Genomic DNA, 72,089 nt, shown 5'->3' on the forward strand with positions numbered 1-72,089 from the left:
ACTGGGCATCTGAGGCGTTCAGTTCAGTCTAGGGTCATTGCAAACCACAACCTTAGGCTCTTAGAGTGAATGTCAATCTTGGTTCTGCAATGAAACCACCCTAGGGCCCCTAAATCCAGAGCGCTTACCACTAAATTATGTTGAATCTAATGACATCAGCAGACTACAAATTTATAGTGAAAATAATCACTGACATCCAGTGATTTATTTTATTACTTTTTATTATGTATGTTATATCATTTCATCAGTCTATGAGACAGATCCTACAGACATCATTATACCCATTATATAGATAAGGAATGTTAACAGTAGAAGTCAAAAGAAGTTAAGTGACTCTCCCATTGTCCCCCAGTAAATGTGACAATAAATAGTATCAGAGTGAAACTAGGAGTAGGTTTTCTGACACATTTAAGTCCAAAGCAAAGCAATTCTGGAGGTCACTTTATCAGTCAACAAACATTTATTAAGTGCCTGCTATGTGCTAGGCACCTTGCCAGTGATAACAAAAAAGACAAAAGATAGTGCCCACTGTCAAGGAGCTCACAGTCTAATAGGAAAAGAACATGCAAACAAGACAGAATAAATTGGGAGTATTCTCAAGAAAGGCACTAATTAAGGCATTAATTAAGATGTCACTGGGAAAGATTTCTTGCAGAAAGTGGGACTTTAGCTAAGACTTGGAGGGAGCCAGAGAAGCCAGAAGACAGAGATGAGGAATGAAAGAGTTGGGGGTAAAGGAGACAGTGAGTAATGCTCTGAGTTGGGAGATAGAATGTCCTGAGTGAGGAATGGCCAGAAGGACAGTATCACTGGATTCCAGAGTACATGGAAAGGAATAAGGTGTAAGAAGACTAGAAAGGGAGAAAGGACCCAACTTAGGAAGGGCTTTAAAAGCCCTTCATAAAAGAGGATTTATATTTTGACCCTGGGGTTATGAGGAACCACTGGTATTTATCGAATAGGGGCATGACATGGTTGGTCAGACTCTCCCTTTAGGAAGATCAGTTTGACAGCAGAGTGGACAGAGATAGAGAACTATCACTTCCTCCTAAGATTCTCCAGGCCTTGCAACCTACCCTGACTCTGTACCCTGTACCCCGTGGACCTGTCATCTGAACTACCGGTGTAACTCAAGGACATCAGGGCCTTGCTAGCTGGCCCCTCCATGGTATCTTTAGGACTCTAGACTTCTTTGTCAGCCCTATAGATGAACTTATTGCAGCTTTTTCTGCCTCAGTACCTGGTTTATAATACATACTTTTTCATTAATTTAATTCATGCTTTCAAAGAAGACAACCTATTATCACTGTCTTGTAGTTACAGGTAAGATTCCCCAAGGAAAAAATAACATTTGTCCCTACCAGTCTCTGATAAGTGTGTGTGAGTGTGTGTGTGTGTGAGTGTGTGTGTGTTATTGAACAGGATGGTCAGCCCTGTGCTTTAGGAATATTACTTTGTCACCTGTGTGAAGGATAGGTTGAGCAAGAGAGAGATTAAGGGTAAGGATACCAATGGGGCAGGGAGTCAACTATTAGAATAGTCTAAGTGGGAGATAATGAATGCAAGAACTAAGGTGGCAAGTGGTATTGTGCGTGGAAAGGAAGGGATTGATATAAAAAGTATTGTGAAGGCAGAATTGATAAGATTTGGAAACTTTATATATGTAGGGTGAGGAAAAGTAAGCAGTCAAGGATGACTCATGTTTCACACCTGAGTGACTTGAGTAATAGGAAAGTTATCAAGAGGAGTGAGTCTTGGGGAAAAGAGAACGAGTTCTGTTTTAGACATATTGAAAGTAAGATGTCTTAATTCTGGAATCAGAGGACATGTGATAGTTTCTCCTCTTTTTTTTTTTTTGGCTAGGAAATGGGGTTAAGTGACTTGCCAAGGGTCACACAGCTAGTAAGTGTCAAGTGTCTAAGGCTGGATTTGAACTTAGGTCCTTCTGACTCCAGGGCCCAATGCTCTATCCACTGTGCCACCTAGCTGCCCCTCTCCAATGGATTCTTTTACCAGCCCTCATTCTAATGCCCTTGCTTCTGTGACCTGTCCTAGCTTTATTGTTTTTACTTTGTTGAAGGAAAAAATATATTAGAACTATACTTTAGATTTTAGGCAGAAATTTACCAGAAACATGTAATTTTATATTATTCTATATATTCTGCAGCTAGGTGGCACAGTGCTGGACTTGGAGTCAAGAAGACCTGAGTTTGAATCCAACTTCAGATGCTTACTAGCTGTGTGACACTGTGCAAGTCACTTTTTAATCTCTGTTTGCCTCAGTTTCTTCACCTGTAAAATATGAATAATAATAGCATCTGCCTCACAGTGTTGTGAGGATCAAATGAGATAGTATGTAAAGTTTGCAAACCTTAAGGTGCTCCATAAATCCTAGCTGCCATTGTTATTACTATTATTATTATATCTAAGCATTTTTTAGCTTAGAGAAATGTTTAATCTAGCACTTCACTGCCCCCTGTGCCATCTGACATCTGTCTATCCCAAGTCAATTTGAAGTAACAAAGATAAGAATCTTGAACAAGGAAAAAAAAAATAATGACATATTAAAATGTAGTTTGGGGTTAAGTGGGACCAGACTAGATGACCTCTGAGATCTTCCTAGCTTTAAGAGTTTCTAATTAAATATTTCATGTTGCTTTTTAATTCATTTCTGTGATCAGACTCAGAAACAAAAAGCAACTACAAAAAAAATCAGTTGTATTACTACTTTTTTCTGGACAGTCAGTCAATAAGCATTTATTTAATAAGAACTTACTATGTTCCAGGTACTCTGCTAATTAGGCCCTAAGGGTACAAAGAAAAACAAAATCAATCCCTACCCTAAAGGAGCTCACATGCCAATGAAGGAGAAAACATGGAAATAACTCAGTATACACAGAATATGGAAAGTCATCTCAGAGAAGGCTGAAAGTTGAGAACCACGAAGGACCTTCTGCAGAAAGGTGGGATTTGAGATGAGTTTGGAAAGGGGCCAGCAAAATGATAGGGAAGAAGTGAAGATGGAGAGCATTCCAGTAATAGGGAACAACCAGTGCAAAGGCATTCAAGATGGAAGTCATGCTGTGCCATGTTTGAGGAACCACAAGGAGACCAGTGTAGTTGGATTGTAGATTGTATGGGAGGGGTCTGATGAGTTTAAGACTGGAAAGGCAGAAAGGGGCCAGGTTATAAAGAGTTTGAAATGCCAAAGAAAATACTTTAATTTTTTTTTTGCTAGGTTCAATGATTACTGGCTAGTATAATTAGTAATAATTGCAAATTCAAAAATAAATTCCATTCATGTTTTTTGAGATGCAGAAGTTAAAAGTCAAACTCAAAAGAACTAAAGATTTTCCCTCCTCCTTTCCTACCTACAGAGTCACAGCTAGACAATTTTGGACCTGGGACAAGGGGCAGTGATGGTGCCCATAGACTGGTGGGCAGAGAAAGAGGAGGATAGGACAATGCTAAGGACAATGGTGTGAAGTTTCAGAGGAAAGGGCAAGGAAGGGAACATGCATTTAGTAAGTGCCTACCAGTATGGCAGGTACCCGGATAAGTGCTAGGACTACAAAGAAAGGAAAGACAGTCCCCACCCTCAAGGAGCTCACAATTTAATGGGAGAGACAACATGCAGACAACCAGGTACAAACAAATTATTTACAGAATGGACAAGAAGTAATCAAGAAAGGGAAGGCACCAGAATTAAGAGGGATATTGTGAAATGTTGCCTGTAGAAGGTGGGATGTTAGCTGGGACTTGATGGAACCCAGGGAAGCCAGGAGTCAGAGATAAGGAGACATAGCACAGTCTAATAGGAAAAGAACATGCAAAGAATAAGGACAGTCAGTAAAAATGCCCAGTCTAGAGATGGAGTGTCTTGTCAGAGGAACAGCAAGGAGACCAGTGTCACTGGATCAAAGAGTATGTGGATGGTGGTGTAATCTGATCAGCAATTTTTTAAGAGCCTACTTTGTGTAAGGTACTGTACTAACAAAGATACAAAAACCAATAAAAAACAATTTCTGATATCAAAAAATTTACATTCTATTTGTTCAGGGATTGGGCCAGGAAGAGGGCTAGGATACAACATATAAACAGCAAAATATATTACAAGATAATTGGAGGAAGAGAGAGGCAGTACTAACAAATGGGTGAACCAGGCAAGGATTCCCATAGGAGGTGACACAAGAACTGAATCTAGAGAGAAGTGAGATTATTGTTGTTCAGTCATTTTTTAGTCATGTCCGACTCTTTGTGACCCCATTTGAAATTCTCTTTGCAAAGATACTGGAGACGTTTTACCATTTCCTTCTCTGGCTCATTTTACAAATGAGAAAACTAAAGCAAACAAGGTTAAATGATTGCCGAGGTCACACAGCTAGTAACTGAAGCCAGATTTGAACTCAGTTCTTCCTGACTCCAGGTCTGTCACACTATCCACTATGCCATATAGTTACCCCAATACTGAGATAACTTTCCAGCTTGGAGTATAGCTTGAACAAAGGCACAGATAGGTGGGAGATGGAATTCTGAGTTTGAACAGCAGAGAATAGGCCAGTTTGACTACACTATAGAAGCATTTTACATGTATCATCTCAGTTTATTTTCACAATACTGGAAGGCAGCTGCTACTATTATTCCCATTTTGCTGTTGAGGAGACTGGTGCAAGCAGAGGTTGAATAACTTGTCCAGGGTCACCTACCTAGAAAGAATCTGAGACTTTATTAGGAAGAAGTAGTACTAATAGCCATGGGTAAAGCCCTCATATGGGGAGGGGGGTGGTTGATCTTATTTTTAAAGTGAGTTATGGATTTCTTTTTTTAAATAGTATTTTATTTTTTCCAATTACATGTAAAGACAAATTTTAACATTCATTTAAAAAAAATTGAGTTCCAATTTTTCTCCTTCCCTCCCTCATCTCCTCCCTTCCTAAGACAGTAAGCAATTTGATATAGGTTATATATGTGCAATCATGAAAAACACTTTTCCATATTGAGTTATGAATTTGAAGAGATAGAGATGAGATGGAAGTGAATTCAAGACATTAGGCAGGAGGCAGCTTGTGCCAAGGCAAAGAAGCAGGAGAGATGTGTGTGACGAACAATAAGGAGACCAGTCTGACTGGAATGTAGAGTGTGTGAAATGGAATGACATGAAATCCATCTACAAAGCTAGGTCAGAGTCATATTGTGAAGAGTTTTAAATACAAACAAGGAATTTATATTTTATCCTGAATGTAACAGAGTGTCCTCAAGCTTCTTGAGCAAGGGTGTTACATGGTAATGGGTGTTCAGGGAGGACTATCACTTCTGATATAAGGGCTGAGCCCTTTTCAGGGCTGCTCATCTACCTTTGGTGTCTACTTGGCATTCAACTCTCACCTGTGGCTCCAAGAAGCTGTAGCATAAGCAGTGGCCACACCCTGGTAGAACCATCTCAGCAGATGGGCTAGACCAGGTTGAAGCTAACCAACAAGCCTCAAACCCATTGTTGAGTTAGGGGGTTGTCTACCCCAACCATATGAAGTCTTCTCCCAGTGGAATGGGAAGATGAGAACAACTTGTTCCAATGATCATGAAGGCAGCTGAAGTAGGTGATATAGAGCACATAGAACTTGGTCAGACAACAAAGAGGCCAAGATCATCCACTGCCTCCTGGGCCATCTTCAGTCATCTTGTCTTTTGATATGCCACTGGACTTTGATGACTCTGAAGGAGAGAGTGAGGCTGATGACTTTGTGGAGCTCTGCCTCACTTAAATCCAATTCACCAGCAAACGAAGACATCACATTGGTCCTTCCCAAAATGAAGGATGAACAATGAAAAGTGGGTGAAAGGGAGTAATATGGAATAATCCTGGAAAAGTAAATTGGAGTCGGAGTATGATGGGTTTTAAAAAGCCAACTTTCTAACAATTGGAGCTGTCCAAGGGCTGAATGGGCTTGAGAGGTAGTGACTCATTGTCATTGTCAGTGAAGGCTGACTTCCAGTTGGTAGAAGTTATGGAGAGAATTCATGAAGGTATTGGGCTAGATAGCCTCAGAAGTCCCTTCTAACTCTATTATTGTGATTGTATTTCACTGGAAAGGCTCTTTGTAAACCAAAGAGTCTATAAATGTGAGTCATTTTCATAGTCCATATCTCCTTCCCTGATCATTCTGCTCAAAGGCTGAAAGGGCCTCCTCCCTAAGATCAGTGTCATAATCCTTTCTGAATAACAGAATAGGGCACTCCCCTTGAGTAAGTCTCAGGGTAGTCAGTCATTTCATAGGATCTAAACCAAAGGGGAAATCCATTTAATTAATTTACCTTTTGTACTACTCATCTAAATAAAGGGAAAGCCTAGAATGGGTTTTAGCCTGGAGAATATATTATTTTTTAATATTTTCAATTGAACTAAAAATGAGATTTTTTAATATGAATCAACAACCTATATAGTTTTTCTCTCTTATTTCCTTCTCATTTACTTATTTTTCCCAGCCCAGATTAAGGTATGATTTACAATATTTCCTTCTACCTCATCCATCCTCTTAATTTGAGATATTTATCTATGATCAATAGATATGTTCTCTATATATGTAAAATATATAGATATATCATAGTATCCAGCTCCATAGATTCTCTTTCTTACTTAGGACATCAGCAGAGATGCTGGAGGGTACAGAGAAAATAGTATTAAAATGTTGGTAAACAATGTATTGCTACAATCCTCTTATAATTTTCTAGTACTTGATCCTCACAACCTTTTGTAAAGAATTTTGATAGTATACTACATGTTAATTCAGTCCTTTCAGGAAATGCTTTCTTTAACCAGGATTAACTTTTAGAGGAGAGACGTCTCAACTCTGACACTGCCACCTGGTGTAGGCTCTCATCACCTCACACCTGGATTATTGAAATAGCTTGCTAGTGGGTCTGCCTGTCTTAAGCCTCTCCCCACTCCAATCCATCCTCCCCAGCTCTTAGCACAGCACATAGTAGGCACTGAATAAATGTTTATTGACTATTTTATTGGCAATAAAAAAAACTACTATAATCATTTAGGCAAGAGGTGATGAAAACCTGAAATAAAGTGGTGGCCATGTGAGTGGAGGAAGGAATGCATATATAAGAAATGTAATAGAAGTAGAATCAACAAGAGGGATGGTGTGAGAAGGTACCAGATTTCCTAAGGAGCTTGGCCTTCTTAAGAACTTCCTAAGAATTGGCCTGGGTTGGAAACAGCTCAGGTCTGAGCTTCTGTGCTGATCAGTAGGAGAGTTGGCTGGTTAATGGCTGCTGCACTTCCATCCTAGGTAAGAAAGGGAGAGAAGGAAGTTAGGAAGGAAGGGAGGGAGAGAGGGAGGGAGAGAGGAAGGAAAGGAAAAAAAGGGAAGGGAGAGAGGAAGGATGAATGTCAGGCTTTTCCAGACTGCCAAAGGGATTCATTACATAGACACAAAAGTAAGATTCTTAAGGTCAGGAACTCTTTCATTTTTCATTGCATCCCCAGTTCCCAGCACAGTGCCTAGCATACAATAAACAATAATGAATTGTAGATATTCAACATCTTAAAAAAAAAGTTTCCATTGATGTCTTCTCTTCCTTCTAGAAGGCAAAGAATATGTATTTATGTCTAACTTATCCAGCAAAACTGAGGATAAATGCTATAGGGATAAAAATGGACCTTCTTCTGAGAAAGAGGACTTCCAAATGTTCTTGATGAAAAGATCAGAGCTATGTAGAAACTTTGAAGTTTGAAGGCAGGAGTGAAGAGCATTATTGAGTAAACAATGATAATGGACTAAAAAAGAATAAACTGTTTACATTCAAATATATCATCACAGGGTTCATACAGGGGACCCAGTTAGATAAGGCCTGGTAGTGGTTATATTATGTCTTGATGATCTTGGGGAAAGAATGGGAAGAGAAGGAAAGAGGAATACAGTGAAGTGAGGATGAGGGAAGGGAAATGTAGGTTAAGGAATATTATATCAAATGATCAAAGGAGGAAGGGTTGAGGGGAGAGGATGACACTTGAGCCTCACTTATCTAAACAGAACAAAAGAAGGAATACACACACACACACACACAAAATTGGGTAGAAAAAATACACTTTACTCAACAGGGAAATAGGAAGGAAAGGGGGCAGGGAGAATTAGAGGAAGGGCAGATTAAAGGAGGGATTAGTGTTAAACAAAACAAACTCTAAGGATATGCATAAAAATTTATAGTTCTTTTTAAGGTAGCAAAGAATGAGAATCTGAGAGGGTGTCCATAAATTGGGGAATAGATGAACTAGTTATGGCATTTAAATGTGATGGAATGCTATGATGTCACATTGTTGCCAGAGTAATGATAACCAATCAGGATTTCAGAGGACCAAAGATAAACATGCCACCCATCTCCTGATACAGGGGAACTCAGAATGTAGAATGAAATGATTTTTTGGGGGGAGGGGCTAGGAAATGGGGTTAAGTGACTTGCCCAGGGTCACACAGTTAGTAAGTGTTATGTGTCTGAGGCCGGATTGGAACAGAATAAAAGGTCTTACTGAATCCAAGGCCAGTGCTCTATCCATTGTGCCACCTAGCTGCCCCGAAACAAAAATTTTTTGACACAAAGTAGAAATTTGTTTTTGATTGACTGCATGTTTATAATGGATTTAGCTTTTCTTATGTTCTCAATTTAGGGGGAGGGTCTTGGAGTAGAAGGGTGGGGAGGCAGATCCTGAAAGATTAAAATGAAAAAAATGTTCAAGATGAACGGACAAAGAATGGTGCAATGGAAAGGAGAAGAATCTCCCTACTCTCTGAGTTTTATATAAGCATTTGCAGTGCTTACACATGGAAGTGTATAAATCCATGTTATAGCCTTATCAACACCCCTGAGTTAGCTGACATCAGTTCCACTTATAGGGTGTGCCACCTGAGGTGGCTGCAGGACATAAAGAAGTTATATTAAATTTCAGAGGAGGTGTGTCTTTGTCTGTATGAAGGGTGTGAGTGAGTGGTTGATGGGAACAGACAGAAGATAGGGTGATGGTATCCGCACAAGGTCCACCTGGTCATGCCCTCCAGTCACTTAACTGTGCTGTGTTGTTTTTGTTTGTCCTTCATCCTTGGAATTGAAACAGTGGGTACCTACTTTCCCTATTGAAGAGGCTGACAATACGAGAACAATGAACCCAGGACAAACCATGAGGGCGGATAAAGGATTGGTGAGGATTGCTAACCCTTGGACCTCAGCTGTGTGACAGCTGGCTACCCACTGTACAAGAATGGAAAACCAATAGCTAGAAATGTAAATGAAGCTGAAGGCCTCTTCAACTAAATAACTTTAACACCCAATTTTAATTAAGAAAGGGAATGCAGAATGCACAGTAACATGCTATTGTAACAACTTCCCAACCGAACCGACTTCCTTCCTGTAGGTCCTTGAGCAAATCCATTCTCTCCACAATTGCCAAAATCATTTTCCTAAAGCACAATTTGATCCTGTTCTTGAAGTTTCAGCAATTCCTTATTTCTTTCTTGGCAGTTGGGGTTAAGTGACTTGCCCAGGGTCACACAGCTAGTAAGTGTCAAGTGTTTGGTCTGAGGCCAGATTTGAACTCAGGTCCTCTGGACTTCAGGAACAGTGCTCTATCCATTGAGCCATCTAGCCTCCCCAATTCCTTGTTTTTTCCAGAGAAAATATTCAGTCCTTCTTGTAGCATTTAAAACCCTTTATAACCTGGTTTCCAGCTTACCTTTGAAGATTTATTCCACATGTTAATTTTCTTCTTATTATTTAATAGGTTCTATATTCCAATCAAACAGAACTACTTGCTCTTCTTTGCACTTTGCAATATATCTCTTAATCTTTGTACAGACTATCCCACTATTCCACAAATGCCCTTTTCTGGCTTCTGCCTCTTAGAATTCCCAGCATCCATCAAGGCTCAACTCAGCTGCAACTTACATGAGGCTTTTTGCTATCCCGCAACTGTTTTTGTTATCCTCCTTCTCAAGTTATTGTTATTCAATTATTTTTAATTGTATTGATTACCTTTTTTTTATATCAGTCATTTACTGATCGTAATAATATCAGGTCATATATCACATTCCTTAACCATTGTTCCCCAACTATCTGAGAGGAGGGAGTTCTATTTCACCGTTTATTCTCTGGGACTAGGAAGTGAATCAGAATTTGTCTATCCTTTATTATTGTTTTCCTTGAGTGTTCTTACATTATTGTAGTTGTGTATATTGTTCTCCTGATTCTAGTAACTTCACTCTGTGCCAATTCATAAAAGTTCTTTGAATCCCTCATTTTTTTTTTACACTGGCAAGAAATATAATAGTCTCTTAAATTCTCATTCCATATTGACCAGTCATTCCTCAATCAATAGACACCCACTTGGTTCCAATTTTTTTCTACCACAAATAGTGATGCTATAAATATTTTGACATATATGTGCTTTTCTTTCTATCTTTGACCTTATTAGTCTAAATGCCCAATGGTGGGATGACTACATCAAAGGATGTGAACAGTTTAGTGACATTTCTTACATAATTCCAATTGTTTTCAATAATGGTTGGGGAAAAAAAAAAGAATGGTTGAAACTATTAGTGGCTCCACCAGAAGTATATTAGGTGCCTGTCTTCTCATAGACTCTCCAATATTGGCTATTTACACTTTTTTTTATCACCTACGGTGTTTTGAAGGGAGAGACTGAGATAGATCCTCAGCTATTTAATTTACCTTTCTCTTATGTTTTTAGAGGAAATCTTTTAAACAATTTCCAGTAGAAGCAGCTAGGTGTCGCAGTGGATAGAGCTCTGGCTTTGGAGTCAGGAGGACCCAAGTTCAAATCTGGCCTCAGGCACTTGACACTTACTGGCTGTGTGACTCTGGACAAGTTACTTTAACCCCGATTGCCTCACCAAAAAAATAAAATAAATGGTTGCCAGTAGTTGTAATTATTCTAAAAACTGTTTATTCACTTTCTTTGATCACTTTATCTGCTGGGGAATGGTTCTTGCTTTTAAATATTTGTATTATCTATACATCTTGTAAATCAGATTATATATATGTATATATACATACATGTGTATACTACGTAGTAAGATTTTTCTAGCTACATTTATTTTGTTCATGCTAAAGTTTTTTCTTGTTTTAAATTTTGTTATTTAAATTATTTCATTTTTATGTTCATCTCTTCTGAAAGACACTTTATTCTGTTCTCCTGTATATGCATTTGGAATTTATTGTGATATGTGATATTGATGACCTAAATCTAATTTTTACCAAACTGCATTCTAGTTTTCCTAGAAATTATTGTTAAAAAGGGAATACTTCCTGAAGTTATTTGTGATGTTGGGTTTGTCAAACACAGGACTACTGGGCTCCATTTTTTCCGGGTCTTATTTATCTAATTGTTTTAATGCTATACTTTTCTATTTTCTTACACCTGTATTTCTTCATGGTTTTGAAGATTATAATATTTTAATCGTAATATTATGCATTATAATATGTTTATCCCCATTTCATTCCTGCTTCCACTTCCTTCCTAATTATTTTCCTTGAAAATCTAGACCCTTTTCCACTTCACATTAATTCTGCTATTATTTTGTCTATTAATATAATCTCTTGGAAGTTTTATTAATATAACATTAAATCTGTAAACTATGTTAGTTTCACCACTTTTATTGTATTGGCACAGCCCAACAATGAAAAATGAATCTTTCTCTAATCATTTATGTCTTTATTTCTGTAAAAAGTACATTGTACTTATATATTCATATTTGTATTGTAAAATCCCAACTATTTTATCCATTTTGTAGATATTTTGAATTGAATTCCTTTTTTATATAACTTTCCCAAACTTTAAATTCTGATTGTTGCTGATTTATAACGGTACTTTTCCTGACACTATTGTTTTAATTAGTTTCTTCACTAAATCTCTTCTTACCTATGTGCCAAATATGTGCTGAGTGTTGAGGATACAAAACAAACAAAAAAAGCTTCATTGTTTTCTCATTTATAAAATGAATATTAATAACTGGTTGGGGGTGAGATAATTGTGAGGAAATCAGACTTAAACCAAAATAAATATCATTATCTTTGTCCTGCTTCTAAAATAGGCTCTGAAAGGAGAGCTAGGTTCATATCCCAGGGTTAAGTCCTCGCGGAGCTTGCATTCTATCAAGGGAGACATATAAGTACATATGCTATATATTAAGTAAATGCCAATTATGTGGGAGGAAGGTATGGGAAAGGTACTAACAGCTAAGGGAATCAGGAAGACCTTGTACAGAAGGAAACGATCTGAACTTTGAAAGAAATAGGGGATTCTTTGAGGTGGAGATGAGGAGAGTGCTGGAATATGAACCCAGCTCTCCTTTCAGAGTCTATTTTAGAAGCTGGCCAAAGACAATAATACATTATTTTGATTTAAATCTGATTTTCTCATAATTTCCCCACCTCTAACCATTTTACAGATGAGGAAACAGAAGCTAACAGAAGTGCCCTTTCCAGAGTCACTCAACTAAGTGAAGGATCTACTCTGTCTTAGGTCTACATATTCAAGCCAGTTTCCATTTCACCACGGTGCCTTTAAAAAGGTAGACACTTATGTAGAGTCCCTCTGTCCACATCAGCCCAAATAGCTTCAGACAGAGTATCTGTTTTAACTCAACTTAGATTTGAGGAGAAGTTATATTGTGTGCACTATTTCTTCCTTATTCCTGAGACTAGGTTGAAGCCTTGGATGATATCAAGAAAAAAAAGTGTGTGTACATATACACAATATATATATTATACACACTGTATATATATATATATATATATATACACACATATATATACACATATATACCCATTTTATGTGTATATATACACACATAAATATGTGTGTGCATATAGCTACATACATGCAAACACATGTATATATGGGAGAGAGATAGAGACAGAGAGTTAGGGAGAATATGGTTTTAAATTTTCATGTTTTCATGCAGGGATTGGATAATTCTGGATACGTGGAAGGTACTTTGTGCTAGCAACTCACTCGTCTTTGGTATCTGGTATCTCTTAGGGAGAAATTTTGACCTAAATAATAATCACTAACTTTTGCAAAGTGCTTTATATATCTCATCTAAGCCTTACAAAAAACGTACATGGGAGGTATATTATCACTCTCTTACAGATGAACAAACTGAGGCCGAGAGAGTTTAAGTGACTTGCTCAGGGTCATATAGCTATTAAATATCGGAGACAATATTTGAACTCAGGTCTGCTTGACTCCAGGTCTAGCATTCTTTCTACTATATCACCTATTTAGCTAAAGTCCCACTCCATTTCCAGAAATTGTCTTGAACATGGGATTGTCAAAATCCCTCAGAGGGTAGTCCTTTAAATCAAATGGACTAGGATGGCAGTCTATTTAAGGAAACTGAGGAGCACTTTGGATTGAAGTATGGCTTGTCTATCATGTTGGCCTCGTTGTATTTAAACTTTCTGTTCTCTACTACAAGGAATATAATGTTAAAAAAAAACCCTCAAATACTAAGATTTTAGTATAGTAAAAGACCATGTACAAAATGCCAAGTAAGGACTGGTCAAGGCTAGGAGGACAGAAAATACAAGTGTTCTGATGTTTCTTCAGTTTTCTGGCACACTGCTAATTTTGGCCTAACAATTAACACCAAGAAAACACAGGTGCTCTGTTAGCCAGCACCACACCATTCATACGTGGAACCATTGATTACAGGAAATGGAAAAGTTTGAATGCTGTGGATAAGTTCACTTACCATAGCACGATATTTTCTAGGGATGTACACATTAATAATGAGGTGGGTACATGCATTGACAAAGTTAGCTCAGTGTTTGGGGGGTTCTGAAGGAAAATGTGGGAAAGAAGAGGTATTCTATTGACTAACAAACTGAAGGTCTCCAATCATTGTGCTGACCTCATTGTTGTATGCCTATGAAACCAGGACAATATACCAGTGACATGTCAGGAAATGGAATCGCTTCCATTTGAATTGTCTTAGGAAGATTCTGAAGATCACCTGGCAGGATAAGATACCAGACACTGAGGTTCTTTCTTGAACTAAACTTCCAAGCATTCAAACTCTGCAGCAGAGAGGGCAACTCTGATGGTCTGGTCACATTGTTCAAATGCCAAACACACATTTGCCTAAAAGAATATCTCATGGAGAACTCACACAGGGCAAGCACTCACATCGTGGCCAAAAAAGCAATACAATGACACTTTCAAGGTCTCTCTTAAGAACTGTGCAAAGGATTGCATGACATGGGAGACATTAACACTCCCCAGCATTATGTGCCCTCATCAGAGAAGGTGCTGTTCTCTATGAGTAAAGCAGAATTAAAGTAGCTCAAAAGAAATGCAAGGTGCAAATTTAGAGAATTCATCCCAAATATTCACATGGACTATTTGTGCCTGACCTGTGGTAGAATCTTCTGAGCTCATATTGGTCTGATAAGCCACAGTCGGATACGCTGTAACTTGACTCTAACATAGTGATGTCATTTTGGTCCTCTTTGAAAACAAAGGAAAACAACCAACCAGTTTTCTGGCACATTGAAACAACTTCAGGGATTTGTTAAAGTCACTTCCTGGCAGCAAACCTATACAATTATCATTTGCTTTTATAAAGGGAATAAAAAGTGGTGGGAAACTTTATTTATTGATAATAGGGTTGCTCAAATAATTAAAAACAATTCAGTACTAGGATTTATTTAGAAGATTGGGAAGAGGGGTTGGTTTGAGGAGGAAAGAGAATAAGTTCTGTTTTGTATGTGTCAAGTTTGAAATTCTTATGAAATAACTAGTTCAAAATATCAAACTTAGGAGCTAGACAAGGGCTGGATATGTAAATCTGGGAGTAATCTATATAAAGATTGATTACATTAGCTCGAATAGGAGTTAATGAGGCCCTCTGGATTGTGTGTGTGTGTTGGGGAGCATGTAGAAATAGTGGTGGGCCCAAGAGAAAGTCTTGCGGCATGCCAACAGTTGAGGGGTGAGATATGGATAATGAATGATATAGCAAAGAAGACTAAGAAGGAATAGTTAGATAGGTAGGAGAACCATGAGAGAGAGCAATATCATGAAAATCCATTGGCTACCTCTTTAACAGGGACTAGAGTAAAAGAAGAGAAAATGGGAGATGATATCAAGGGATTTACAAATAATAACAATCCCCTGCTTTTATATAGCACTTTAATTTTTATAACTTTATATATGCATATATGTGTCAATATGTTATATGTGTATGTATATACACAAAACATCTTACATATATAAGCTTATTTAAGAGTCAAGGTGAGAAGGGAATTCACAATGACCTCTATTTTATCCATCAACAATGAGGTGAGATATCCTGCTGAGAAGGTGATGGAAGGGGTGATCTAAGAATCTTAAGAAAAGAAGATAAAAGTTTGAAATGTCACTGACTGTGGGGAGGGCAACAGAAAATCAATTAGGAAAAGTAAAAGGATTATCTTACTTCCAAGAGGGCCCAGTTGAGATTAAAAGACATAAATTTGCAGTAGACACGGTCAGCACAATTTAACAGTATGTGAGTAGGAAGATGGTGAAAGAAATCCAGGTTTGGGTTCGGCAAGGCATTAGCAATGACAGAAAAAGATGAAGAGAGATTTGAGAGTACAGAACAGACTCTGGAATGCATTGTCTGAAGAATGTGGTAGTAAAAAGAATTTCTTCGTTGCTAGTTCCCTTTATTAACAGAATCATAGGTCTAGACATCCCCTCAAAAAAAATCTGTTTGCCTTATATGAAAAATACCTTGTAATCCCTAAATACACACAAACTGACAATGGGGGAAAGTGGTTGGAAGCAGCAGGAGGAAACTGATTGTCTTGGACCTAAATTTTTCTGTGAAGAATTTTGCTTAGTTGTACTTCTTAATTTTGTTGGCAGAAAAAATATTTTTTGAAAAAGATGTCTTGTACATATATTAAAAGAAAAAAATCCAGTATACCAAAGTTTATATGAAATATATTTATTTCCTCATGAACAATATCATTAAAACAAATAAAAAATTAACTTTTGTAAAGTTCAATAACAGATTCAATACTTAACATGGTTATCTTTTAAAGGTACTCCTAGCGCAATCATAGAAAAATAACAGATAAGCAGACAGTGTTATTGCAGACTGTCTACCAATCTTAAAAATTCTCTGTTCATTTCAAAGTGGTCTTTATGGTGTTCTTCATGTACTCTGATATTTTAGAAAAATAATTTTAGAGCCATTTCCCATCATAAAGAAAGCCCTTCACATAGATGTACTTTAATCTGAAAAAATACCCACTGAAGAATCCTTATTTAAGCATACCACCAAAGAACTGAATTAAAAATTTTCAGTCATACAGAAACAAATATTGTTCATTAATTCTAAACATCCCATCAAATGACTGTAAGAAAACACCTTATATGCTCCTTGTATGAAAGAAAGAAAATTTTGTGATGTGATTCCCTTCCTAGGAAAGTAAGCAAAAGAAATGAGAGGGCAACTTCCTAATGCTAAATCAAGATTCAATGCATTTTTAAAAAAGGGATTTATTATATTCCTACCAAACAACAGGCCTTCTTGAATCACTACCTGGTGGAGGGACTTAGTTAGCTCGATGAAACTACACGCTATTCCAGGGTTACCTACGACAGACAAGTCACAGTGGAGAGTTTAGACAAAAGGTGATTGACTAGAGAAGGGAATGGCAAACTACTCCGGTACCTTTGCCAAGAAAACCTCATGGACAGTATTAAAAAGATAAAAGATATGACATCAGAAGATGAGACCCTCAGGTCAGAAACGTTCAACATGTTACTGAGGAAGAGCGAAGACAACTACAAGTAGTCTGGAAAGAAGGAAGCAGCTGGGACAAAGCCAAAAGGAAGCTCAGCTGTGGTTGCGTCTGGTGACGAAAGGAAAGTCCAGTGCTACAAAGGTTAACATTGTGTAGGAACTTGGAATGTAAGGTCTATGAACCAAGGTATGTTGGATGTGGTCAAACAGGAGATGGAAAGATTAAACATCAACATCTTGGGTGTCAGTGAACTTAAATGGATGGGAATGGGTGGATTTAATTCAAGTGATCATTTCATATACTTCATATACTAATGTGGGCAAGAATCCCTTAGAAGAAATGGAGTAGCCCTCATAGTCAATAAAAGGGTTAAAAAAAGCAGTAAAAAATGATAGAATGATACCTGTTCAAATCCAAGGCAAACCATTCAACATCACAATAATACACGCCTATGTTTCAACCACTGATACCAAATAGACCAAAGTTGCTCAGTTCTATGAAGACCTATAACATCTTCTAGAAATAATAAAAATAATAATAAAAGATGTCACATTCATCCTAGGGGAATATAATTCTAAAGTAGCAAATCAAAAGATAATTGAAATAACAGGTAAGTTTGCTCTTGGAGTACAAAATGAAACAGGGCAGAGACTAATAGAGTTTTGTCAAGATAACTCACTGGTGATAGCAAACACTCTTTTTCAACAAACTAAAAGGTGACTTTGCATATGGACATCATCAGATGGTCAATAATGAATCAGATTGACTATACTTTACAACAAAAGGTGGAGAAGGTACATAAAGTCAGTTAAAACAAGACTTGGTGCTGACTGTGGCTCAGAACATAAGCTTCTTATTGTAAAATTTGGACTTAAATGGAAGAAAATAGGGAAAATCATCAAACTATGTAGGTATGACCTAAATAACATCTCTTATAACTATGAAGTCGAGGTGATGACTAGATTAAAGGGATTAGATCTGTTAGATAAAGTGCCTGAAGGACTATGGAAAGAGGTTCACAATACTGTATGAGGTAGCAACAAAAAGCATCCCGAAGAAAAAGAAAAGTAAAATGACTGGCTGATGAAGCTTTATAAATAGCTGAGCAAAGAAGGAAAACAAAAGGGAAAGGAAAAAGGGAAAGATATACCCAATTGAATGTAGAATTTCAGAGAATAGCAAGGAAAGATAAGAAGGTTTTCTTAAAGGAGCAAAGAAGAGAATTAAAGGAAACAACACAATGGGAAAAACAAGAGATCTTTTCAACAAACTTAGAGATAGCAAGGAACATTTCATAGAAAAATGGGCATGATAAAAGACAAAAATGGTAGGGACTTAACAGAAGTAGAAGAAACTATGAGAAGGTGGCAATAATAAACAAAAGAACTATATAAGAAAGATCTTAACATCATTGATAAACATGATGATGTGGTTACTGATCTAGAGTCATTCCTGGACAATGAAGTCAAGAGGGCCTTAGGAAGCATTGCTAACAATAAGGCTAGTGGAGGTGCTGGATTTCCAGCTGAACTATTTAAAATCCTAAAAGATGATGCTGTTAAAGTGCTGCACTCAATATGCCAGAAAATTTGGAAAACTCAAAAGTTTGGAAAAGATCAGTTTGCATCCCAAATCCTAAAGAAGAGCATTGCCAAAGAAAATTCAGATTACTGAACAACTGCTCTCATTTCACATGACAGCAGTATTATGTTTATGATTCTGTAAGCTAGGCTTCAGCAAATTGTTAACCAAGAATTACCAGAAGAGCAGGATGGTTTTCAAAGAAGCAGAAAAATTAAGAGACCAAATTGCCAACATTCACTGGATGATGGAGAAAGCAAGGGAATTCCAGGAAAATATCTACTTCTGCTTCACTGACTACACTAAAGTCTTTGACTTGTGGATCACAACAAAATGTGGCAAGTCCTCAAAGAGATCATCTTACTTGTCTCCTGAGGAACCAGTATGTGGGTAGAAGCAACCATTAGAATTGAACATGGAACAACTGACTGGTTTAAGATTGGCAACAGCAAAGTTGTATATTGTCACCTTATTTATTTAACTTATAAGCAGAGTACATCATGCAAAATGTCACACTGGATGAATCAAAAACCAGAATTAAGGTTTCCAGGAGAAATACCAACAATCTCAGAAATGCAGACAATACTACTCTTATGACAGAAAGTGAAGAAGAGGGGCAGCTAGGTGATGCAGTGGATAGAGTACCAGCCCTGAAGTCAGGAGGACCTGAGTTCAAATCTGGCCTCAGACCAAACACTTGACGTGTACTAGTTGTGTGACCTTGGGCAAGTCACTTAACCCCAATTGCCTCACCAAAAAAAAAAAAGAAAGAAAGAAAGTGAAGAAGAATTAAGAGGCCTCTTGACAAGGGTGAAAGAGGTGAGTGTCAAAGCTGGCTTGAAGCTTAACATAAAAACAAAACAACAACAACAATAAAACAACCTAAGATCCTGGCAACTGGCCCCATCACTTTTTGACAAATAGGGAAGAAATGGAAATAGTGTCAAATTTTATATTCTTGGATTCAAAGACCACTGCAAACAGTGTAAACAGTCATGAAATTAAAAGATGCTTGCTCTTTGAAAGAACAGCTATGGCAAATCTGGTCAGTATACTAAAAAGTAGAGATATCACCTTGCTAACAAAGGTCTGTATGGTCAACACTACAGTTTTTCCAGTAGCAATGTAGAGCTGTGAGAGTTGGACCATAAGGAAAGCTGAGGGCTGCAGAATTGAAGCTTTTCAATTGTGGTGCTGGAGAAAACTTTTGAGAGTCCCTTGGACAGTAAGGAGATCAAAGTGGTCAATACTTAAAGAAATTAATTCAGGCTATTCATTAAAAGGACAAATACTGAAGCTGAAACTTAAATACTCTGGTTACATGATGAGATGGATAGACTCACTGGAATAGACTCTGATGTTGGGAAAGACTAGAGGCAAAAGGAGAAGGGGACAGCAGAGAATGAGATGGATAGAGTCATGGAAGCATGAACATGAGCATGAGCTTGGACCAACTTCAGGAAATAGTGGAGGTTAGAAGGGCCTGTTGTGCTATGGTCCATGGGGTCACAAAGAGTCAGACATGACTGAATGAATGAACACCAGCAAAACAGTTGTTCCCAATCTGTGAGGCCATGAACCATTGATTTTGCAAAGGGTCTGTAAATTCATATATGAATCTAAAATTCAATATGCCTCATATAGATTAAATCAATCTTTGCACATAATTTTGAAAAATATATATGTACTGTTGTGATTAATGAATACAAATTGTGAAATATACTGATAGAGGGAGTTCTCATACGGGCGAGTTTCCCATACTGATTGATGATATCCCATAGACTGAATTCACAGCAGCTTTCTTAATCAATAAATACCATGATACTTTTTTTAATCTTAAAAAGAGATCTGTATACTTGAAAAAGATAAGAACAATGTATATAGATCACAGAAATAATTAATTACATGGTATCAATTATATCAGTATCACTTAATTAGATGATTTTTCTTATACTGGGGTACCATTCAACAAGGATGACATTGCATTATAAGTACCATTATTATGTGAAAAGACAGTTAGCTCCAAAATCCTTTTCTTCTTACAAATTAAAGGTGCAATAAAAAGTGGCAAAATAGCAAATGTAGAAACTTATATTAAAATTGAAATCTATATTAAATAAGAGGGCTGAGTTGTTCTCTTCTTTTGATGTGCTATTGCACACTAGGAATAGTGGAAATAGCACATTTTAATTACCTGGCAATATTTTTCAGAAGCCTAATTAACATTTCTAAGACTTCCTAATCTAATTGCACAACTGCTACTATTAAAAAAAAACAATGAAAATTCTAGTTAAATGACATTTCTAAGATCATAGTATTTACAGTAAAGCTAAAAAAAGGCTTCAGAATTGTGGTCTAAACTGCTAATTTTACAAATGAGGAAATTGCCCAGAGTCACACAGCTAGTAAGAGTTCAGATTTGAACTTAGATCCTTTTGATTCCAAATGCAATGTTTTTTTTTTCCCTACAATGTCAAACTGCTCCCCACTTATATTAAAATAATGTGAACATTTCCTCTATTCTTTAATTTGAGGTTTCTTATTATTCAATTAATATTGTGCTTCTTTTAAAACTAGGTTATATAAGACATATGGATACAATTTCCAAATTCTTGTGCCTATTGTGGTAACTAAAAAAATTAGCTCATCTAGAAGTCAAAATTAAAAGCCTGATTATTATGTAGCTAGGGAAACACACACACACACACACACACACACAAACACACACACACACACAAACACACACACACACACACACACACACACCCATCAGGATTGGAAAACTATTAGCTATACATGAAGCATTTTCCACAATTTTTTTCATTTGTCAATAGTGATGTGAGTAGTTTCACACAGGTTGATATATGATGCACAAGAGTACATGATATTTTGTCATGCTTCAGCTAAAGTGTTTCATTGTGCAAAGCAGCTGAAATACTATTTCCCTGAGATGAATTCCTTTTTTTTTCTTTCCCTGTCTTTCTGGCCTGAGGAAGTAACTTCATATATGACAAGTGAGATTTCAAACTCAGTTGTTTCCATAACCAAACTATTTGGACTGCATTTGTCATAGATGAGTTTGTGTTACTTTTTCTTTTGATGACCTACTCTATACATTCCATTGAATTGAACTGACTTCATGTTTCAGTAACTACAGGAATATTTCTTTGGAATATATTCCAAAGACATGCAATTTACCTGCAGTGGAGGTCAGCCTTGTCATATCTAACTCTGACATAACTTATTCAAGATTAAGATGCAAATCTCCCTTAATACTTTTTGAGGTCTAACATCTATGTAATTTTCTAAAAATTAGTGGAAAATTCAATTTAAAAAATTTAAAAATGGACAATATCCATAGTTGTCCTCACTAAAGTAACTTTCACATTCTGAAGTTCACATTTTCGAAGACTGCATTTGGTAGAGGTTATTATTCCATGTAGTTACCATGGAGAAATATTTCCCCACGATTTGAATTAATAAAGCCTATCTGATGGTTTATCTTATGATAAAATGTTACTGGACATCCTGAGAAATGCTACGAAGATAATCTTCAGAGTTCATTATAAAATCTCTCCACTCTTGGCAAAGGTCCTCCATGGAACATGTCTCACCACCATACTCTATGGGTAGAATGTCTGGAAAATGCTGGGATAAGCTTTGTTTATAATTGCTTCCATGCATATGAATCTGAAAGAAACAGTAGTTTTAGAAAGTGTTTTTTACCCCTTTTTTTCAACATACAAAAAATATGTGAAAAACTATTTCCAACTGAAAGTCTACAGCATAGAACAGGGATGCTCTAATGACTTGAAAGACATGAGATTGAGTTTAGATGCCACATTATATTAAAGAATGCATTTTTACTGTTTTTTTTTATATCAGTACCAGTACAGAGGGCTACAACACTCTCAATTTTGAACCTAATTTGACTCTGACATCAATCCCTACTGAAGCTAAGCTTGAAACACATAAAGAGTCATTATTTATACTGATTCCCTGGAATCCCTACAACCATTTTCATGGTTATAGTTATAGGGAAAGGAGGATAGGTAGGTTGAAAAGGAATATTTTCCCTTCTGAAAGAAAAAAAAAGATACTCAAATTCAACATTTTCTGAATTTCACTTTCTGATATACAACTGATTCTCAGCAAAGTAACTACTCTATTGAAGGATGCTCAATAAATACTTGTAATCATGAAAGTTCTTGCAAATATTATATACGCATCTTAGGTATATGGTGTTAAGAATAATGTCTTTGTACCTTTATTCCTTAGGGTCAATTAGAAATGAAAAGAAAATTATCACTAGTTAAAAATCTGAAATCCCTCAGTTTTATAAATCTTCCAAATTCATCATGTTGAGTGTTAAAAATACTATTATGAAAGAATTGAAAATCCAGTGCCATGTTCATTCTGTTGTTAGAATAATCTTCTCCTCAAATCTCAAACATATTGACCGGTGCTCTGTATTCTAATGTGTTCTCAAATATTAAAAATAAAATTGATTGGTTGATGTTGGCTCAGGAAAGTCTAAATAAGAAAACTAAAGGGGGTACTGTTGAATGGCTTAGAGGAAGACTGGTTGAATTTTTTTTCTCCTTCCTGAGTCTCTCATAGCATTTTTATCTACTGGGATAGTTTCCTTGATTAACCAACTTCTTTATTTCCTGGTCTTTGGGCTTTCATTCTGCTCACTTCTTAGATTGATCAGACTACTTAATGATCTTCAGGTATACAGAAAATTACAAATATCATGGTAAATAACTATTTCCCAGTTCCATAAAACATAAAAAATAGGTCATCTTCAGAGAGAAGGACTTTAGGATAAGTTACATTGAATATTCTTAAACACTAAGCACCCTACAGACATTATCCTGCAGTACTGTGGCAGCTTGATTCCAACCTAACGTGTGAACACAGGACATTCTATTATTAAGTTATATTACTATACATTCCTCTGGCACAATGGAAAGAATAGATCTGAAGTCAGAGGACGTGGGTCGGAATCCAGTTTTGTTTTTACTTGGCCACTGACTAGTAGCAAATTACTTAATTATCCTGGGCTCATTTTCCTCATCAATGAAAGAAAGGGGTGGTACTAGATGAGCACTAGCTTTTAGCTCTAAAAATCAATGATTCTATGATTGCAAAGGAAGATTGTAAAAACTCCATCTTTAGAGGTCTTTAAAAAGCAGTCACCATTAGGAATTTTTTGGATGTTGAACTGTCAAATCAGGCAGGAATGCAGGTTTTTCCTATCACTGATCATTTTGACTATACTTTGGTTTTCCTCCTTGTCCTCCTTACCCTTGAACTCTACCTCTGGGACCATGGGCTCTGATAAGGTGAACTTTCACCTTATCTTTCCTGGAACAAGGCCTCTGCATCACTTCCTAGGCATTTTTAAACCAGATCACTTTTTTTTTTTTTAAAAAGCTTATGACAAAGATTTTTCTCAATTTTTTCTTTTAACTTTTGATAATCAATCTATTTTATTCTATTTTGTCATCTGTGACTTCTATTTGTTGAACTGCTAAGATTTTTTTCCTTTTCTGCAACCGAGATAGATATAATTCACTATTGCCTTCTAATTTTTAAGAAAAATCAACATTAGCTGATTTCAGTATATTAATGATAAAAATAATAGCTAGCCTTTACATAGAACTTCAATGTTTACAAAGTACTGCCTATATATTATCTCATTTGATTCTTACAACAAACCTGTGAGGCAGGTGCTATTATTATCCTCATTTTACAGATGAGGACACCGAACCTGAGAGAGGTTAAATGACTTTAGTCACACAGGTAGTCTAAGACAGGATTCAAACTCAGGTCTTCCTGACTTCAATTCCAACACTGTATAACCTAGGCGTCTAGGATTCAAATAGAGGTTATGAAAAACCATAACTTGCATATCACCATAGAACAAATGATTTAAAAATATTACTTACCCGTTGCTTAATTTTTTCAGTCAGAAAAGGTTTAATCAGAGAAAAGACCGTATGGAAGATTATAGGCTCATTTATCAAATGGATACCACGAACTTTTAAGGGAAAAGAGTCCTTTAAAAAAAATTAATGTGTCAGCAAAAAAGTATAAATAAATATTAACATAATTTCATTATAAACAAGGTGCAAGTGAAGTATTTCTTTAGTATATTCATTATACCCAAAGCCAAATCAGAATTATAACTTTTTTAAAAACATTCATACATTATAAAAGTTTGTCTGATTCACAGATAAAAGTAAACAAGCCAATAGAATTTATATTTTAGATTTATTTTAGGAATTTAGATCATACAGATCTACCTGAGGGGAAAAAAAATCACAAAATCCACATAGATAAATAATAGAAAACCCTCTCCCCATCTCCCCCAATTATATACACATCTTATAATTAGTCTGAACAAAGTTTTTCATTATTCATTTTGGACATTGGCATAAGCTATAAAAGGGGCAGTTAGGTGGTACGATGGATAGAGCCTGGGGCCTGGAGTCAGGAAGCCCTGAGTTCAAATCTGACCTCAGACATTTACTAGTTGTGTGACCCTGAGCAAATCACTTAACCTCTGCTTGCCTTAATCCACTGGAGAAGGAAATGGTAAACCACTCCAGTATCTTTTGCCAAGAAAACCCCATGGACAAAAGTCCATGGAGTCATGCAGAGTTGAACACGACTGAGTGACTTAACAACAATAATAAAATAAGCTATTAACACTAGATTTTCAAATCTGATGTACATATGCACATACTTCTCTACATATTTCCCTCAAATCAGCTTCTGACCTACTAATTTAACAAACATCAAATTCCTACTGTGTAAAAAACATTGTTCTAGGTTACAAAAATGAAATGGTTCTATCCATAGCCAATACTACACAGTTTTTCTAAGTTATGACATTTGAGTTATTATGTGTATCTTTGCATATGTTGGTTTCTTTTGATTTTACAGAGAGGTCTATTATTTTCTTGGGACTCATTTATATGGTACAAAATTTATAAGGCTTAATAAGGTGAATGGAAAAATATTTTAAAGATCCAGTAGGGCAAAAGCTCATAGTCTGGGCTTTTGTGCTACACGTAAGCATGTAAGCTTCAGTTAAGGTCAAGACCAAGTGATTTGATTAATCACACTGCACCAATGGTTAAAGCTTCCCAATTCACTTTATTTCACTTCATGATATATGAAGTGTTCAGTGGAAGGAGTAAGCAGGTTGGAAAAAAAAGCCATTCCTTATTTAAGTTTGATCCAACATAGCATAGTGACTAGAGTGACCTTAACCTCTTTAAGTCTCAGTTTTCGTATCTGTAAAATGGAGATAACAGTAACTAGAGTATCCATTTGTTTTTCTTAGAAAGAGGCCATTTTTCTACTTGCCTTCTACTAAATTCAGCCTAGTGTTAGTCACAAATGTCACCAAATATAAGCACTGCTTGTAAATATTAAATCTGATACTTAGAATTAAAATTTTTGTTTTAAACTTACTGTTAGCACAGCAGCAATCTTCTTGGAAACAGACGGACTGATTTGAAAGGCATGAGAAAAATGCCATCCTTCCAGATCAAAGATAGCTTTGATTCCATTCCGTTGAGTGTCTACCTCCTTAACAATGAGCTCTGATGTGATAAGACTTACACGAAATACATCGTAAGCTGTGAAAACCTTTGGGTCCCAATATGCTGAAAATAAAGCATTATATTATAGAACAATGGAGATCTTAAATCACATGCCAAAAGGATTAAACAAGTTTTGCAAAGACAACTATCAAGAAAAGACACAGGTATAAAGGATAAATTAAAATAAGCCCAATGAAGATAAGCCTACATGCACAGTATCTTATATCAGTGACACTGGCCTCCTTTTCATTCCTCAAACAAAATACCCCATCTCTGAACTCCAGGCATTTGCCCCAGTTATTCTGCATGCCTGGAGTGTTCTCCCCTCATTTTCTGCCTCCTGGCTTCCTCCATGTCCTAGCTAAAATCCCATCTTCTAAGATAAGTATTTCCTGATCCTCCTTATTGCTAGTGCCCTCTCTATGATGACTCTCTCCAATTTATCCTGTACATATCTTGTTTGTACATAGCTATATTATGTTGTCTTTCCCCATTAGACTGTGAGCTCCTTGAGAGTAGAGACTGTCTTTTCTCTTTCTTTGTATCCCCAGGACTTAGCACAGTGCCTGGTCCACAGCAGGCACTTAATAAATACTAACTTTATGTCAACCCCGAGGACATTTCATAAATGTTAGCTCAGGCCTGTGGGGGCTCAGGCCCTTGTATTTAAAAAAAAGCTAAGCTGTTGGTAATTAAGAATTTTAATAATTAACTGAAAATCCAATCTACCTTCTAATACTAACACTATGCTTCAGACTGCCATGTATATGTTTGCTGCAACAATGGCAAATGTGAAGAGGACTAGCCTAATAGAAGTTAGAATATTGTGTCCAGGTGATGTTTTAGATGTGATCCATGATTTGAACTTCACTGCCTACCAGATTCCCTGGCGACCTCGGGAAAAAAATGCAAAGTCATTTCAATGCTCCTGGTACACACAACACACACACACACACACACACACACACACACACACACATGCATCACTAGGAGTGAAGATAAATACAACATAAAGTAAGACCAAAAGACTTAAACCCTATGGACTCCAGGTATAGGTTCAATAAATAGTCTGTAGGAGAATTTGGCACATCATTTTTTAAAATTATCCCTTCACATTTGGCCCATTAAAATGTTCTGAAACATAGTTCATAGTCATGCTTTCACCTAGGGGATTATTTCTCATCTACTCTGTATATATCTCATATGTACATACACACGTACATACATATTCCTCTCCCAACAGAATGTGAGAGCTCCCTGAAGGCAGTGGCCATTTTCCCCTTTCTTTGTACTCCCAGCACTTAGCACAATGCTTGGCTCATAGTAAACACTTAATTAGTGTATTTTGATTGATTTTTCGTCTGGTTCTTCCTACAATCAAGTATGTTTTTTTGTGAAAGATACTGTTCTCCAATTGTTTTCTAAGTCTCTGATGGCATAAGACAAAGAAATTTTTTTACTAGGTCTTCTGATAAATCTGCTTCAACATTTCAAGTATCAGTAATTTTGTGAGAAAACCCTATAAAATATGGTAGATGGTCTTCAAGGGTTGGAGTGTCCAAACATTTAATCACTTTGTGGCTAAAAGAGCATCATAATGTAGCCAACGACTATCACCATGTCTGTCCCTGAAACATTTTCAACTGGGTAGGACCTGTCCAATTGTCTTCCATGGACAGATCCTTCAAGAACACAGGTTTACTTCTACACTATGATGAAGCATAACTTTCTAGGTATATATTCTATCTACAGATTTTTAGATTTGGAAGGGTCCTCAGAAACCAAATATGCTTACTCTTCCATGAATAAAAGCAGGAAGAGTGTACACATGGCAACATACATGGTCAGGGTGCATTTGTGGAGGAGAAACTCATGCCTCATAATCCAGGTCATACTAAAAAAAAAAATTCCCACTATAATATACCCACCTGTGCTTGAAGACCTTCAATGAGGGGGAACTCATTCTTTCCTGAGGCAGCACCTGCCACTTCTGGATAGTTCTAATTTTAGGAATTTTTCTTTTTTATAATCAAACTTTAGTGTGTCTCTTTACAACTTCCACTCATTGATCCTATTTCTGCCCTGTAGTGCCAAACAAAACAAATATAATGCTTCTACATGATAGCCTTTCAAATACTCATAAACAGCTATCGTGCTCCCCAGCCCTCAACCCCAAGCCTTTTCTTCTTCAAGCTAATACCTCCAGCATCTCTCACCAATCTTCAGATGACATGGACTTAGAACCCTTCAATATTCTAGCTGCCCTTCTCTGAATTTTCTCTAGCTTGTCAATGCCCTTCCTAAAATTTGATATTCAGAATTAAACCCCAAATTCTAGATGTGCTTCTGATTGGGGCAGAGTATAATGGGACCATCTGCTCCTTATTCCTGGAAGCTATACCTCTTTAGATGGGGCAGTAGATACAGTGCCGGGCCTGAAGTCGGGAAGACTCACCTTCCACAATTTAAATCTGGCCTCAGACACTTATTTGCTGTGTGACCCTGGGCAAGTCACTTAACCCTGTTTGCCTCAGTTTCCTCCTCTGGAAAATGAGTCGGAGAAGGAAATGGTAAATCGCTCCAGTGTCTTTGCCAAGAAAACCCCAAATGAGGTCACAAAGGGTCAACTGAAACAACTGAACAACAACAACAACAACAACAACAACAACAATATACTTCTCAATGGATCCCAAGATCACACATATCACACTGTTAATTCCTGTAGAGCACACAGTTTCCTAAGATCTCCAGGTAAACTGTGCCTAGCCGCATCTTCTCCATATCAAAAATCTAAAGCTAATTTGTCAAACCCAAGCATAAAAATTTACATTTATGCCAATTGATTTTCATTTTAGAGTAGAGTAACATAGATTTGAGATCTGGAAGGGTTCTGAGAATCCATCTAGTCAAACTTCCTCATTTTATAGATGAGAAAACTAGGGTCCAGGGAGGTTAAGTGATTTGCTTATGTTCAGTCACAGTAATGACTGAACTTAGGATCTGATTCCAGTCAGTACCTTTTCCATTGTTCCATGTTGCCTCAGATTCAGTCCAAAAGTTCTAGCTTGTTAAAATCTTTTCAGACTTTAATTCTGTCATCTGAAGTTAGCTACCCCTTTAGGATTTCTGTCACCTTCATAAATTAATAAACGTAATATCTATACTTTTATTTAGGACACTGAAAAAAATGTTTAAAAGCATAGTTCCCTTGAACATTCCATTGGAGAGCTCTTGCTAAGTCAACATAAAAGTACTGATGACTATTCTTTGAGATCAGGTAATCTGCTGACTGTGAGGCAGCTAGATGACTCAGTGGATAATGAGATGGGCATGGAGTCAGGAAGACAAGTTCAAATCTTACTACTAGCTGTGTGACCCTGAGCAAGTCATTAAACCTGTTTGTCTTAATTCACTGGAGAAGAAAATGGCAAACCACTCTAGTATCTTTGCCAAGAAAACTCCATGTACAGTATCACTGTGCTAGTCCATGGGGTCACGAAGAGCCAGACATGACTGAACAACAAATCTACCGATTGTATTATCATTTAATTCACATCCCTAAATCTTTCCATAAGAATAGCATGAGGAGACTTCATAAAATAGTTTGTTAAAATCTATATATGGTATTCCTTTAATGTCAGTTCTATCAAAAAAAGGAAATAAGGTGAACTTGGTATGATCTGTTCTTGATGAGGCCATGCTGCCTCTTTATTGTTACTATTTAACTTTCTAGACATTAATTAACCATCTCTAAATAAACACATTCCAGAATTTTTTCCAAGAATCAAAGTCAAACATCCTGGCTTATAATTTTCAGTTTCCATTATTTTGCCTTAAAAAAAAAAGAGCCATTGAGACAATATTTGAATTTTTCCAGTCCTTCAAGTGCCTTTCTATTTTCCATTATCTTTCCTGAGGATAGCTCATCAATCACAGCCACCATTTCTTTCAGTACCTGATGATATAGTTCATCTGGGCCAGGTGATCTGAACTCATCAAGGTTAATTAGGTGTTCTCATATGATCTCCTTATTCATCTTGGTCACCAACTCCCTATTAGCTCCCAAATTGCTTTTTTCTGTCCTTTCTAGTCCAAAGGTCCTTCTCCTTGGCAGAGAAAACAGAAGCAATATAAGAACTGGGCAGTTTTGCCTCTTCCCAGTTGTCAATGATCACATCTCATCAACTCCAGAAAGTAGTCCAATCCTTTCTTTAAAATTTCTTTTCTCCCATGGGGAGAAACACCCATGGGGAATCTCCCTCACCCAAACTCATGGGGTGGGTCCACTAGGCAATGGCTATCTTAGTTTCAAGGTACTCCATGCATCTGCATCCCATAAAATTAGGAGTCCACATTGATGTGTTTGCCTATAACAGCCATAAGATATACTTTAGTTCACAGAAAAGATATTTAATAAAGTATCCTGGTGAGAAAAGTAGCAACAAATCATTCCTTCCATAAAGCTGTGGCTAACTCTCCCATGAACAAAAACAATTTCTGTGGGAAGAGTGTACCCACAGCAACATGCATTGGCAGGGTGCACACGTGGAGGAGCAAGCCATGCCTCAAATGATAGGCTACTGATATTTTCTAGCGATTTCATCATGCTTCTAGATGCTGGGAAGGACTTGCCCACTTGGATCCTGCTGTGCTGGATGTTAGTCCAATAATCCCCTCTCTTTCCACCCCCACCCTCCTTTTTCCATTTCTTTCAGCTTCTGGTTCCACTGAAAACCTTGGCTCTCTCCATTTTGGGGAAGAACATGTCCTGACGTGATGTCTCAGCTTAAAGTATATAGGTTTTTTCCCCTCTGTTCTTTTAGATATAGCAGAAATACTTTCCTGGAAACTAACAAAAACTTCTTTAATCTTGTTCCCTCAGAGCTTTGGTTACTGAAACATCTCATCTACTCAGTAAAACATTGTCAGTCCCAAGCTCCAAGTTCTTTAGAACTAAGAGCAGGGTTCTCCAAGGTAGCTAATGTTATTCTTTTCTTTGGACTCCACTTCTTGGTGAAGGCTTTGAGGCCCTTTTGTCAGACATCACCCTGGTTTATGGTAAGCACACACCTCCCAATTTTCATTTCCTAAAAGCTGAACTATAAAACACAGGCAGCTGGGTGGTGCAATGGATAGAGTGCCAGGCTTGAAGTCAGGAAGATTCATCTTCCTGAGTTCAAATTTGGCCTCAGATATTTACTAGCTGTGTGGCCCTGGGCAAGTCACTTAGCCCTGTTTGTCTCGGTTTCCTCATCTCTCAAATGAGCTGGAGAAGAAAATGGCAAACCACTCCAGTATCTTTGCCAAGAAAACTCCAAATGGGCTCACAAAGAGAAGGATATAACTGAAATGACTGGACAACAACAACAACAACAACAAACAAAACTATAAAACAGGACATGTGAGCTGGAGAAGGAAAAAAAAATCAAAACAGGTAATGTTTATTTTTCTCAATAACTACCAGACATTTGTGGGATTAAGGGTTCCCTAAATTTTAATACTCTAAGTGTCTTTCTCCCTTCCATGTAGCTGAGTGGGCAGAAAAAAGGATCAAATAGAAACTAAGCCCAAGTGGCAAAATCTGTTGCTTCTATCAAACTAACTGCATGCCTGGTCTTTTGATATGCAGTTGCAGCCAGATAGATATGCACTTAAATTGCTTAATTTTTTAAAAATCTCTTTTATTGTCCTTAGTTTTATCTTCCATGCTTCAGCTCATTGTAAATTTTAGCACTCCTGACATTATTCTTGCAACGCTATGCCTCACTTATGTATTCATCTTATCCTTGCTCCCATCTTCTATACATGTCTTTTGAAAATCTAAGTAGGTTAATAAAATTGCTATATATACATCCAAGGCTCTTTAGATAACAGAATTGTTTCTCTTTCTGTCTTTGAAATTGCATTAGAATTTTTTCTAACTGCTAACCCTCTAGAATTTAGAATTTTTGTCCATTACATTCTACTCATCCTTTCTTTGACTCCTTCAAAATCTATCCTCCCAAAATCTCAGGTGCATGTCAGATTATGCCCAGTTCTCCTCCCCTTTATCATACATTCTTAGATGTAGCAGTCCCTTTTCTTCCCACTCTTGTTCCGCCCCTTATTACTTTCACCCCGGCAACTTATTCCCTTTTGGTCCAGAATAGATCCAGAATAGAATTTCACTTTGTTGGTTTCTACATCTTGTGAAAGGGAAGCTAGGTGGTACAGTGGATAGAACACCAGACTTGGAGTCATAAAGATTTGAGTTCAAGTCTGACCTCAGAAACTTACTAGTTGTGTGACCCTGAGCAAATCACTTAACCCCTATTTGCCTCAGTTCCTCATCTGTAAAATGGGGACATACCGGGGAAGGAAATGGCAAAGTATATCTTTGCCAAGAAAACCCCATCGACAAAAGTCCACAGGATTATATAGAGTTGGATATGACTGAACAACATCTTGAGAAATATGAAATGATCATTAAGGCAAGTCAAGAAGCTGCTCTGCTTTTGGTAGAGAGAAACAGTGCTCCAGTATATATATGCTGGGTAAATTAAATCCTCCATCACTATTGTGTCATACCTCAAAAACAAGTTTATTTATGGTCAGTTTCATAAATTCCTAGCCTATTTCCTCTGTCTTTCCATATGTTCTACAGTATACTCCTAAGATAAAATTGAAATGTTTCCACAGCTCTTCACCATCCTTATGATTCCTGATTTCTGAATTTCCTCACATGAATATTTCTTATTAATATACAGTGCTATCTCATCCTGTCCCCCTCCCTTTTTAAACCTAATCTTGTTTACTTTAAATAAGATATATCCATCCAGAGCCAGATTGTAGTCATAGGTCTCATCCCACCAAGTCTCACTGATATTTATGAAGTCAAATAAAATTGCTTGTGTTCAGACCTCAAGGTCACCTTGTTTGCTACCTATATTTTGTTCATTTGTGTACAGACATTTAAGGTCATGAATTTTAATAGTCACTTTTTCTTGGACTTTTTCTTCCTCCTTCTAGGTGAACTTCTAGGTGCTTCAATATCTTTTCTTCCTTCCTTGTATCTGCTCTTTGGTATCTACTCTTTTATCTAGCTTGGTAGAGATACAGAGGCAGTTTAATCCCTCCCCTCATCCCTCACAGCTTAAAGCCTTTTTGATTAGATTTACAAGATACCAGGCAAATACATTCTTACTAGCCTTTGTCAAGTGTTCTCCATCCCTAGTGAGGAGTCTGTTATTCCAAATTTTAAGCCTTCCTCATGAAATCCAAATCCATTCCCAAGACACCATCTTCTTAGCCAGCTGTTCACTTCCAAAATTTGCTTTTCCTTTCTACATCATTTGTCTTTAATAGGTAATAGTGAGGAAAACATTATGTCCTTATCATCTTCAGTTTCTTGCTTAAGAATTCATAATCTTTAGGAAGTCATTCTAGGTTCCTTCTGATAGGCTCAATTATGTCCGTATGAATATTCAGAAGTGGTTAGTAGTAGACTGTTTTTTACCAATCCTGGGAGGGTCTCTGTCACGTCTTGGATACATACCCTAGGAAGACAACAGGGTTCTTAAAAGTCATAACTTGTTTTCTTAACAGTCAAATGGGGATGATAATAGCCACCCAGTTGTTATGAGAATCAAATGAGATAATATTTCTTTTAAAAAATTTGTAAAGTATTTGTAAAAACAAGAAAAATATTTGTAAAAAAGACACTGTAAAAGGGGCAGCTAGGTGGCACAGTGGATAGAGCACAGGCCCTGAAGTCAGGAGGAACTGAGTTCAAATCCGACCTCAGACCAAATATTTGACACTTACTAGCTGTGTGACCCTGGGCAAGTCACTTAACCCCAATTGCCAAAAAAACCAAAAAACAAACCACAAACATAAAAGCACTGCAAGGCACAGTGCTTGGCAAACTGTAGATGCTATATGAATGCTAGCTAAAATAATAAGAATTATTATTATAGATATGATTATACTTTTATTATCACTTTAACATATGGCTTTCTTGATAGATATAAGCAAGATTCGTCCACCACCTCTTCTCTTCTTCCCCCTTACTGGAGAATATCTCTCCTACCAATACGTGTGTTTACCTTACCAGTTTTCTCCTCTTCAAGAAGAGACTCAAATTGTGTGGTTTTCTTTTTCTTCTTCAAATTTATTCTTCCCTTCTTCCTCTTCCATTCTGTGGCAAATTAGAATTCTCTGCCTCTTTTAATACCTTTACTTATTTCTTTTCACAACAAAGCCCCACTTTCAGGTTTTATTTTTTGCTTTTTGTTTTTTCAAAGAAACTCTTCACTGTTACTGATTATTTGGAAGGTGTAAAGGCAATCCTTGATCCAACAAAGTTCCTTGAGTCACCTCTTGGAAGAAAGTGGATGGGGTACAGGTATAGAAGGGGAGGTGAAGTGGCTAGATATCATTGCACGTGGGGATGGTATTGAATTATCAGCTCATATGAGTTAACCATATGATGTGATTGCCTAAAAAGCTGATGGAATCTTGGGCTACATTAACAGTCCCACTGTACCCCATGAGGATCAGATACCTGGAATATTGTGCTCAGTTTTAGACACCAAGAAATGAATCAATAAACTGCAATGCTTTAGAAGATGGTGGCCATGATGGTGAGGCAAGTTGAAGCCTTGTCATATGGTGAAGCAAGTTGAAGCCTTGTCATTTAAGAATGGGTTAAACAAATTAAGGGCATTTAACCCAGAGAAGAAGAAAATACTCGGAGGCACATGATAGCTCCTTTCAAGTATTTGAAGTGCTTTTACCAGAGGAGAAAAAAAAAAGAAAGGAAATGGGTTGTTTCTGTGTGATTTCATACGGAAAACTAGGAGCAATGAGTAGAAGTTGCAACAATGAACATTTTTGTTCAATATAAGAAAGAATTTCTTAATAATTAGCATTGAAAATGGGATGTGTTATTTCACAAAACAGTAAGTTCCTTGTCACTGGTGGTGTTGAAGTAGAAGTTGGATGATTACTTTTCAGGGCTGTCGTAGAAGGTCTTTTACACACTAGAGTAAAATGTGGACTATAAAGGTGATTGGTAAACTCCCTTCCAATTTCAGGATTCTCTGAGTTAGGTCCTCAGCCAGAGCCTCAAGCAAAGTGAAGGTAAGTTCTATGTCTTCCCAGTTTGGTTTCAGCTATGCACAACTATTAGGAAAGGGGAAGGCAGTTATAGGGTATCAACCTGCACAGGAAACATCACAGGAGCAAAAAGGGTTTTTCACATAAATTTATTTTGATCTTTGAACTGTCAGTAGGGCAGAGAGAGAAAGGGGGAGAAGGGGAGAAAGAAAGATAGAGGGGATGAGGGAGCAGGAAGAGAAAGGGAAAAGGAAGGGGAGAGAGAGGGAGAGAGAGAAAGAAACATAGAGACAAAGACAGAGATGGCAAAGACAAGCAGTAAGAAAAAAATGAAATAGAGAAAAGGAAAAAGCAGAAGTAAATATAAAAAGAGTATAAGATCATAGATTTAGAACTGGTAGGAACTGTGGAATCCATCTATTCTAACACTTCATTTTGCAGATGAGGAAACTGAGGCCCAGAGAAGTGAAATATGTTGCCTAAGGTCAAGAATGTGGTAAATGGTACTGCAAGGATTTGAGCTTAGGTCCTCTGACTCCAAATGTAGTACTATTCCCACTACAAATGAGGGAAATGAAGTCCAAACAATTTGAGGGATTTAACCGAGGTGTATATTGTGAGGACTATAAAAGTGCCACTCATAATTGCTGTGTGTTTAACTCACATGGGTTACATCCTATACCAATGAACTATGCACTTCCCAAAGCTGTCCTCTACTTTGTGCTGTGCCTCTAGAAATCATGTTCTAAGTACTCTATTATTGTTGTTTGACTCATTATTGACTACTTGCAAACTTCCAGATGTCTGCTCCCACTTATTCCTTCCTCTTCTCCCTTTAGATCTTTTAAATCTCCTTCTTCTTCTCTTTTCACTTTTTCCTTCTTTTCTCTTACTACCTATATTTCTTAAGGTTGATACTACTGATGGTAGGTTATATTGAAAGTTGAAATCACAAGTCCTTGACCTACTGGCATAATGATGAAAGCAGCTTCATATATCTAGGTGTTGCATTCCCAATTTCCAGAATCACGCTGAATGTCTGGACCCTTGTCTTCATCTTAAGACTAAAGGCTAGTAGCTTTCAGTAAAAAGTTAGTGTAGATGAACCACAAGGCAAAAAAAGTACTATTTTATTACTTACCAATTCTATAAATAAGAACCCTACTTCCAGTTGGGTCCCTGGATCTCAGGACCCCGTGGTAACCAGAATTCAAAAGGCCAAGGATAGTTCTAGGGCGGAGATCTGCAGTTATTTCTGGACATTCCTCTCTCCATTTGTGATAATTTTTCATTAACTGAAAAGAAAGTGCACCTTCAGATAACTCTTAGTAAATAGGAAATACTTAGGAAATTTAGAAAAAGGTAAGAATTATGCAATGATAAGGTATCTGTTTCTGTTGTGCAATAGTTAGCAAATAGAACTTTGAATCAAGTATCTCCTGTGTCTTTATTTTTTGAAAATTATGCCAGAAGAGGGCAAGCTTCAACAGGTTCTGCTGAGTTGGAAAAGTGTCTCGTACAAACCCTGAGACAGAACTTTTATTGCTTGTTGCTTGAATAGAAATGGCACCTGAAAGTGAAAAGAATCAATCTGCTAAGTCATGAAGGGATTGGGAAAGGCAAAAGGAGAGGGCATATACACACCCATGAAATCATAGACCTTTTAAAATAGTAATAAGATATTATTCCAAGACTATTTCCTCCTTGGCAGTCTACGAGAAACAAAAACAAAATAAAATTTAAAAAGCCTTCAAAAGGTCCATAAGGATTGTCAAAAGGATACTGTGATAAACACATCTATTAAAAATTTATCTTACTAATAACATACTTTGTTGAAAAAATTAAAATGTGTATAGAGCAAGATTTTGTTGCTGAGGAACAAAGATCCTATACTTTAAACTGCTATGGGTTAGGTATTTGATTTGTTTGATCCCCTAGTAACTTAGCCCAAACTTGTCTGAGGGCCAAAAAAGAGCTTTAGATTTTATTTTTATTCTTAAAGAAAAAAAAATGATCCTTCCAGGTAGTAACAAGAACACTAAAGACAACCCCATTCTCTGTCTTTGCTATCTCCCCCAAACATATGTACAACTTTCTCAATTCTGGTCTCAGAAATACAAAACAAAACCAAACCACCCAAACCCAAACCAAGAAAACCCAAATCTAATATGCCTTTTTCCTTCTCTTCCCCAACCTAGTCAAATTAAATCCCAAAAAAACACCTTAAGTACAGTCTCCTTCCATGGTGACATGCAAATTAGAGTCCAGAAAAATATTTCTCCTCATTACCCCCCCCCAACAAATTCAACAGGGTGGTAAATAATCTCTAGCTAATCCAATGGGTAAATAGCAATATAATTTTCTTTGTAAAGGGCTAAACCTCTTACCTGAGCTTGCAATAGCTAGTCTTAACAAACCTCAAGGGATTCAAAACTGCTGCTGATAATGAAAGCCTACCAAAAGTGTAATTATGTGGAGAAAACAAATCTTTTACTTCCTCCTCAAAATGTGATAGGGAATAATACATGAGTACACATGGCACTATGATGTTTGGCAGCAGGAAAAAAAAGTTCAGACAACCGGACAAGAGACCTAGTCAAGCTAAAAAAGTCATCCTGAGGCTGTGATACTTTAAAATATACAATGAAGAAGAAAGATGGAAAAGATCTACAGTATGAGAATTTTTACCATGAACTCTTTCACTGTCAAGGTCAGTGGAACCAGGTAAGTGGACTTTAACATCACAGTTATAGGTTTGTTTCTTGAAGAAGTAGAAATGGAATCAGAGAAAACAAAGGTGGAAAAAACAGCTGGACTAAACCAAGTAAAAATGACCTTATTATTTCCCCCAAAAGGCAACCAAGAAAACAAGAATGACAGCTGGTTCATATGTCTACCGTCTCTCCGACAAGAGAATTTCTAGCTTAATTTTCTTCACGTCACATAACATGCTAAAGCCTGCAAAACAGAGCTTGAGATGTCACCTACCGTTCCAGTGTTAACCAGATTCTTTCCTGTTTTACATGATATTGATCTTCTACTTCAACTATCTGTTCTCTGATGTGCAAATCATTATCTTCCCCTATCGCTCTGTGAAATTCCATTGTACCCTTCCTGTTTATGTAACACAAAATGTAGCTTAAAACTGATGCTTGGAGCTCACTGACTGATGGGTAAGTACTTGTTCAGTGTACTCTGAGTGTAATAGCCTGCAGTTTTCTCTTATTTTTCATTAGATTGTGAGCTCCTTGAGGGTAGGGATTGTCTCGTCTCTTTTTGTATCCCCAGCATTTAGCACAGTGACTGGCAGATAGTAGACATTTAATAAATTTTTACTGACTGACTAACACTGATTGCTCATTGGCAGCAGCACTTAGTCAACAGATTCCTGAACAATTCTGTCACATTATCTATATAAATGTTTATCAAAATAATCTACATGAACCATGAGAATATCACAGTGGAATTAGTAGATTTAAACCATATTCCATGTAAAGTCATATCTTTAGCATTATACAATGGACTGAAAGATGAAGAGAATATAAGATCTCAATTGTGTTTACTGTTTGTTTACTATGAAAAAAGGTTTGATTCAATACAGCAAAGTAATGGCTAAGGTAGCTCACTTCCAACAAGGTGTTTCCCCTGTGGAAGCACATTAAAAACCTTCTTTTTAGTTCAACTGAAAATATTAAGATGTAATATTTTCTCCATCCTAAAGCCCTTTCCAGACTTTGCCCTTTAGGAAAGTAGGTAGAACAAAAGCTAAGACTTTAAGGCTTTAAAAATGTAACTATAATTTTAAACAGGGCTACAAATGACATTACTGCATTTATTAATCCAAGTCACTTTTCTCTAAACACAGGCTTTGAAAGAAGCAGCAGAAAGCATGAAAACAAAAACAGAAAATAAATAACTCAAAGTTAATCCACAATTTGAGAGTACCTCATGTGAAGAGACAAATCTATGAAGTAACTTTAAATTTGATTTTTTAGTGTTTTGTTCTCTTTTTAATTAATTATGAACTTACATACAAAAAGATAAAAAAGAACATTTCCATGTACCCAGCACAACATAAAAAGAGGACTCAATATAAAACCATGAATTTCCATTTCTGTTTGCTTTAAAAAAAAAACAACTATATAATAAGTACTATGCATCATTTTCAAAGCTACCTGCTTTTCTGTGCTTCCAAATTTTCTTTTGTTTTCTGCTGTGAACTTTTTTTTTCTCCCTCCCTCACCATTCCACCCTAAAGAAGATTACCTAATTTTGATTTTAATAGATTAAGGGTGATAACCAAACTTAACTCCAGTCTGGTTAAGATCAAAGCCCCCACTTACTGAAGTGACTAGGCTATTGTCCCATCTAAAGGATATCTACTCTTTCACCATCTCTGGAAGCCAAGATGCTATGACTCACCCTTTTGCATTCAGAAAAGTTTACCATGTTGATAATGATCAATATTAATTGCTGGGAGGAAACACTTGAAATCCCAGGGAGTAATAGTTTGGGAAGGAAATGAGTGGTGACTACGGTTCTGAAATCATAACCCCAAATTGTACCTTTTCCTTGTTCAAGATTCTTAGAGACATTACTTCCATTTTGTCTTGGAGCTTAGAAGTTCATATAAAAGGGCACGGTGGGGACAGCGGTGGGCAGGGAGGAGAAGGGAGAAGGAACACAATTGGTCATTCCTCTGTAAGACAGAAAATTCTTAGATATAGAAAAATGTTAAATTAAATAAGACAGTTTCTGGTAGATTCGTACCTAAAGCACAAAGTACATTATTAATAGTTTTTTTTTGAAGTGAACCTATGTTAAAATTAGATGTAACCCATGGTTCATGGGTGATGGACTCATATTTTCTTTGCACAGGTTGTAGTCCATATTTGGAATGTACAAACTCCTCACCTCTGCCTCTCAGAAACCCCAGTATTCTTCAAAGCTCAGTTCAAATATCACCTCCACCATGAGGTTTTTCTTGATCCTTCTAGCTGCTAATAACCCACAAATGACTTTGTATTAATTTTATATGTACATAGCTTATATATTGTTATATGTATACATTTTCTCTCGTACATAGAAAGTAGCTCCTTGAGGGCAAGAAAGATTTCGTTTTTGTCTTTGTGTCCCATATAATAAAGATTTTTTTAAAGAAAAAAGAAAAGAAAAAAAGTCAGGAAAACATAAAAAAAAAATCTGATGATATGCAATGTTCCACATCTGTGGACTTCCCACTTCTGCAAAGGGTGGGGAAAAGGGTGTTCTCATTTCTTCTTTGGGGCCTAGCTCATTCTTTGTCATTTTATAGCATTTAATTTTTATTGTTTTGTGGTGGTGGTTCTTTCCATTTACATTGTTGTAGTCATTGTCTATTCATGTGATTTCTAACTTTTGTGCTAACCTAATAAGCATAGCTATTTACCTGAGCATCTCCCCTCCCATCCAACTCATATATTTCTTTGTCCTTTGGAGAACAAAGACAACTGAGAAAGCTAACCTTATAACATGAGAGACAACAGAAATAAACAAACTAATGAATTAAGAAACAAACAGTAAGAAAGTTAAATAAATAAAGAAATACTTGTTTAGGGGCTAGTAGGGGCACGGGATACAACAGAGAAAAAGCAGTTAAATTATGAGGATAATTATTATATTTCCCTCAAAGTCTGCTACCCCTTTCTGATTTCCCTTTTTCTGTCTGTAGTAACTTTCATTTTGCTTCCCAGGTTTATAACCTTGGGGCTATCTTGGACTCTTCCCTCTGCTTTCCTCTTACATCAGTTAATAAGTTATGGATTCATGTTCCATTTCACCTATTGGCCACCTCCACCTCCTCTTTTCTATTCCTATTATTTCTACTCTAGTACCCTCATTACCACAGGCTTATACTGTTGCAATAGCCCCACAAATTATTTTCTGACCTCAGTATTATTCCATAGTTGCCAAATATATATTCCTCATGGGAAGATTTGATTCTACTACTTGAGATTTTTCTTTCTTGAATTAAAAGTCATACTACTTAATTTAGCATTCAAGGCTCTCCATAAATCTGACACTACATTATCTTTCCAGCTTTATCTCACTTTATTCCCTTGCACAAACTGCACACTATAGCTAAAATGCACTACTGCATACACATACTTCCTATGTTCGCTATGATCCATAAAAGTGGAATGCAAATTGCAAAATTGCAAATCTTTGCCTTTTGAAAATTTATTTTCTACCAGGCTGTACTCCTCTAGATTCTACTTTGTTTCTGGCAGATGTGTGCCTTAAACAGAATGTATATTATTAGTAGTTTTTCTTTGACATGAGCCCATGTTAAAATTAGATGAAATCCATGGTTCATCACACTCTGGAACATCATATCAACCCGGGAACTCAGACCTTGTCGGTATGCTCTGCCACTGTTGTCCCTCTCTGATTGGAAAGGGGAAGATTATTTCAAGAACCTCCATTGAAGGAGGGTGCTCAGGCCTGTCATCTCTTCATTTCCTACCAGGCTTCAATCCTCTGGACTTCTCTATCATGTCCTTATGACATCTGGTACATAGTAAGCATTTAATAAATGCTTGTTGATTGATATCTTACCCATCCATTAAGAAACAGTTCAAATGTCATCTTTTCTATTAAAAACCTCTTTGATCCTGAGTCTAATGATTCTTTCCCTCTCTTTTCCTTGCATATCACTTGTGTCCTTAACAAGTACCATTACTATTATAGTTATTTGTGTAGAACATATCACCCCACCCCATTCTCAAAGACACCCCAGTAGAATTCTAGGAGGGCAGGGACTATGTTTTATTTAATCTGAATATCTTTCAGAGCTCTCAAACACCATCAACAAAAGTACCTGAAATAAAACTAGAATTCTCTCAAGGCAAAATAAAAATGAATAGACTTATTTATTTATTTTTCTTACTTTTTTTAGGCAATTGAGGTTAAGTGACTTGCCCAGGGTCACACAGCTAGTAAATGTCAAGTGTTTGGTCTGAGGTTGGATTTGAACTCAGGTCCTCCTAATTTTAAGGCTGGTGTGCTATCCACTGCACCACCTAGCTGCCCCAGTGAATAGACAGACTTATTAAAGAAAGAAGTGAAATTAGCAAAATATTATCAGAGGGGGTAAAGGAGCTGAATGTATCTTTTAAAATGGGTAGGAACTCACAGGGGAAAATTCTATTCTTAATTTGATTCTTACCAACAAAGAGAAACTAGCAGAAATAATGGGAATCTTGGAGGAAAGCAACCATTTTATTTTAGACTTTGTGATAGAGGAAAGCTGAGAACAGTCTGACATATAATCTAGGTTTTTGAAAAGCAGATTTCAGAGTGCTCAGAAGTATAGACAGTGGGGCAGCTAGGTGGTGCAGTAGATAGAGCACTGGCCCTGAAGTCAGGAGGACCTGCGTTCAAATTTGGCCTCAGACCAAACACTTAACACTTACTAGCTGTGTGACCCTGGGCAAGTCACTTAACCCCAATTGCCTAAAAAAAAAAAGTATAGACAGGATCCCACTGACTAAAATTCTAAAGAGAAAGTCAGTTAAGAAAAGGGTTAGTGTAGACAACAGGCATGGAATAAAGAATACATTTTCAGACATGGCCAATATGCTGATTTGTTTTGCTCAACTGTATTTATTTGTTACAGAAGTGGGGGGGGAGGTAGTAACAATGAACTTTGAAAAAGAAACCAACATTGATAAAATTTTTTAAAAAGCCCATCAATCATACAAAGTGAAGTGAACAGAACCAGAACACTGTACAGCAATACTGTATAATGAAGAATTGTGAATGATTTAGCTAGTCTCAGCAATACAATGATCTAAGACAATCCCAAAAGACTCATAAAGAAAAATGCTCTCTGTCTCCAGGGAAAGAACTGATATTGCCTGAATATGACTGATGCATACCATCCTTCTTTGTTTGTTCATTTCTTTGCTTCCTTCCTTCCTTTCTTGAGTTTTCTTGCACAAAATGACTAATATGGAAATGTTTTACATGATTGCACATGTATAAACTATATCAGATTGCTTACCATCTCAAGGACTGGGGAAGGAAGGGAAGGAGGGATAGAATTTGGAACTCAAAACTTAAAAAAAATGAATGTTAAAAATTGTTTTTACATGTAATTGAGGAAAAATAAATTTTTATTTAAAAAAAATAAAACATAAACAACTTGGAAACAAATTCTATTAAAAAATCAATAAGCATTTATTTGTTTGTTTTAGGCAATTAGGGTTAAGTGACTTGCCCAGAGTCACACAGCTAGTAAGTGTCAAGTGTTTGGTCTGAGGACGGACTTGAACTCAGGTCCTCCTGACTTCAGGGCTGGTGCTCTATCTACTGTGCCACCTAGCTGCCCTCAATAAGCATTTATTAAGTGCTTACTATGCACCAGACACTATGCTAAGCATTAGAAATACAAAGAAAATAAAAAAAGGTAGCTCCTGTCCTTGAGGGAGACAACAAACAAATATGTATAAATAAAATATAGGAAATAATTAACAGAAGAAAAACACTAGAATTAAGAAAGGTTGGGGAAAGTTTCCTGTAGAAGGTGGGATTTTAGTCAGAACTTGGAAGGAGTCAAGGAAGCCAAAAGGCAGAGATAAGGAGGGAGAACATGGCAGCCATGGGGGAGAACCAGAGAAAATGCCCAGAGCCGGGTATCTTGTTTGTGGAATCTCCTGGAGGCCAGTGTCACTGAATGGAAGAGTATGTGTTGGGAAGTAAGGTGTAAGAACTCTGGAAAGGTAGGAGGAGTTAGGTTATGAAGGGCTTTGGATGCCAAAAAAGAGGATTTTACATTTGATCCTGGAGGTAATAGAGATGCACTAAGTTTATTGGGAGACGGAGGAGAATGGTTACATGATCAGACCTGTGCTTTAGGAAAATTACTTCGGTGGCTAAATGGAGGATGGGTTGGAATGGGGAGAGACTTGAGGCAGAAGACCCATCAGTGGACTATTTTAATGGTCCATGTGTGAGGTGATGAGGTCCTGAACCAGGATGGTGACTGTGACAGAGGAGAGAAGGTGGCATATTTGAGAGATGTTGCAAAGATAAAATCAATAGGCCTTGGCAACAGATTAAATATTGGGGAAGGCAGTGTTGGTGAGAGGTAGCGAAGTCTCAAGGATGATATCTAAATTGTGAACCTAGGGGACTGGCAGGATGGTAGTGCCCTCAACAGCAACAGGGAAATTTGGAAGGAAGGAGGGTTTAGGGGGAAGGACAACTAGTTCTGTCATGGATACTTTTAGTTTAAGATGTCTTCTGGACATTCAGTTTGAGATGTCTGAAAGGCTGTTGGAGATCTAGACAAAGTCAGAAATCAAGGATGAAATAGGAAGGTCCTATAGTATGACAGATTGAGAATTGGAAGGGATCCTTGAGGAAATCAAATTCAATCCTCTCATTTTACAGATGAAGAAACTAAGGCTGTATGAGATTAAGTGGCTAGCCCAAGATTACACAGGTAGCTGAATGTTAAAACAAGAATTTGAAGCCAGGTTCTCTGATGTCAAATCCAGCTTTCCAGTGGACAGAGTGCCAGGCCTGGAGTCAGGAAGCTTCATCTTTCTGAGATCAAATCTGGCCTTAGACACTTACTTTGTGTGAGCCTGGGCAAGTCACTTAACTCCATTTGCCTCAGTTTATTCATTTGTAAAAATGAGCTGAAGAAAAAAAAATGGCAAATCAATTCAGTATCTTTGCCAAGAAAACCCAAAATGGAATCACAAAGAGTCAGACACAACTGAAACAAATGAACAACAACAAAAACAACTCTTCCCAACAATGAAATTTTGAAAACATAAAGAGAAACAATTCATATGAGGAAGAAAAGGAAAATTGCCTAAAAAAGCCTATTTGGATTAGTGGATAGGAAATCAATCAATCAACTCAAATATTTAAAAGATATGTAGAAGATGGAGCCAAGGAAAGCAAACAAGATAATACATATGTAGCATCGTACTCTACTGATGCAAAGCTTGAAATGAGTTGAGAATCTAGAGAAAAGCTAAAGACAATCACCTATAGAGCAAATAAATTTTTAAAATAACTTGCCCAAGGTCCTATAGATAATTACAGGCAGAGCCAGGATATCTGGTCCAATTATTCCAAATCGGTTTTGTTTTGTTTTGTTCTTTTCTACCCTTAAAAATATTATATGAAATTAAATTCTAAGTAATTAATAAGAAAAATGCAAATTAAAAGAACCCTAAAGTTTCACCTCATCTCCAGAAAATTAGCAAAGATGTAAAAAACTGCAATCAGTTTCTCTTCTTTGTAGAAATGCAAAGGGCTAAGGGAACAGAATGTTGCATACATTGGCAAATATGGTCATTGTAATTAGTTGTCTTGGCTTAACTATTTTTCTTTGTTATGAGAGGGTTTGATGGGAAAGAGGGTTTAAGGGTGGAAGGAACAGAGTAGGAAATATCCAGAAATGACTAAACATATAACATGTAAATACATATAAACATAAAAGGCATCAATAATATTTATTTAAAAAAAAACAGAAGAAATACAAAGTAAAAAATTGGCACCTAGAACTGAACACAATACCCCAAGTACAGTTTTCAAGACCAGGACAGAGAATAATGATAATATCACCTTTTTGTTTCCAGATGCTATGCTTCTCTTCACATGATCTAAGATTTCTTTCTTGGGTACCATGATATACTGCTGACTCATATTGATCTTAAAGTCTACTGAAATTCTCAGTTACTTTACAGATGAAATTCTGTCTCAACATGCCTACCCCATCTTGATTTTTTTACCTCAATAAATTTTAGCTAATTAGATTCAGTTTTGATGTTCTGGCTTGTCAATATAATTCTGAATGTTCAGTGTGTTAGTCATCCATTATCGCTTTGTATAATGTGTAAATTTGATAAGCATGATATCTGTACATTTATCTATGACACTGATAAACATGTAAAATAAAATAGGGTTTATTTTCAAAAAAGGAGAGAATAGAGCTTAAAAACTATATAGATCAGTGAACCTGACTGATTCATGGCAAAATTCTAGAAAATATTATTAAACATATATTCAGTGAATATCTAGAAAAGGAAGGAGTGATCACAAAGTCAGTATAGCTTCATCAAGAAAAGGTACTATCTGACTAGACTTAATTTTTTTTTGCAAGGTTACTAAACTAGCTTGTTATTGTTAAGTTTGACCTCAGACCAAACACTTGACACTTACTAGCTATGTGACTCTGGGCAAGTCACTTAACCCTAATTGCCTAAGTTATTTTTGTTCAGTCGTTTCAATCATGTCTGACTTTTTGTGGTTTGCCTAGAGTGGTTTGCCACTTCCTTCCCCAGCTCATTTTACAGATGAAGAAACTGAGGCAAACAGGGTTAAGTGACTTGCCCAGGGTCACACAGCTAGTAGGTGTCTGAGGCTGCATTTGAATTCAGGTCTTCCTGCTTCCAGACCCAGAGCTCTAGTCACTGTAGGTGTTTAATAAAAGCTTATTCCATCCACCCATCCCCCTTTGCTACTGACTATTCTTTCATCAATGTAAAGAGTACTGTACCTGGACTCACAGAACTAAATCCTGGCTCTACCACTCATGGCCTGTGAGACCTCAGATAAGTTATTTCACTTCTCAAAGCTTTAGTTTCTCCATCTGTCAAATAATGGAATAAAGCCTCTAAGGATTCTTCCAGTTCTAAGTCTATTTTGCACTTCTTCCTGTTTCTTATTGAATCATCTCACCAAGGTCATTACTTTTATAAAATATGTACTCAAAGTAGCAAAAGAAACTTAATTATGGTCAAATAAAAGCATCCACTAAGAATCTCAGGCCACGACCCTCATCTAGTCCTCTTCTAATCACCCAAGCAGGAGGGCGGGGCAACAACCTAGAACCACAGTTCTTGGATCCTTTTAGCCAGGAGCTGAACAAAAGGAACTTCATTCATGAAAGAGGCAACTGCTTACAGTGGGCTGATGAATGTCATGACCACAGGCCAATTGAGTGTCTCCCGAACACTACCTGACTTCCTGTGAGCAGGAGGCAGCTGGAAGTGATTTTGTCAGCAGCCTCACCTCCTTCTCATCTTCAGTGATCATCTTCCTCAACTGAGATTGCAGGCACATACCAACCTATGTCTCTTTTCTTCCCTTCCTTTGTATTTAGTACTGAAACAAAGTCTGTTGGGTTTCTCACAATGGAGGTAGCATTGCTAGGCTATTACAGCCCTCCCCAGGCAAAAGGCACATGTGTGAGCAAGTTGGCTTGACCTCCACTGTCATTACTCTTCCCTAAATCTCAGCATTTGTTCCCATTCCCCCCCCATCTTTGACTTCTACCTTTAAAAAAACAAACAAACAAAAACAAAAACTCTCTTCCTATAACTGTTGACAGTACCAGCACTCTCTCATGCACCAAGGCTCAAAACCTAGATGGCATATTTTACTACTCACTCTCTCTTACCCCCATATCTAACCTGTTGCCAAGGTCTGTCAATTTCATCTTCATAACACCTCTTGTATATGCCCCCTTCTCTCCTTTGACATTGCCACTACCTTTATTCAGGCTCTCATTCTGCTACATCTGGCCTACTGTAATAACCTGGGGCTTGGTGCACCCAGGCTCAGCCCCAAAGTGGAAGTGCCAAAGATAAGTGGATTAATTTCACCAGGTTCAAATCTATCCCTGTCCTCCACTCAGCTGAAGTACAGGTCTGACTGTGTTACCTTCCTATGCAATAGACTCCAATGGCTCCTTATGACCTCTAGGATCAAATATAAAATCCTCCACTTATCACTCAAAGGCATTCATTAACTAGCCCCTTCCTAACTCCCTCCTCATATCCACCTCTCGATTTCCCTCATTTCCTTCCATCCCCATCCACAATCCCATCTTTTACAGGGAGTCTTTTCCAACCCCCCCTTAATTCTATGTCTCCTTTTTATTATTTCCAGTTTATCCTGTATATAGCTTGTTCATACATAGTTGTTTGCATGTTGTCTCTCCCATTAGACATAGCTCCTTGAAAAAAGACACTGTTTTTTGCCCCCCCTTTTTTTGTATCCTTAATACTTTTCACAATGCCTGGCATTGATTAAGTGCTTAATTAATATTTGACTGAGAATGATGGCTAAGGAAAAAAAAAGTTTAAATCTAGGGAGTCAAAGGGATGGGAAACAGTGCCATAGGGAAGTCAACTGGCACAATTTTTCCAGAAGCAATGATAATAATGATTTGAAGTATAAAGGATAAGAGTATGTACATAGTTTTAGGGAAGATGGTCTTTGTGGATAGTTGGACTTCCAGGGAGTGAGGCTATAGATTCTAGAAATTTGGTTCCTGGTATTAGTTCAGGGTGGAAGCAGCAAGACAGGTGGGAAAAAGGCCTGGAGAAATGGCTACAAGGCCTGCTTTGGGGCAGGAGGATATAACAGATTAGATAAATTCAATGATCTGTAAAGTTGATTTTAGTTCTAAATCTGTGATCCTATAGCATGATGCATCAAAATAACTCCAGCTGTTATCAGAGGAAAATGAAATGAATACTAATCAATTAACAAGCATTTATTAAGTATCTACTATGTGCCAGGCACAATATTTGGGATAAAGAAGACAAAAGTAGGGGTAGCCAAGTGGCACAGTGGATAGAGCATCGGCCCTGAAGTCAGGAGGACCTGAGTTCAAATTCGGCCTCAGACCAAACACTTGACATTTACTAGCTGTGTGACCCTGGGCAAGTCACTTAACCCCAATTGCCTAAAAATTAAAATAAAATTAAAAAAAAGAAGACAAAAATAAAACAGATGCTACCTTCAGGCTAAGAAAGAGTTTTTTCAATCACAGTATTACATTTAATGAGAATTAACCTCACTCCCAAATTATGCAAGTTAAATAAACTAATATATACTATAATGATGTTGTGAAACTCTGAGCAATGAAGGGGAATACAGAAATCTTTCAGGGCATTATATGTCTGTCAGCTTCTGCTAGACCACCATACCATATATGTATAAAGAAATCTTCCCTTAGCACAAATATAATATATATATGTACATATATATATATAAACATAGTAAGTCATACAGTTTCTTATAGTGTTGTGTCCAACTCTTTGTGACCCTATTTGGGGCTTTCTTGGCAAAGATACTGGAGTGGTTTGCCATTTCCTTCTCTTGCTCATTTTATAGATGAGGAAACAGGGGTTAAGTAATTTGCCCAGAGCCACATAAGAAGATGAGTCTTCTTGACTCCAGCCCCCAAGTGCTATCTACTGTGCCACCTAGTTGTCCTTCTTATGGTACAGAAATAAAATTTGGAGATGTAAGGTATAGCCAGGATGTATGGGGTGTTCAGGGAAGACTAGCATCTCTGGTTCGAGGGCTTGTCAAGTCTTTTTCAGGGCTGTTTATCCATCTTTGGTGTCTACTTGGCACTCAACTCTCATCTACAGCTCCAAGAAGCCGTAGCATGCTCAGTGGCCACATCCTGATCAACTTTCTTGGCAAACAGGCTAAACCAAGTTGAGGGAAACAGATGGGCCTCAAACTCATTAGTGAGCTAGAGGGATATCTACCCCAAGCATATGAAGGCTCCTCTCAGCAGAATGGGCAGATGAAAACAATTTGTTTCAAGGGCCATGAAGGCAGTTGAAGCGGGTACTATGGAGTGCTTAGAACTTAGTCAGGCATTGAAGATGCCAAGGTCATTCACTGCATCCTGGGCCATAGCCAGCTGTCTTGACTTTGTATTGCCACTGGACTTTGATGACTCTGGAAGAGAGAGTAAGGCTGATGACTTTGTGCAACTCTGCCTCACTTAATTCACACCCAAATCAAGACATCATTGATCCTCTTCAAAAATGAAGGATAAACAACAACAAGGTCTATACAAGCTGGATCAACATCATCTGTTTTCCCCTTCATTGTCTCAAGAGAGGGAGGTGTCAAGTTGAAAAGAATAGAGGAGGGAACTTTGGTATATGAATGTAATGGAATACTATTGTGCTATAAAAAATGATGAGCAGGCAGATTTCAAAAAAAACTTGGAAAGACTTACATGAACTGATGCAGAGTGAAATGAGCAGAACCAGGAAAGAACATTGTACACAGTAACAGCCATATTATGGGATGACTGACTTTGACAGACCTGACTCTCCGTAGTGATGCAAGAATCTAAGACAACTCCAAAATTTTCATGATAGAAATTGCTATCCACACCCAAAGAAAGAAATATGGAGTCTGAATGCAGATGGAAGCACACTATTTGCTCTCCTTGCCCTTTGTTGCTTTGTTTTATTGCTTCATTCTTGTGGTTCCTTCCATTAGTTCTAATTGTTCTTTGCATCATGACTAATGGGAAAATATGCTTAACACATGAATGTATATGGAGAGCCTATATCAGATTGTTTGCTGTGGGGGGGGGGATGTAGGAGGGAGAGAAAATTTAAAACTCAAAATCTTATGGAAGTGAATGTTCAAAACTAAAAATAAATCAAATTATTTTTTAAAAAAAAGGAATAGAGGAGGGAAGGTAAAGGAGCTCATGTCGAATGGCCTTAATCTTCTCAAATGACTCTACAATTTACTTGAAATAGAATCCTTTATCAAGGATGTGATCTCCAATTATAACATTTGTTTCTAGGGAAAAATTCAGTTGGCTTTGTTACAAGGTAACCTTATTTTTCAAAGTGAAAAGTGGAGACAGGCCAAAATAGTGACCAACAGCATAAGATCTAGCACAGAATTAGAAACAAAGTAATGGGGTACCTCCACCAGCCATGCTGCCTTTTTTCAAACTACTGAGTACACAGTACACACCATTGCTGATACTTTGCTTCTACAAATGGAGAAGTCTAGTCTGCAATATGTTTTCTTTTCCAATAATTGCTAGATATAAAGCTCTAGTTTAAGCAAATAAATTATTGACCACTATTCAGCAACTTTCAAATAATTCAGTGAACAGGCACAAAGGGAGAAAAATATTGGCATTGCATGAATATCCTTTATTGTGAAGCCTCTTTGCTATGATGAAAAATAAGTAAACAATCACTTAAAATGTCATTTTGTTTTAGTTATTTATACTTTGTACATGAAGATATTACCATACTACTCTGTGAAATCACTCAAATATAACAGAAAGTCTAATCTATTTAAATAGAAGATTTCTAGTTAAGGAGGAATATACGAAAGAGGGCAGTTTAGGTAAGCAAAATATGAACTGTTTGGAAAGGCTGTATGGAAAACAGAGGATTGGAAATTTAGTTCTGTGGGAAAATGTTGAAGACACTAGAGCTGAAAATGCTAGAAAAAAGTAGGGCAGGAGAATTACTTAATTATCAAGCTTGGGAGGGGCTATGTAAATAATGGTCAACAGAGCTTCCCATATATCCTGAGGACTATAAAATTGTTTCAAATTGTAGTGAAGAACACTTAATTATAGTAACACTTTATCAATCAAATAGTATTCATGATTAAATGTGATTCCTTGATATTTTAATTTAACTGCAATATTTAAAAAAAATCTTCAAGCAATCAATATGTTCTAATTACTTACTAAGAGGTATAGGGAGACAGGGAAAGAAAAGAAAAACAAAGCTGTTGTCAAACTTTCACCCTTTCCCTTTTCCTCTCCTTCACAGAAAAGCAAAGAGAACCATTCAAAGGCCTTGATTCATTTCCAGTTGATTTGCAACACAGTACTTGCTTAAAATTAACCAGTTGCTTCCTGGAAGATATAGTACAATAGCAAATGTACTCTCATGTCACATTTTTTTAGCCCTCTTTTTGGATTAATTAAATAAATCATGCAGAAAATATAACAGAGTTGGTTTTTTTTTGTCATTTTAGTTGCGTTAGATTTTTGTGACTCCATGTGGAGTTTTCTTGGCAAGGATACTGAAATAGTTTGCCATTTCTTTCTCTAGCTCATTTTACAGATGAGGAAACTGAGGCAAACAGGGTTTAGTGATTTGCCCAGGGTCACACAGCTAGCAAGTGTCTGAGGCCAGATTTGAACTCACAAAGATGAGTCTTCCTGACTCCAGGCCCAGGGCTCTATCTACTGTACCACCGAGCTGCTCCTAAACACTATAATAAATGCTAGTTATTTGGAGTCAGAGGACCTGGATTAAAAATTCCAGGTTCCTATTTGCTACCAAATATAACCTTGGGCAACTCATTTAACCACTCTGGGCCTTGCTTTTCTTCCTTTGTAAAATGAAGAGGAGCTGAAGGGGAAGGCATTAACTAGGCGTCCTTTAAATCTATTCCCTACCATGAAGGTGCATGAAAACCATTTACACAATATTTATTTGTTGCTAAAGTTGCATGCAAGAAAAGTCTTCCTTCAGTTACCATTTCCTTTCCTATCATTTTTCTTTATTACCACCTCAAAATGTAGATCAATGCAATGGTAATTTATCTTTAAATGTATGCTGCAAGGGCATGGCAGGGTCCCGCAAATTTAAATCTTAGTACTATTGCCACTTACTACCTATGTGACCTTGAACAAGTTATTTAACCTATCTGGGTTCCAGTTTCTTCATTTCTAAAATAAAGCATTTGTTTAGAAGACCTTTGAGGCCCCTCCCCGTTCAAAGTCTAAGATCAGATGATCTGTCCATATTTTGATCCCATCTTCTTTGATGTGGTTTCTCTTTCATACATCTTTAATCAATTTCTCTCCATTGGCTCCTTTCTCTCTCTTATCCCCAATCCTAAGTATTTTTAAGCCTTTTATTGACTCTTCTACCTCATCTAACTACTATTCTCTCTTCCCCTTCACAAACAAATTTCTTCATAAAGTTGCCTGTATTACGGTACATCCTTCAACTTCCCCACGATCTATACTCAACCTGACTTTAGCCCCTACTATTCTACTAAATTTGCCTTCTCAAAAGTCATTAGTGAGCAGCTACTCACCAAATACAACACACCTATCACCACTCCCCTTCCCCTCATTCTCTTTGGCCTCTCTACAACACCTAATATTGTTGACAAAATTGGCAGGGGCTAGTGGTGCAGTAGTGGATAGAGTGCCGTCTCTGGAGTCAAAAAAAATCTGAGTTCAGATCTCTACTCAGACATTTATTAACTGTGTATAACCCTGGGAAAGTCACAACCTCTGTCTGCCTCAATTTCCTAAACTGTACAGTGGGGATGATAATAACACCTACCTTGCAAGGTTGATGTGAGGATAATAAGAGATATTTGAAAAAAGTGCTAAGGATAGTGCCATAATAGGTGCTATATAAATACTTATTCCTTTCCCTTGACAACTATTTCCTCATGCATACTCTTTTTCTCCCATGGCTTTAGAGACTCTGTATTCTCCTGGTTCTTCTTCCTTCTTAAATTACCTTTTCTCTGTCTTCTATGTTGGCCCCTGTTCTTTTCACTACACTGTACACTACCTGTTTGCCAAGTTTACCAGCCCTGTGCTCTCTTTTCTCTTCAAATTCTCTTCTATGACATCTAAGTCCTTTGGCCCAGATCCAATCAGCAAATTGGGAGTTCCCTCGATCACCCCTGTTATATATGCATACAAACATACACATATATACACATACATACATACACACATATACACACATACACACATAAATGTGTGACCCTTTCTAGATCTACAGATCACAGTTGCAACTACTTTCAGCACAACTCAACCTGGATGTCTGACAGGTATGTCAAATTCAACATCTTCAAATGCCAAACTTATGAGTATTTTCCAAAAATCTGCTCTTTCTTCTGACTTCTCTATTTCTTTCAGTTGCACCAGCATCCACTTAATTCAATTAAAACATCATTTATTAAATGCCTACACTACATACTAGGCCCGGCACCAGGAGCAAGATGTTACAAATGCAAAGATTAAGTAGTCCCTGGTCTCAAAAAGTTTATATTCTTCCCTGAGGGTTGATGTGAGGCAGGGTACAATATTACATAAAAAAGTAAATACAAGATATTTTGAGAAGGGAGAGAGTTCTAACAACTATGAATAGCCCATGAACATTAAAAAAAGTAATAACTGTATTTCAATAAATTGGTTTCCTTTGTAGTCCTATGTATTTTATTTTATTCACTTAAAAAACATTATTCTGAGAAGGGGTCTGTCAGTTTCACCAGATGGTTAAAGGAGTCCATGACACACACAAAAAGGTTAAGAACCCCTGGCCTAGGGGGGTAAGGACAATAACTATTACAGTGCTCTTGAAGAGGGTCACCATGGACAAAAAGACTGGTCCAAGCCTAGTCATTTTACGAGCAGACTGTACTGGAAATGATTTGGAAAGAGTATCAAGCTGAGGTGAAATGTAAAGTACTTATTAAGTAGTTTTTTAGATTGCTCTGTTTATTCTGATGGTTCAATAGTCAGACTCCCATAAAAATCTAACTAACTATGCAGCTACCAAACCAATTTTAAATCATTTTGTTAAGGCATGCTCTGACTCATTTATGTTCAACATTGTGTGTAAATAAATTACCTGCCACATACCTGCCTTGTATTTCACACTGACTACCTTTTCTTCCTTTCCCTTTTGTGAGGAAGTCCTAGGCATGAGCTGTAACCTAAGCTATGTTTGTCTCCAGGGTACCAGTGAGAGACATGGGGTGTCTAACAAACCAAAGAGTGTGGGAAATGGAAGTGTAAACTCATCTCTTTTTTTTTCCAGGCTGATCAGCAAGCAATTGACTTAAATAATTCCTTAGTTACTATCAACCCTAGGAGATAGGATGCCCAACTATCCATAACAGATTTAGAGTCATAAGATCTGGGACCTTGAAGAGATCTTCAACACCATCTTAACTATCCTCAGTTTTCTAGATAAGAGGATTAGAGAGATCAAGGGACTTGCTTGGTGTTACAAAGCTAAGAATGGAGCCAGAACCAGAATCTAGGTCTTTTGACTCTCAATCTAGTGCTTTTTATGCCATCTCAAAGGTTTTCGCCCTTTGAAGCTTTGAAATTAATCACTTCCCAATGGGATATTTCTTTCAGTCAATCTGAAAATCCTCCCTTCTCCTTTTCTTTATATTCCTTTTACCATCCCCTTGCTACCATGCCTTGGAAGACACAGAGGGAATGTGACTCATTAGAAAACATATTTTAATATTCTGTAATCCAGCTGCCCTACCAGTGGTATTAAACTCAAAATAATAAAAATGGCTCCCAGGGAACGACATGTTGGCTTAGAAAGCCACAAACTAGCATTACCTATGTTGTACTATATTTTTTATTTATTTTGTTCAACATTTACCAATTACATTTTAATCTGGTTCCTACAGCTCTGGGGAATTTTGCTGCTACATATGAGTTGACTCCTCTCTTCCAATAGTCAACATTCCTTCAGCACTACATATTCCTGTGATGGTCACTAATGGATCTGGACCAAAAATTAACTGGCAGAGCGAAAATGAAATAAGAAGAAACAAAAGAGACAAATCAAGTTGTTAAGCCATAAGAAAAAACATAATCAAAGTTTAACACAAATAATGGCAGAGGATATATGACATTACATGGAAATAAAAGTATGTCTATGTTCTGTGCAAATATTATTCTACCCTCTTACAAAACACATTCGCACAGCTATTTTTTTCTTTTACCATAGCTAAATATAAACTTCCAAAAATATTTGTTGAGAATATACTAGAGAAAAAATAGGAAATTACTCATTCCCATTAAGAATTCCCATTAAGGATTCCTATTAAGAAAACTCAGGTCCATTATTTCCAGTGACGTAATATTCCTTTCACCCATCTATAATGCTTGCAACCCTCCAGCTCTTGACCCCACTTTTCATATTGTTAGCCATTCACAAAAAAAAAAATTCACAGAAAATGAGAGTATGGTGCAAAGTAATCAGCATTTTTGGAACTCTGCTCTCTCTTAATTTTAATATCATTGACTCCCACCAACTTTTTGATTGGAATTCAATGCTTTGCTATAACCACCCAGGATAAAATTCAAGTATTCACTTGCTCTTCTGGCACGTGGGAAAACTTTCCCCCAAACTTCCTCATAGACGTGCCTCTTTCTAAGAATCCTGAGCCTAGATAAATTACGGGGTTTCAAGAGCCAATATCATTGCTGTTGGGGGAAAAAAAAAGATTAAACTAAACTAAATTAAATTAAATTCTCATTTCAGCATTATTCTGAAACCACCTGTAAATGTAAGAATCATATCTCAAGCAGGGGTTCTTAACTTGGGGTTCATGGAAGGATTCGTTGGTGAACTGGGAGGGGGTATTTGAGCAAGAAAAAAATAAGTCTCTATGTTAAATAATCTCTAACTGAAATTTAGCATTTCCTTCAATTAATTAAAAACTTTATTCTGAGAAGGGGTCCATTGACTTCACCAGAATGCCAAAAGGTCCGCGACACACAAAAAAGGGTAAGACCCATTTAAAAATCCCACCTGGGACAGCAAGAGAGATAAGTGATCAGATTTCTCCTGTATACGTGAAAAGTACCCATTTCCCACAAATGCCCTCCGAGAATTTTCGCTTCTCCCAAGATTTATCTCCTGTCCCACTCCAAATTCTTCTTTCTCCCCAGGCTAAGGCATTCAAAGGATGCAGACCCCGCCTGCAGGGCAGCGAGCATCTGGGAGGGAGCCTCTGTTCCCAGGAACTGGACAACTTCCTCTAGTCCCCGCCCGGCAGTCTCGAGTCTTACCTTCCAGGCCAGGTCCAAGTCAAAATCCCTGGCGCGCAGAAACCTCAGCAGAAAAGCGTCCGTGAGGGGCATGGGCCAGTTCTGGCCGCGGTCCGCTTCTGCTCGCCGACGCAGCTCGCTGATGCCGGGCTGCAGCAGCGGAGAGGTGTCCGGTAGGTCGTTAAGGAGCTTCCCGCTGAGCCCCTGCTCGGACCGCTCCAGAGCCATGATGCTGGCGCCCGCGACGGCTGCTCCTGCTCCAGGCTCAGAGCTGCAGGACGCAGAGCAGAGACTGCCCAGCCACAGGCAGCTGTGGCTGCAAATTTAGGGACGAAAAGGGCGGCCGGTGCCGCTGCCTTTGCGGCCAACCCATCACCTGCTCCTCCTTCAGCAGCCGCTGCCAATCGGGACAACCCACCCTCAGAGGCTCTGACGGGGCCCGCGCTGCCCTTACATAACTGGGTCTCTTGGATGGCGCTTGGACTCTCTTTACCCTCGCGGTGCCAGACGGGGAGTGCCCCAGCTCAAGGGTCTTTGCCCAGCCTCCCACTGGAAATCGTTGGCAGCTTGCTGAGTCGGTTTCCACACACTTGCATTCACAGGGAAATGACTTCAATGGGACCTTTCTCTTCAATGCCTTGTTTTTTGCTAAAGAAATTGCAAGGATTCCGAGTATAAGTGCATTGATGGGGGTGTTCCTTCACTAATCCGAAAGAAAATGGTTAAAAAAGTTTTAATAGCCTTACTGGTTTTGGCTCCCTTAGGGGAAAATAAGTAATTTTAAAATATCAATAGTAAATCTACGGGATTATAGGATTTAGAATTGGGAGAAACCCTGGAGATAATCTGTCCAAACTTTTCCTTATACAAATTAGGGAATTGAGACCCAGAGAGAAGAAAGAGACTTGCCCAAGGTCACACAGTCAAAAAGGGGGCAAAGCCAGGGCTAGAAACTACCGTCCTCAGATTACTCTAAAATGGAATTCTGACTCCCTTCATCTTTTCGCCTTTTGAAAATTAAAACAAAAATGTAGGCTGTTTCCTTGAGATTATTTTAAGGATCTGTTTTTTAAATGTCAATCAATTTAGTTTGGGTTTGTAAGCTTATTTACTGAAAAATATGTGCCAAAACAAAGTTTAAATTCCAGGGTCTCTTATGCAATGCCTGTTCATGTATTTTTTTCTCCAATTTGCTAGCTTTGTTTTTACCCTGGTGACCCCATTTGACGCTTCCTTAGCAAAGAAAGATACTGGAACATTTCCTTCTCCAGTTCATTTTACAGATGAAGAAGCTGAGGTAAACAGGGCTAAGTGACTTGCCCAGGGTCAAACAGCTAGTGCCTGAGGCCAAATTTGAACTCAGAAAGATGAGTCTTCTTGCCTCCAGGCCCAGAACTTTATCCAGGGTGCCACCAGATAAATATATAGTAGATAGGAAGTAACCTTAAAGGAGATGGAACTTGGTGGGGAATGGAGGTGGAAGCAGGGGGTGATAATTGACCTCAGAACTCATAATAAAGATGTTGGAATTAGGAAATGAGATCACAAAAAGAAGAAAAAGTAAATAGTCAAAAGATAGACCCATGATTTGCTTTTAGAGCTATTTTGTATCTTAAACTTCAACAGTAATTTAACTTTGGTTATTAGATTAACATGGAGCAGTGATCATCAGTTTACCATATCTAAGGTTTTTAAAATTCAGCTTAACCAGAAAAATACTCACATGCCATTTCTCTCTTTGACAGCTTAGTAAAAGAAGTTTCTTTTGCTGTAAATTTGAGTCTTCATCTATAGCTCATTGCCCAAATTCAAAAGCTAATTATTAAATAGACCAGTACAGTCTCCTTAAGAAAAAGCATTAAGGGGGCAGCTAGGTGGGCTGTTCTTGGAGTCAGGAGCACCTAAGTTCAAATCCACCTTCAGATACTTGACACTAGCTGTATGACCCTGGGCAAGTCACTTAATCCCAATTGCCTCACCCAAAGGAAAAAAAAAAGAAAAAGCATTAACATTTTATTTATGTATAAGGATGTCTATTGTCCATATTATGCAATTACATGGACAACCTAAAGAGCTCATCCATAGTGTATGTATCTTGGACAGCCAGCATAAAATGAACAAGGTGAGCTCAGGATTGAACATGAGGAAAGTAGATTGGAAATCACTTTTTAAAAAAAATGGTATGACAACAAAATGCTCCTTTAATGCTCTCAAACTTTCTCCAGAAACAAAAGCCCATCTTTACGGTATCAATGTTTTACCAGTGTTATTATGAGGCTGCAAGTCTTAGAATATACACTCTCTGAAGTTCCCTCCAACATATGGAGCACACTTCTTGTGGCGAATTAATGGGAGTACAGAGGCAAGAGTTGCCCAAGATGAGAAGTCATGGATGGCTTATAATCTGCACCATTAAAGAGAAATTCCACACTGATGAGATCCATTTGAACATAAATTTTGTCTTAAAGTATAGGTTGATGTGATGCAGACTATTACATAGAAAAATAATCTTAAAATCTCATAGTTAGAAGATCACCTATTCTATCTGTGGCTGCCGAGAAAGCTCTTTAGAACATGCCCACACTAGGGGTCACCCAGCCGAGACTTGAAAACTTCCAGTAATGGGAACATACTAATCAAGGCAACAATCCATTCATACTATTTTAGACTCCTCTAACAGTTAGGAACTTTTTCCTTATGCTTCTATAAAATGAAATTCTACTGCTTTACATATTCTGCTTCATTATTTCTAGCTCTGTTGTTCAGGACCACAAAAAACAAACAAACAAAACAAAAAACAAAACAAAAAAAAAAAACCTAATCCCTCTTCCAATGTCAACCTTCAAATATTTGAAGACAGTTATGGTGTCCTTAAGTCTTTTCTTTGCCATACTAAACATTCTCATTTGGTTCAACTAATAAAAAACTTTACATTTGGCTCTATTAAATTTAATTTGATTAAATTATATGTTCATCTCTGTCAAGAGCTTTTTGAATCATGATTGTTATTCAACATGTTAACTATTTCTCTTAGATTTGTGTTACCTGCAAATTTGATGAGGATAAATCTGAAATCTATGCTTTTATCCATACTCTGGGGTACTGCAGAGGAGACTTCCTTCCAAGGTGAAATTAAACCATCAGTAGCTGTTCTTTAGATCCATCTAATTTCAAATACACCCAATTATACTATTGTCAAGCTCACATTTCTCCTTTTTTTTCCCTTTCACAACCTCTGTCAACTATCTGCTTAATATCTAGGTGGGCTTTATTTATTGAATTACCTTGAGCTACGAGTTTAAGACATAAAGATAAGAATCTGTGCCATCTTTAAAACTGGAAACTGTCAGTGTGCTAACTCCTTCCACCAATGAAGATAATAAGCGATCTATAACTTGACAGATTAAGTCTAGGAAGTTGGCTAAAGTACATAGAGGTTAAGTGACTTGCCCTGGATAATGTAGCTAATAAGTGTCAAGGATATATTTGAACCTACATTTTCCAGACTCCAAGCTCAGCATTTTATCAATAGGCTATGATATTTCAACATGAATTTATTAACTCCATCAAAAAGAGAAATATGGTTGGTTAGTCTGGTACAACCTTTTCTTGAGGAAATCATTCTGATCAATTATTTCCTGTCAAGGTGTTAATGATAGTAGAAAAACTCAGAAAAAAAAAAAAAACCTTGGATTTTCAGGCTAGTCTCTCCTGTTACCAATTATTTCTGTTGTAAATAATTTCCTTCTACTACCTGATAGCTGAAGTCTGTAAGAAAACTTTCATGCTGCAGACTTCCATCTCCTGTTTATTCCTGCCAACTAGACCATCTCTACCTTTGACAGGAAGGCTGGGAGACAAATCAGTTCTACTAGTTCATTTCCTACTGCCTACTACACATTGTCTTCATCCTTAAAAAAACCTTAACTAGACCCTGTCTTCTCCTTAAGTATCATCCATATAATATAGTTTGTACTTTCTCAGCCAAACTCCTAGAAAAAGCTATCAACCACTCATTGCCTCCACTTCATTTCTCACTCCTCAACCCTTTGCAATCTGTCTTCTGACCTCATCACTCAGCTGAAACTGTTCTCTCCAAAGTTATCAATGATCTCTTAATTGCCAAATCTGATGGTCTGTTTTAGACCTCATTCTTCTCAATCTCTTTGTTACACTTTGTACTGCTGACCATCTTCTCCTAGGATCAGGGGTCCATGAACTTTTTTTTTAATATTGGTGACTATATTTCCATACACTTGTTTTCCTTTGTAATCCTATGTATTTTCTTTTGTTAATTTAAAAATATTCTGAGAAGAGTTCTGTAGACTTCTTCAGACTTCATAAAAAGGTTAAGAACTCTGTTCTATCTATGTATTCTACTCTCTGGATTGTCATATTACTGCTGTCTCTTAGTTCTCCAGTCACTCTCCTTGTCACCTTTTCTCAGTTTTTTTCACTGGCTTCTCATCCATATTATGCCTCCTAATTGTGAGTATATCCTAAGTCTCAGTCCTGGGCCCTCCTCTCTCTGATCTTACATTTGTTAATCTCATCAGCTACGATAAGTTTAATTGTCACCTAAATGCAGATGACTTACAGATCTACATATACAGCCAAATTCTCTCTTCTGTATTCATCAAATGCTTAGACATTTTACCCTAGAAAGTGATTTAGTTAGTTGAGTAGACAAGTAACATGGTCAGAATTGTGTATAAGGGAAGTCACTTTGACAGCCATGTGGAATGTTGTTTGGAATGGGGAGAGACTTGAATCAGGGAGACCAATTATGAGGCAATCTAGGAAAGATTATGAACTAAGATGTTGACTGGGTGAGTAGAAGGAAGGTTCAGACATGAGATGATGTGTAGGCAGAATCAACAGGACTTGGCAACTGTGGACATTGAGGAAGAGTGAAGATAGGGTAAAAAATAAACTCCTTGTTTAGCTTTTTAAGCCCTTCAAAACTTGACCCTAACTTATCTTTCCAAATTCATTATATTTATTCTTCTTAAATTCTACAGCCTGGCCAAAATGGACTTCTCACCCTTCCTCACATTCGATACTCCATCCCCTCTTTTCCTACTTTGCACTGGCCACACAGTCCCTTGCATGCCCCATTTCTCTGTCTCACTGAATCCCTAACTTCCTTTAACACACAGTCTTCGTATTACCTTCTGACACCTTGGCTAACTCCCTCAAATGCTAATGACTTCCCTTGCTGCCTTATTTTTAGCTACTTTATATCTATTTTCCATTTATTCCTATTTATTCTATTTATTCTCTGTTATTTCCTATTTATCTCTATTCCTATTTATTCTCTATTATTACAGAGAATAGGCTTCTAAGCCAGGAAGACTTTAAGTCCCACCTTTGACATACATTGGCTGTGAGCGGTCTTCACTAAATTCTCAGTGTTCTAGGAAGCTCTCCAAGAGAAGTTGCAGAGAATCTTGCATTGGCATAGGCAGTTTCCTTACCCAGGAGTTCCCTGTACCAATGAGATCATAGGTTCAACTTATATATACATACATACATACATACATATATACACATACATATTTGAGCATGTATATGTATGTCACACATATACATGCACACATACATACATACACACATGTGGGGGGGGGGGACTGTGTACATACTAACTCCCCTGATAGAATGGAAAGGCTTCCAAGATGACAAGGATTAAACTTGTACCAAAAGGTAGAACTAGAAGCAACGACAGAAAGGTAGATTTAGGCTTGATTAAAAAAACCCTCTAAATTAAAATTTAAAAAATATATAACTACTTAACAATGAGTTCAATCCTACATAGAATGGGCTAACTCAGCTGGCAGCAGCCTCTCCCTCACTAAAAGCTTTTAGGAGATATGGAGACGACACAGTTCAGGAAGTTGGGGGGGGGCAGAAACTGTTTAACCTTTTTTGCCATGGACCCTTTGGCAGTCCAGTGAAGATGGATCCTTTCTTCGTATAATTTTTTAAAAGGTATACAGCAATATACATAGGACTAAAAAAGGAAACCAATTACACTGAAATATAGTTATTGAGCCATTTTTTCTAAGAGTTCACAGACACAGGTTAATAATCTCTGGTGTAGAAGGAATATATGGTCCACCTCTGAGTCCTCTTACTAATCTGTGATTCTGTGCTTCTGCCCACTATTACTGCCATAATTCTTAGATATTTTCTCCTGTGAATGATTGGCCTTTCTATTCTTCTTCCTGGGTCATACTTGCTACTGTTCCACAAAACCAATAACAACAATGACCATTTACTAAGTACCTATTATAGGCCAGGCACTGTACTAAGTGCTAGGGCGACAAAGCCCAAAACAAAGCAGTACTTGCCCGCTGGAGCTTTCATTCTAGTGAAACAACATATGCCTATATGTAGAAAAAAAAATCTGTTGTTGTTCAAGTGTATCTAACTCTTCATGATATCATTTGGGGTTTTCATGGCAAAGATACTGGAGTGGTTTGCCATTTCCTTCTCCAGATCATTTTACAAATGAGGAAACCTTGGCAAACAGAGTTAAGTGACCTGCCCGGGATCACATAGCTACTGTCTGAGACCACATTTAAACTCACAAAGATGAGTTCTCCTGACTCCCAGCCTGGCACTCTATCCACTGCACCACCAAGCTGCCCTACACAGAAAAAATAAATACCTACTGTTATGTAGTATCTGGTTTACCACATGTATGTATGTATATGTGTATATGTATATATGTAGGCAGTTTTCTCCATTCCTCTCCATTTTCACTTTAAAGTTCTTTTGATAAGACATGCCTATTCCAGGGCCCAGTGCAGTATATTACAACTGCGTCCCAAGACCTTGTCATACTTGTATCTGAAACTCTTTCATTGATATTCAAATCTCATCTTCTGACACATTCTTCTTAAACAGCTTTTCATTCTTCACAATAAATAATTGATATTATTTTCTACAATATAATTTGAGCGTCTTCTTTTTATTGACTACAAAGCCTTATTTTACTAATACAAATAGGAGTAAAAAATATGATGCCTCCTCTAATACTTTTGTACTTACGAGGAATACAATGTATTTGATCAACTAGCATAGTGGCAGACTATACAAAAACATATTTGGAACTGAGATATTTTTGAACTACATATTTACATTATTATTGCCATGTTAATTTACGTAGCTTACATTTCTTTTGCTATGTTAATATTAAATTGTTGGTATTCCTAAGCACATCTAAGAGAAGATGGCCTAGAAGTATGGATTAATAGAGAAGTCATTCCTGGAACAAAGCTATCACATAATACAAAAAAAATGAGCAATCCATATGCAAATAGAATTGGAAACTGCACAGATGATACTATACTTTCCAACACTGTACAAAATGGGAATAAATATTTATATTTAGCAAATGTACTCCCTGCTAAGTGCAAATGAGAATAAAGTAAGCTGTGTCATGTCTTTAGCAACTTAGCATCCACACCCTAAAAAATGGCTCAGTCAAAGGCTACCTACTGAAAGGGACATGATTTGATAATTATTCACAGGATCATAGAGTTACATTTTAAAATAATTTTTATTTATTTCCTCTGTTTTTTACTGTCAAAGTTATTTGTGGATATACCCTCCCTCCCCCACCTACTTCCACTGAGCCCTTTCTTACAACAGAAAAATAGTTAGGCAAAACCAGCCAACATAGAAACCTTGTCTGACAAAGTATGAATCATTCCACACCTGTAGTCCTTCAATCTGTTTACCAAAAGGACTATGAGAACATTTCATCCATTCTCTAGGACCAATATTTGTCATCACAGATCACAGAATTAGAGTCAGAGATGACCTTAGGGGTCATCTAGTCTACTCTCCTATTTTAAAGACGAGGAAACTGAGGGCCAAAAAGTTAGTGACATACCCCAAATTACAGGTTATAAGTAGAAAAACTGGGAATTGGTCTCTATTTTAGGAATATTAATTTGACAGCTTCATAGAATGGATTCAAGATGGGAGAGATTGGAAACAGGAAAGCAATTAAGATGCTAGTGAAATAGGTTAAGTAAGAGATGAAAAGGATTTGAATCAGGATAGTGGCTCTGTGCATAGATATAATTGTGGATAGAGAATCAGCAAGACTTCATAGGTGGAAGATTGAAATGATCCAACAAAGAAGATTGGGAAGCAATGGTCAGATGGATAAGAGGAGAACCAAGACAAATTAGTGCCACAGAGGTCAAGAGAGGAAAAGTATCTGGGAAAGGTGTTTGGTCAATGGTGTCAAAGACTGCAGAGAGATCAAAGGGGCCATTGGATTTAGCAATTAAAAGATCATTGGAAATACAGGAAAGAGTAAGTCAAGTCATGCACCAGGCAGAAGTCAGATTGCAAAGAGTTAAAAAGTAAGTGAGAGGTAAAATAATGAAGAAAAAAGTGCAAAATATGCTTTCTGGGAGTTTGGTTGTGAAAGATATGAGATATTGGATGATAGCACGATAGACAGGATGAAGTCAAGGTTTTTTAGGTAAGGATAGGAAGAACTGGGCATTTTTGAAGGCTACTGGAAAGAATTAGGGCTATCTAATCATTACAAATTATAAGACGTCCTTGAAATTTTATGCAAGCCAAGAGAACATCAGGTTTTGTTCATGAACCAGTTTTCTGACACTGATAAATAAAAGCCTTGTGTAACAAGTTGATTATCTGAAGAGTAACTCTAGTTTTTCTGCCAGGAAAAATTATGGTAAATTAAATATACAGCTATGTGTCCATATACTATACATATAATATATACATATATTACCATTGAAGTCAATGTTATATATGCATATGAATAAATTAAACCTCAAAAATACCATATTATAGTATCTTTTATGCAAGGCCAGTATTCAACAGTCCATTTCATGATCTACTAGCAATTAAATTTATCTAATGGACATCAGACTGTTCATCAAGGCAACACCAGAAATGGATACATGGTAAAGATTTGGTGAATAAACAACATTGTAAGAAAGTGACTTGGTATCATTTTTAGAAGATAGTCTTATCAACAGATATCCTATCTGTTGAGTTCTTTTTATTTTCTGATTTAGATTTAATCATTATTTCAAATCCCCTTTCCTCTCCCAACCCTCCCTCATTTTAAGTGCTTTCAATAGACCAAGAATGAAATGATTATGCTTCTTCAAAAATATCTTCTATGCGAAATAAAATTGAAGAGGCAAAAAGATACTATAAATAATTGGTAATCAAGTCATGTTTGTGTATATATTATATATGAACTCAAAACTAATGAGATACCAAGTTTACAAAATAGAATAAGCAGGATAATATCTTATAAAGTTCCCTATAAATGAGACAATATAGAAATTTCTGAATATAACCAAATCTAGAAAAAGTGACAGTTAAAGAATTTATTCCTGGGGACCTTCTTATGACTTAAACTTTTAAGACCTGAAGTCTGTTTTTAAAACCAATCAAATAATGTGAATGTCAATGAATCAGGTGATTGACTACTGAAGCTCAAGTGTGCAGACTTGCAAGCAAGCAGGTTACTTGCTCGTGCCCAAATTAACATCTTACATTAGTTTGGATACTTTGACGTAACTGTCATTTCACTAGAGTTATTACTCTGCACCTAACTCATCCTGCTCATTTCTTGTCCATGGTTTTCTCATAAATGTGAAATCTATTGTATGTCATTGCTGCTAAATTCTTGTCTCATCTCCTTTTAGAATCACACTACTTAAATACTTCTGGAGTGGTGACTTCATTTGTGACAGCACAATCACTAATGAAGTAGATTTATGTCTCAGGAGATAATCTTTGAGAGTTGCCGTGGCAAAACAAAACCAAACCAAAACTGATCCCCTAGTGATGAGCTTCTCTGGGTAGGTGCACAAAAAACAAACATACATTTTGTTATCAAGTGTGTATTGGAAGCCTTTCCACCTTGATAAGATCTTCCAGAATTTGTAGTCTACTGGCATATCCTTCAAGAAACTGAGGTCACTTTTACATCATGATGAAGCATCTGAACAGCACTTGAGTAGAAATTCCATTTATACAAATCTTAATGTCTTTTATATCACTTTTAATGAACAAACTGTCACTGGTAACATGCCCATATGAATGAAACCATCATTGGATTACTCTTTGGGCTATTCACAATTTTAATTCTTCCAAGGTTGAAATATTCAATTATTGACATATTCAATTATTTACAGGCATATGGCATGACTGGGAGATTATCAATATTAAAGAAAAATTTATGGCAGAAAACAGTGTGGGGTCACTGAAAGAACTGCTCAGTTTCCTAAATGTGATCAAGAACAATCTCTTTTTCATTTCTGTTCTGGGTGATTGTAGAAGGTATACAAATTGATTGGTTTGACCTTCGTATCAAAATCTAGGCAACGTGTACTTTCATTTACTTTGTTTTTCCCAGTATGGATGTTTTGACCAATCTCTTTCTTATTGTTACTGATTTCATTAAGAGGGCTTTTGTGATCAGCCTTGCTGCAATCAGAATAATGTCATTTGCTAAGTAAGAGTATTTAAAGACTTGTGCCATGAAAAAAAAATCCTATTTTTGCTCAGATTTCATGTAGGGTATCTTTTATAACATTGGGCAACATCTTGGATAAACATACATCTCTCACTTTAACTCCTTATTTGATGTCCATACTCAGTGACTGGTGCCGTAAGGTATATCTATCATAAAATCCTGTCTAATTTAATGCACTCATGAGACATATCATATTTGGGGAGAGATTGCAATGCAGAATTTGGCTCTTTCTTAAGTCACAATTGCTTCCTCAAAATCAATATTCAAGTAACTTGGTGTGATCTTACAATCCTATTCATCTCTCTAAGTTGTCTGAGTATAAATAGGGGGTCTGTGATAGAAAAGTGACTGGTAATCAGTAATTTCATAGTGGAAAATGTCAATTTTAGGCAACAGAAGCTATCTAAGTTAAAAATAAAAATTCTACTGGTGGCAAGTCTTTAGAAACATAGCCTTCAGGAATCATGAAAACAAATAGTCACAGGCCTTAATTTCCTAAACTATAAAGTTCTTCTATTAGACTCAAACATGGAATAACTGATTGGTTTGAGATTAGGATAGGAAGATGACAAGGCTGTATATTGTCACCTTATTTATTTAACTTATATGCAGACAACACAACATCATCTGAAATGCCAGACCAGAATCAAAAAGCCAGAATTAAGGTTGCCAGGACAAATATCAACAATCTCAGATATGCAGATGATACTACTCTGAAGGCAGAAAGTGAAGAAGAATTAAGAAGCCTTTGGATGATGGTGAAAGAGGAGAGTAGAAAAGCAGGCTTGAAGCTTAACATTAAAAAACAAACAAACAAGCAAACAAAAAAACCAAACTAAGATCATGGCATCTGATCTCATTACTTCCTGGAAAATAGAGGGAGAAGAAATGGAAACAGGTATATTCTTGGACTCAAAGATCACAGCATTCAGTGACTACAGCCATGAAATTAAAAGATGCTTGCTCCTTGGAAGGAGAATTATGGCAAATCTAGACAGCAAACTAAAAAGCAGAGCCATCACCTTGCCAAAAATAATCCACAAAGTCAAAGCTATGGCAATGTATTCTGTGAAAATTGAACTAAAAGGAAAGCTGAGCGCTGCAGAATCAGCTCTTTTGAATTGTGTTGCTGAAGAAGACTTTTGAGAGTTCCTTGGACAGCAAGGAGTTCAAATCAATTGATACTTAAAGAAATTAACTCTGACTAATCATTATAAGGGCAAATACAAAGCTGAAGCTTAAATACTTTGGCCACATAATAAGAAGGCTGGACTCATTGGAAAAGACTCTGATGCTGGGAAAGATTGAAGGCAAAAGAAGAGGATGGCAGAGGATGAGTTAGATAGATAATGTCATAGAAGCAACAAACATGAACTTGGACAGATTTCGAGGATAATGAAGGACAGAAGAGCCTGGTGTGCTATGGTTTACAGGATCATGAAATATCGGACACAACTGAAAGACTGAACAACAAAATTCTTCTAGATCCTAACTGTTATTTCAGTGTGTTCCCAGCTTTGTGTTATCTGCAAAATGTGATGAGCATCCCATCTATGCCTTTATTCCCAGTCATTGATAAAAAATGTTCAGCAGCGCAAGGCAAAGACAGATCTCTAGGGTGTTCTTTTGGGATGGAAGTCAGTTCTGAACCCATCAGATTATATTAAACAACAGTTTAATCCATTTCTCTCTTCTCCACAAAAGTACTGAGATATTTTATCAAAATCTTTGCCAAACCTAGAAAAACTATATTTACAGCATTCCCCTCATCTACTAATTTAGAAATCCTGTCAAAAAAGTTAGTCTGGCATGACTTGTTCTGTCACCTAATAGTGTAAATAAAACTGTTTTCCTTTGTGGAGAAAACAAACTCAAACTCAAGTATTCTACATTCTAGTCAAACTGGGCAACTACACATGTCTTACTATCATTCTGCTCTTTCCCATCTTCTTGAATTTTATAAGCTATTCCTCATTACTGGAATGTACCTATTAAAATCTTTCTTTTCCTTCAAGACTCAGAAAAAGTGGCACTTCCTCCATAGAGCCTTGCCTAATCGTCACAGCTAACAAATATTATCTTTCACATTTTCCTACAGCTCTTTTTCTGGATCTCTCCTTTGCCCTTAAGATATTTTATCTTGCAATATACATATTTGTGCACATATCACATCACCTTCACTAGAATATAAGCTTTCTAAAGGCAGGGATCATATTGCTTTTTTATCTTATCTGCAGCACTTCATCTAGTGTCTTGTATAGAGTGGTTGCTTATTAAATGTTTGTAAAACTGAATTTTTGTTGAGATGGGGGGGTTATAACAGAAAAATTTCAAGATCTTTTCAAAATCTAATATTGTATGAATTACACCCAAAGGAAAAGTAAAAGTAAAATCCATTACATTCAAAAAGATAAATAACTGTCAACTCAGTCTTTATTTAAATTTTTTGATTTCTTGATTACAAAATAAAAATGGCCTTCAAAGGGGTTTTAAAAGTTGGATTATTGACTGCCAAGAGGAAGATGATAGAGTATCTAAGAAAACTTTTGGCTCTCCAAATTTCCTCCATAAAAAAAGACAGAACATTGCCTCAGAGTGACTGTAGAACAGCAGAAATAAACAAGAGTCTGGGTAAAGCAGTTGTCCTCCAAAAGACAACTTGAGAAGACCCCAAAAAAGACCTGACCTCCAAAGGCAGAGATCTGGCCTAAATGGAATTCAAACACCTCCAGGCCTACTCTTAAGAATGAACAAACAGCAAGCCCTGACAGCAGCTGGGCTGAGAGGCAGACAGCCTTAGGAACTTTCACCTCACTGACAGGGTGGGGATGAAAAGGCTGGGTAGAAGATTGAAGGACCTTCCACTGTCAAAGGATGCCAAACACAGCTCTGCTGATCAGACACATTCCGGGCTATGGCTGTGGGGGAGAAGAAGCGAACACATGTCTGGTGAGTGCAGTAGCAGAGGAGACCCTGCTGGCTGTGGGCACTTGTAGGGGAGCAGAGCTCCTGGTTTCAGCTCCAGGGCAGAGAGGACAGCTGTAGTTTGCAGCCACTGAAGAGACTGCAGGTAGCAAGAGTGTTTGTGGGACAGTGTGGCTGGGGGCCCTAGCAAGGCTGGACCCTGGGAAGAACCTCAGAAAATAACAGTAAGAAGGATCTGAAGCTTGGGGCATCATTCCCCACACCTGGGGACTAGAACTTGATTATGTTAATAGCTGTTAAAAACAAAATAAAAATGAATAAAAAAAGGAGAAAGAACCCAACCACAGATAGCTATTATGGAGATAGAGAAAATCTGGGTTCATATTCAGAGGAAGATAATGGAGCTAAAAACATCACTCTTTTTTCAATAAGAAATACCAAATGGTTCCAAGCACAAAAAGAGTTTTTGGAAGAATTTAAGAAGGACTTTAAAAATCAATTAAGAGAGATTGAGGAAAAATTAGAAAAAAAAATAAAAGCAATCCAAGAAAATCATGAAAAGAAAGTTAACCAACTTGAAATAGAGAATCAAAATAACTTAAGAAAGAAAATAATTCCTTTTTTTTTTCATTTTGGTGGGAGGCAATCTGGGTTAAATGACTTGCCAGGGTTACACAGCTAATAAGTGTCAAGTGTCTGAGGTCACATTTGAACTCAGGTCCTCCTGACTCCAAGACTGTGTCCACTGCACCACCTTGCTGTCCCAAAATAATTCCTTGAAAATTAGAATTGGGTAAGGGGAAGCTAATGATGTTTTAAGACACTAAGAAATAATAAAACAAAATCAAAAGAATGAAAAAAATAGAAGAGAATTTGAAACATCTCATCAGAAAAACAACTGATTTGGAGAACAGATATAGGAGAAATAATTTAAGAATAGTCAGGCTACCTGAAAATTATGATTAAAAAAAAGAATCTTGATACAATATTACAAGAAATTATCAAGGAAGATTGCTCTGAAGTTCTAGAACAGAAAGGCAAAGCAGAAATAGAAAAATTCCACCAATCACCACCTGAAAGAGATCCCAGGAGGACAACATACAGGAATATCATAGTTAAGTTTCAAAATTTCCAGGTTAAGGATAAAATACTTCAAGCAACAAGAAAAAAACAATTTAAATCTCCTGGAGCTACAATAAGGATTACATAATACCTAGCCAACTACTACATTAAAGGACTATAGGTCTTGGAATACTATATTTTGTGAAGCAAAAGAGCTGGGGTTATGACCAAAGGTAACTTACCCAGCAAAGTTAAGTATAATCTTGAAAAAAAAAAGACATTTAATGAACTGAAAGACTTTTAAGCATTTGTGACAAAAACAGCAGAACTCAATGGAAAATTTGACATATAAGATCCAAGACAAATATAAAGTAAATATTGAAAACCAATTATAAGGGACTCAATATAGTCAAATTGTTTGCTTCTTATATGTGAAAATGTTATCAGTACTCTTATGACTGTCATCATTATTTGGGTAGTTTGAAAGAAAGGCTTGGGTTGAGCTGTGTATGATGGGGTGAGTCTATAAAAAAACTGATTAGGGAGAGATAAAAAGGAGTAATCATCTCATACAAATGAGGCATAAAAAGAACTGATACAGGAGAAGCAAGTGGAGGGGGGAGGGCAAGTAGTGCTAGAACCTTACTCTTATAGGGAATGGTTTAAAAAAGGAACATACACATCTAGAAGGTTATAAAAGCCTTCTAAAATCAGAAAGAAATAAGAAAGCAAGGGTATAGCGTGGGGAGAGAGGATAAGGGAAGGAATCGGGAATGGGTAGGTTAAGGAA

General features: G+C 37.1%; 1 protein-coding gene across 1 annotated transcript; it reads right to left on the minus strand.

The window, feature by feature from the left end:
• Positions 1-20,831: 20,831 nt before the first annotated feature.
• LOC114053740 (alpha-tocopherol transfer protein-like) lies at positions 20,832-57,053 on the minus strand. Its single transcript, XM_027876882.1, has 5 exons — positions 56,788-57,053; positions 36,259-36,412; positions 25,891-26,084; positions 24,357-24,467; positions 20,832-22,092 (listed from the first exon to the last, which is right to left on the minus strand). The coding sequence occupies exons 1-5, from the start codon at positions 56,992-56,994 to the stop codon at positions 21,919-21,921; spliced, it is 840 nt and encodes a 279-aa protein (XP_027732683.1). The 5' UTR covers positions 56,995-57,053; the 3' UTR covers positions 20,832-21,918.
• Positions 57,054-72,089: the final 15,036 nt, after the last annotated feature.

Source organism: Vombatus ursinus, unplaced genomic scaffold, assembly GCF_900497805.2.
Source record: "Vombatus ursinus unplaced genomic scaffold, bare-nosed wombat genome assembly UNPS02014812.1, whole genome shotgun sequence".
In the NCBI taxonomy this organism is placed as follows: Eukaryota; Metazoa; Chordata; class Mammalia; order Diprotodontia; family Vombatidae; genus Vombatus; species Vombatus ursinus.

Excerpts from the sequence above, each read along its gene's own strand:
- LOC114053740 (XM_027876882.1), bottom strand. The coding sequence starts at position 56,994 with ATGGCTCTGGAGCGGTCCGAGCAGGGGCTCAGCGGGAAGCTCCTTAAC. Across the intron at positions 26,085-36,258 it reads GGTTCTTATTTATAGAATTG|CATATTGGGACCCAAAGGTT; the intron begins GTAAGTAATAAA and ends CTTTATTTTCAG. Across the intron at positions 22,093-24,356 it reads CTGAAAAAATTAAGCAACGG|ATTCATATGCATGGAAGCAA; the intron begins GTAAGTAATATT and ends TGTTTCTTTCAG.